The sequence below is a fragment of the Zea mays genome, chromosome 9, assembly GCF_902167145.1.
Source record: "Zea mays cultivar B73 chromosome 9, Zm-B73-REFERENCE-NAM-5.0, whole genome shotgun sequence".
Classification (NCBI taxonomy): Eukaryota; Viridiplantae; Streptophyta; class Magnoliopsida; order Poales; family Poaceae; genus Zea; species Zea mays.
The window spans coordinates 27,302,553-27,374,641 of NC_050104.1; the positions used below are offsets into that span (position 1 = coordinate 27,302,553).

The 72,089-nt window shown below is 50.0% G+C and overlaps 1 protein-coding gene and 1 pseudogene across 1 annotated transcript; both read right to left on the reverse strand.

The window, feature by feature from the left end:
- Positions 1 to 3,557: 3,557 nt before the first annotated feature.
- On the reverse strand, positions 3,558 to 4,371 carry LOC100382997 (uncharacterized). Its single transcript, NM_001175680.1, has 2 exons — positions 4,195 to 4,371; positions 3,558 to 4,096 (listed from the first exon to the last, which is right to left on the reverse strand). Exons 1-2 carry the CDS (start codon positions 4,300 to 4,302, stop codon positions 3,791 to 3,793), a joined length of 414 nt encoding a protein of 137 aa, NP_001169151.1. The 5' UTR covers positions 4,303 to 4,371; the 3' UTR covers positions 3,558 to 3,790.
- Positions 4,372 to 15,526: 11,155 nt separating this feature from the next.
- LOC109942492 (zinc finger MYM-type protein 1-like) lies at positions 15,527 to 27,163 on the reverse strand (annotated as a pseudogene).
- Between the last annotated feature and the right edge of the window lie 44,926 nt (positions 27,164 to 72,089).

Sequence of the window (72,089 nt, forward strand, 5' to 3'; positions counted from 1 at the left end):
ACTTATAATCTAGAGCAAACTAGTTAGTCCAATTTTTTATGTTGGGCAATTCAACCACCAAAATCATTTAGGAAAAGGTTTGAGCCTATTTCCCTTTCAGAAAGCACAATTGCAAACACCAAGCAACAAGAGCGACAAATATCACACGGATCACTCTCTCTCAAGTCGCTAATCACTAAAGATCACTTGTCTTAATTGTGGAACTTGGAGAGATTGGAGCCTTTGATTGTTTCTTGGAATTGATTGCTAGCTCTTGTATTGAATGTAGAGGATTGGAATGCTTGGATGATGTTGAATGGAGGTGGTTGGGGTTGTATTTATAGCCACCAACCACTTCCTAGCCGTTGCTCCAATTCTGCCAACCGTGGACGGTCCGCGTCCCTGGTCCAGACGGTCCGCCCCTGCACATCAACGGCTGAAAATGCAATGGTCAGCAGTAACATCTATATTGCATTTAATGTGTCGTCAGATGTCAGATAAAGGTAGTCACGAACGGTCCGGTCGTGCACCCCGGACGGTCCGCGAGGACGCTATAATTCATTTTACCGAACTCGTCACCTTCGGGTTTTTCGGTTCCTCACCTATCGGTCGGTCCGCGCCTGAGGCCGGACGGTCCGCGCTTGGTCTCGGACGGTGCTTGCTTTTCCTTCAGACGGTCTGTAGTGTAGAGTTGAGTTTTTGCAGTGGTTCTGTTCGAGGGTCATTTGGGTGTCGTGGACAGTCCGCCGCAAGGGCCCGGACGGTCCGCGCTTAGTCTGTTTTTCCAAAAAGCTTCTCCTGTCCGGAATAATCTACGGTATTCCGGACAGTCGACTTTAGAAAGTTGTAGATGAACTTATGCACCTGTGGAATGGTCAACTAGGAAAACTGGTTAGTCCACAAGGTTTGTGATGGTCGTCAAACACCAAAATTGATTATAGGAAATGTAGATACTATTTCCCTTTCAAGGAGCACGAGCTTGAGCCCAGTCATACGACCTCGGCAGGACAGCTCACATCATCGCATACAACAACTTGAGGTTAGTGCTTCTGTAACTCATCATTCCTTGAGTTATATATCTACTCTTGGAGTTATTATAACATTGGTTTGGAATATTAAGACCCAGCTAGAAGAAGAGAGGATGAAACGTCATGAGATGGAGGCGAAGATGATGGAGGAGCGGGAGGCTTGCTTGGCAAATCAGTAGAGGATGGTGGAGATGTTCCAATACATGCAGAGCATTGGCGCCGCACATGGTTTCGCTCCACCACCTCTGTTGTTCCCTCTAGTTGACCCTTCTTCGTTCCATACTCCTGTGAGTATCAAGATTCTAGTTCTTCATGATATATATTCATCTGGTATAACACATGCAATCTCTTCTCTGTGCATGGACAATCTGGGGTGGTATCCAACAACCCTCATGGATCGTCCAGCCCTTTGCCACACCAGTACAGCCGCCCACCTCGATGAGATATTATCTTTGTTTGTGTTGTTAATACTTTGTGAGATAACTTAGTCTAAACTTGTTTGATGTTGGTACTGCTTTGTGAGATACTTGAGACTTATGTTCTTGAGTGTTGGATACTTATGTTTGTGTTCGAACATATTGGTAATGCTTTGTAAGAACTTGTTTGATTTATGGTCTTTGTGAGATATGTGATGTATATGTGATATCTGTGATGATTATGTGATATATATGACGATTATGTGATATCTTTTGTTTGTTTGGATGGAATAGCAAAAACAAATAAAAAAGGGTATACTGGTCACTTTGCCAAGTGTAACACTCGGCAAATAGGTTCTTTGCTGAGTGTCAGGGCCATAGCACTCAGCCTTCTTTGCCGAGTGTTGTGGCCTCGGCACCCGGCAACGAAGCAACCTTTGCCGAGTGCCTCCTAGTGTACTTGGCAAAGGTACTGACAAAGGGTCCCGCTGACGATCTCTTTACTGAGTGGTAGTTCGGCGGACACTCGGCAATGAGGGAAACTCTTTGCCGAGTGTCACCTAATACGCTCGGTAAAGGGATACTCTTTCTCGAGTGTCACCTAGTACATTCGGGAAAGGCGCTGTCTCCGTTACCAGTCGCTGTGATAGCGACTTTTCTTTGTCGAGTATCTTATGACTCCGATAAAAAATACTCGGCAAAGAAGTCGTTGCCGATGTACAGTTCGCTGAGCTCTCTTTGCCGAGTGTCACACTCGGCAAAGCCTTCGCCGAGTGCTTTAGACACTCGACAAAGAGGCTATTTCTGGTAGTGTAGAGATGATAATGGGTACCTGAAATCTGAATCCGATGAATTTTATATGGTCTAACAGTGGGTACATAATGATTTCTTTATTCACGGTTATGTTGTGGGTAAAAATCTCTACCTATCGGGTAGACGGGTATGGGTATGGTTAACCATGTACCCATGAGTAAAATATACCAGTATCATATCACTACTTTACTATCTAATTAAATCTCATCTTAGCTAAAAGAAAATCTTTCTTCAGTTATCACTATTTTAGACTTCTCTAGCAGGTACGGATAAAATTACTCGCGTGGGTATGAGTATAGGTAAGATTTTGTACCCACGGGTGGAAATAAATAACCAGACGGAATAATTTTTTATGGATACGGGTATGAAATCATACTACCCGACTGATATATACCTGTTGCAATTCCTAGACCGGTGTGGGCATTGACATAGTTTCTATTTTTGCATGAGTAGGCAATGGATGGGTAGAATTCAATATTATTTGAGTTTCCTGCCTATGTTTTAGTCTGTGGCACACCGAACATTTGGATCATAGTCACAAGAAACGAGTACCCAGAAACACACCATATAAAAATCTCCCATAGGTAGCGTATTGTGTTCCTCAGCCCTATTGATTCGAGAACTTTATGACTATGGTTTGATGTTAGTTAGAAGTATTAAATCTAGTATCAAATAAAGATCTCTGATTCAAATTAGAATATGTAATTCTAACAAGAACCTTGACTAGAATCAAACTGCTCCATCCGTCCTAAAGTAATTTTTGAGGAGTCAACCATTTTAACTTTAAGTAAATATATACAAGAAAATATTAATAATAATAATAATATAAATTTAATATCGCTAGATAAATCTTTGAATCTATTATATAATAAATTTATTTAGACGTATAAATATTGCACATATTTTTGCAAATCTAGTTATACTTGATAAGACATGATACGATAACGACAACAGGAGTACCTATGAGTCGCTCCTTCCAACATGTGTTCAAATTAGGAATCGTACTAAAAAGCAGGGTAGTTCTAGAATGGACCGAACTAAACCGTTATAGCGATATAATCTTACTAAACCGCTCATAATAGACAAGTACAATAATTTAAAGTAGTCTAATATCGAATCGATGAACAATGAAAATCATAAAACATATTGAAAATATATAATCCACTTTTAGGGGGTAGGAGGCTCTATGAGATCGGATATCAGAAGTGGTAGAGGGGCTCCACCGCTCGAGCCCCACCCCCTACCGCTCCATCCGTCTATGTCAATAGCATACATAAAAATAGGAATGTTGGGTTGACGAATAATCCATGGCAATCATTTAGTAACCGAGATAACATTCATTCAATAAGCCCCAGGATGTTGTATTATCAGAACCCCATGGAGGGAAAACGGGAGACATCAAAGGTTTGTTTTGTTTACAAGGTGACCGAGTCTCTCTCCCGACTTAAACATGTATGCCAATTAGTGGTCGATCTCTTTCTTGCACATTGATCATCAGGCATCAGCCAATTGACATGCAGTCAATTAGCTTAGCGATGGCTTCTCCTTCTCCATCTATATCTCCTCCTCGGTGTCTTTCTTCAATTCTGTCGTGGGCTCGGCTGCCACCTTGTTGGTGGCAATATTTTCCTCTGCATGGACTGCTGATGGCTTCTCCTTCTCGATGACGGTCTTCTCCACAACTTCCTCCTCCTCTTTGTTCTCAGGCTCGACAACGACGACCGCCACTTCCGAAGTGGTCACCTCACTAGCAATCTGCTGAGGCTCAATGGTGGCTGCTGGCTCTTGTTTCGCCGCCACTGTTAGTGCCTCCTCCTTGTCCTCCTCCACCTTCTCAACTACTGCATGTTTTGCCGCAACCTGTGCATGCATGTGACACATTAGTAAGATATAATCCACGTCAAGGAATAAATACAGATGTGATCGAATGCCACGAGCATGCGTTGTCATGACATCACCTCAATGTGGATGGTAGTGGTCTCAGGTGCAACCTTGGGTGTGGAGATGGTGGCCTCAGCTGGGGCTTTCCCCTCAAGCGTCTTAGGCTTCGTTGCACAGGCACCCATGGCTGCACCTAATAGATGTGGCGGTCGGGGAGGCTTAATTGTTGGTCAATGGAGGAGGCGAGGAGGTTCTTGAATGTGTGGAGACAGCTTTGCAATGGGGGATGCTCTATATTTATAAGAAGGCATGCATGATAGTTAAATTTAGACGAAGATTATAGCAATGGTTTAGAGGAGTTGTAGGAACCTACTCGTCTAGTATGCACGCACATCTATAAAAGGTGCCTGCACAACCTGGTTCCATATATAGATTACTAGTCTAATACATGTGTTAATGCTACGTCCTAGGGAGGGAAGTAGAGGGGAAGGGGCCGGCGAAGGGGGTGGGGGTCATGAGGAGGCAAGAGGGAGGGCGAGAAGGCGCGAGTGAGGGGTGAGGGAGGAAGAATGATCTAAATAACACTAACCATTGGATTTGAGTGACGAAGATAGATGATGGATATACAACGATCTGAATCGTTGGTTTTGAGGGTGTGTTATATGTGGGTACAATTTGTTTGGTGGATATAGGGGAGGTTATTATGAGTGTGAGGGTGATTTAGGTGAGTGGGTTTTCCAAAGTTTGAATTGGTGCATTACATAGGGGTATAGATGAAAGATATACTTGCACTCCTTGCTTTGTCTTATTGAAGAAAACACAGAGAGCGACATACGCAAGGGGTAGAGCTTTGTGTAGAATGAATTGCTAATCTAGCCTTCTATATTTAGATGTCCAAAGATACTAGGCCCATTGGACCGACATGAGCCTGACTCAAAGGTGTATGGTCTAGACTCCGTGTGGTACGGCTAAAGATATCAAATACAACAAATTGTCTCACTGCGATTCTATACAAATATGTATAATCCTCACTCACTAAATCTAACCCTCATTTCCTTCACTCGATTGCCATTCTCCCACATGACAAGCCTAATTTATGTGTTTATATCATACTATTTATACTCAAATTGAGTCCCGAACGGATATGGAGACGGGAAAGAAATTCTCCTTGTTTAACATTTCTAGGCCGGGATGGGGAATATGTTTTGGGAATCGGGGCAGGGACAGGGAACACTCTTCTGGGCCCACCCGACCCCTTTGCCATAGGCACAACTTGTCTCGTGACCATTACTAGTCCCACTTTCTACCATGGTGCATGGACCTACATATCGGCATGTAGCGTTGACACGGGCATGGCCTGCCGTCCGTTGATCCCCTTCCCTCTATATAGGTTCTTTGCGGCGAGGGGCTGTCTTACCACGACCGCTTCTTTGGCGCTGAAAATTGCTCATTCATTTTGTTCACTCTCCCTCTCATCTCTCAATCTACCTCTACGTTTTTGCTCTCCTATTGTGGAAACCCTAGCCTCTCTCCTCTTTGCCCTCTGGTGGCGGGTTGAGCCATCTCTAGCTGGCATATGCACATTGATTTTGATTATTATTTTGTGTGGTAAAAAGTTCTTAGAAGAATGCTTGAGATTGATTTTGATTCTTCAAAGCATAATGCGTCTGTCAAATTTTCTAAAGATCTATCTGTAAAATTATTAGATAATTTTAAGCATAATAGAAACTTATACAAGATTAAACATAAATAAAAGGTGTTGTTAAAAGATATTGCAGAGGATAGAGAGTTATAACTGGATAGATGTTCTGGTTTTGAGATAGACTAAAATCTAATTTTAATATGCATTGCATTTATCTAAAACTGTTAGAATCAGCTTTTATATATCTAAATCTACACCGAGGATTATTTCTTATGTAATATATAAGGAAGCAAAATAGACAGAGCTGAGTTTAGGACGTCGATCATTCTTCCAATATACCTTTACAATATATATGGAATCTACTCTTAGACTTTGTTTGGGTACTATATTATTCACCACAATTAACGCACAACTTGAAAGTCGCCTATAGGGGGTGAATAGGGCGAATCTAAAATTTATAAACTTATGCACAACTACCAGCCGGGTTAGCGTTAGAAATAAGAACGAGTCCGAGAGAGAGGGCGAAAAACAAATCGTAAGCAAATGAAGTGTGAGACACAAGGATTTGTTTTACCGAGGTTCGGTTCTTGCAAACCTACTCCCCGTTGAGGTGGTCACAAAGACCGGGTCTCTTTCAACCTTTTCCCTCTCTCAAACGGTCACTTAGACCGAGTGAGCTTCTCTTCTCAATCAATCGGAACACGAAGTTCCCGCAAGGACCACCACACAATTGGTGTCTCTTGCCTCGGTTACAATTGAGTTGATCACAAGAAGAATGAGAAAGAAAAGAAGCGATCCAAGCGCAAGAGCTCAAATGAACACAAATGTCACTCTCTCTAGTCACTATTTGATTTGGAGTGATTCTGGACTTGGGAGAGGATTTGATCTCTTTTGAGTGTCTAGAATTGAATGCTATAGCTCTTGTAATGTGTTGAAGGTGGAAAACTTGGATGCTATTGAATGTGGGGTGGTTGGGGTATTTATAGCCCCAACCACCAAAAATGGCCGTTGGAAGGCTGCTGTCGCATGGCGCACCGGACAGTCCGGTGCGCCAGCCACGTCAGCAGACCGTTGGGGTTCGACCGTTGGAGCTCTGACAGGAGGGGCCTCTGGGCTGTCCGGTGGTGCACCGGACAGGTCCTGTAGACTGTCCGGTGCGCCAACTGCGGGGCTCTGACTCTGGCGCGCACTGTAGCGCATTGAATGCGGTTGCAGTCGACCGTTGCGCGCGAAGTAGCCGTTGCTCCGCTGGCACACCGAACAGTCCGGTGAATTATAGCGGAGTGCCCTCTGATTTTCCCGAAGGTAGCGAGTTCAGCGTCGAGTGCCCTGGTGCACCGGACACTGTCCGGTGGTGCACCAGACAGTCCGGTGGTGCACCGGACAGTCCGGTGCGCCAGACCAGGGTGCCTTTGGGTTATCTTGTGCTCTCTTTGTTTGAACCCTTTCTTGGTCTTTTTATTGGCTTATTGTGAACCTTTGACACCTGTAGAACTTATAGACTAGAGCAAACTAGTTAGTCCAATTATTTGTGTTGGGCAATTCAACCACCAAAATCAATTAGGAAAAAGGTGTAAGCCTAATTCCCTTTCAATCTCCCCCTTTTTGGTGATTGATGCCAACACAAACCAAAGCAAATATAGAAGTGCATAATTGAACTAGTTTGCATAATTGTAAGTGCAAATGTTACTTAGAATTGAGCCAATATAAATTCTCATAAGATATGCATGGATTATTTCTTTATTTTTAACATTTTGGACCACGCTTGCACCACATGTTTTGTTTTTGCAAATTCTTTTGTAATTTCTTTTCAAAGTCCTTTTGCAAATAGTCAAAGGTAAATGAATAAGATTTTGAGAAGCATTTTCAAGATTTGAAATTTTCTCCCCTGTTTCAAATGCTTTTCCTTTGACTAAACAAAACTCCCCCTTAATAAAATTCTCCTCTTAGTGTTCAAGAGGGTTTTAAGATACCAATTTGAAAGTACTATTTTCTCCCCCTTTTGAATACAATAAGATATCAATTGAAAAATTCATCATTTCAAGACTTTTTCAAATTTTGAAAATTGGTGGTGGTGCGGTCCTTTTGCTTTGGGCTAATACTTTCTCCCCCTTTGGCATGAATCGCCAAAAACGGATACTTGAGTGAAATATAAGCCCGCGAAACTAATTTCTCCCCCTTTGGTTAACAAAATATGAGTGAAGATTATACCAAAGTTGGAGAGTTGCTCGGAGCGACGGCGAAGGATGAGTAATTCGATGGAGTGGAGTGGAAGCCTTTTGTCTTCGCCGAAGACTCGAATTTCCTTTCAATCTATGACTTGGTTTGAAATATACTTGAAAACACATTAGTCATAGCATATAAAAGAGACATGATCAAAGGTACATTAATGAGCTATGTGTGCAAGACATCAAAAGAAATTCCTAGAGTCAAGGATATTTAGCTCATGTCTAAGTTTGTTAAAAGTTTGTTCATCTAGTGGCTTGGTAAAGATATCGGCTAATTGTTCTTTGGTGTTAATATATGCAATCTTGATATCTCCCTTTTGCTGGTGATCCCTTAAGAAATGATATCGAATGGCTATGTGTTTAGTGCGGCTATGCTCAACGGGATTATCCGCCATGCGAATTGCACTCTCATTATCACATAGAAGAGGAACTTTGGTTAATTTGTAACCGTAGTCCCTAAGGGTTTGCCTCATCCAAAGTAGTTGCGCGCAACAATGACCTGCGGCAATATACTCGGCTTCGGCGGTAGAAAGAGCTACGAAATTGTGCTTCTTTGAAGCCCAAGACACCAAGGATCTTCCCAAGAACTGGCAAGTCCCTGATGTGCTCTTTCTATTAATCTTACACCCCGCCCAATCGGCATCCGAATAACCAATTAAATCAAATGTGGATCCCTGAGGGTACCAAAGCCCAAACTTAGGAGTATGAACTAAATATCTCAAGATTCGTTTTACGGCCGTAAGGTGAGCTTCCTTAGGGTCGGCTTGGAATCTTGCACACATGCATACGGAAAGCATAATATCCGGTCGAGATGCACATAAATAGAGTAAAGAGCCTATCATCGACCGGTATACCTTTTGATCGACGGATTTACCTCCCGTGTCGAGGTCGAGATGCCCATTGGTTCCCATGGGTGTCTTGATGGGCTTGGCATCCTTCATTCCAAACTTGTTTAGAATGTCTTGAATATACTTCGTTTGGCTAATGAAGGTGCCCTCTTGGAGTTTCTTCACTTGAAATCCTAAGAAGTATTTCAACTCCCCCATCATAGACATCTCGAATTTTGGTGTCATGATCCTACTAAATTCCTCACAAGTAGATTCGTTAGTAGACCCAAATATAATTTCATCAACATAAATTTGGCATACAAACAAATCATTGTCAAGAGTTTTAGTAAATAAAGTAGGATCGACCTTTCCGACTTTGAAGCCATTAGTGATAAGAAAATCTCTTAGGCATTCAAACCATGCTCTTGGGGCTTGCTTGAGCCCATAAAGCGCCTTAGAGAGTTTATATACGTGATTAGGGTACTCACTATCTTCAAAGCCGGGAGGTTGCTCAACATAGACCTCTTCCTTGATTGGTCCGTTGAGGAAGGCACTTTTCACGTCCATTTGATAAAGCTTGAAGCCATGGTAAGTAGCATATGCAAGTAAAATGCGAATTGATTCTAGCCTAGCTATGGGTGCATAGGTTTCACCGAAATCCAAACCTTCGACTTGTGAATATCCCTTGGCCACAAGTCGGGCTTTGTTCCTTGTCACCACACCATGCTCATCTTGCTTGTTGCGGAAGACCCACTTGGTTCCTACAACATTTTGATTAGGACGTGGAACTAAATGCCATACCTCGTTCCTAGTGAAGTTGTTGAGCTCCTCTTGCATCGCCACCACCCAATCCGAATCTTATAGTGCTTCCTCTAACCTGTGTGGCTTAATAGAGGAAACAAAAGAGTAATGTTCACAAAAATGAGCAACACGAGATCGAGTAGTTACCCCCTTTTGAATATCGCCGAGGATGGTGTTCACGGGGTGATATCGTTGGATTGCTTGGTGGACTCTTGGGTGTGGCGGTCTTGGTTCTTCATCCTCCTTGTCTTGATCATTTGCATCTCCCCCTTGATCATTGCCGTCATCTTGAGGTGGCTCATCTTCTTGATCTTTTCCTTCATCATCTTGAGTCTCATCCTCATTTTGAGTTGGTGGAGATGCTTGCGTGGAGAGGGATGGTTGATCTTGTGCATTTGGAGGCTCTTTGGATTCTTTAGGACACACATCCCCAATGGACATGTTCCTTAGCGCGACGCACGAAGCCTCTTCATCACCTATCTCATCAAGATCAACTTGCTCTACTTGAGAGCCGTTAGTCTCATCAAACACAATGTCACAAGAAACTTCAACTAGTCTAGAAGACTTGTTAAAGACTCTATATGCCCTTGTGTTTGAATCATATCCTAGTAAAAAGCCTTCTACAGTCTTAGGAGCAAATTTGGATTTTCTACCTCTTTTAACAAGAATAAAGCATTTGCTAACAAAGACTCTAAAATATGAAACATTGGGCTTTTTACCGGTTAGGAGTTCGTATGATGTCTTCTTGAGGATTCGGTGTAGATACAACCGGTTGATGGCGTAGTAGGCGGTGTTGACCGCCTCGGCCCAAAACCGATCCGAAGTCTTGTACTCATCAAGCATGGTTCTTGCCATGTCCAATAAAGTTCTATTCTTCCTCTCCACTACACCATTTTGTTGTGGCATGTAGGGAGAAGAGAACTCATGCTTGATGCCCTCCTCCTCAAGAAAGCCTTCTATTTGAGAGTTCTTGAACTCCGTTCCGTTGTCCCTTCTTATTTTCTTGATCCTTAAGCCGAACTCATTTTGAGCCCGTCTCAAGAATCCCTTTAAGGTTTCTTGGGTATGAGATTTTTCCTGCAAAAAGAACACCCAAGTGAAGCGAGAATAGTCATCCACAATAACTAGACAGTACTTACTCCCGCTGATGCTTATGTAAGTAATCGGGTCGAATAGGTCCATGTGTAGGAGCTCGAGTGGCCTGTCAGTCGTCATGATGTTCTTGTGTGGATGATGAACACCAACTTGCTTCCCTGCCTGACATGCGCTACAAATCTTGTCTTTCTCAAAATGAACATTTGTTAGTCCCAAAATGTGTTCTCCCTTTAGAAGCTTATGAAGATTCTTCATTCCAACATGTGCTAGTCGGCGATGCCAGAGCCAGCCCATGTTAGTCTTAGCAATTAAGCAAGTGTTGAGTTCAGCTCTATCAAAATCTACTAAGTATAGCTGACCCTCTAACACTCCCTTAAATGCTACTGAATCATCACTTCTTCTAAAGATAGTAACACCTATATCCGTAAAAAGACAGTTGTAGCCCATTTTGCATAATTGAGAAACAGAAAGCAAATTGTAATCTAAAGAATCTACAAGAAAAACATTGGAAATGGAGTGGTCAGGAGATATAGCAATTTTACCCAATCCTTTGACCAAACCTTGGTTTCCATCCCCGAATGTGATAGCTCGTTGGGGATCTTGGTTTTTCTCATAGGAGGAGAACATCTTCTTCTCCCCTGTCATGTGGTTTGTGCACCCGCTATCGATGATCCAACTTGAGCCCCCGGATGCATAAACCTACAAAACAAGTTTAGTTCTTGATTTTAGGTACCCAAATGGTTTTGGGTCCTTTGGCATTAGATACAAGAACTTTGGGTACCCAAACACAAGTCTTTGATCCCTTGTGCTTGCCCCCAACATACTTGGCAACTACCTTGCCGGATTTGTTAGTTAAAACATAAGATGCATCAAAAGTTTTAAATGAAATGTCATGATCATTTGATGCAGTTGGAGTTTTCTTTTTAGGCAATTTTGCAAGGGTTGATTGCCTAGAACTAGATGTCTCACCCTTATACATAAAAGCATGATTAGGACCAGAGTGAGACTTCCTAGAGTGAATTCTCCTAATTTTACTCTCGGGATAGTCGACAGGGTACAAAATGTAACCCTCGTTATCCTGAGGCATGGGAGCCTTGCCCTTGACAAAGTTAGACAATCTTTTAGGAGGGGCATTAAGTTTGACATTGTCCCCCTTGTGGAAGCCAATGCCATCCTTGATGTCAGGGCGTCTCCCACTATAGAGCATGCTTCTAGCAAATTTAAATTTTTCATTTTCTAAGTCATGCTCGGCAATTTTAGCATCTAATTTTGCTATATGATCATTTTGTTGTTTAATTAAAGCCATATGATCATGAATAGCATCAATGTTAATATCTCTACATCTAGTGCAAATAGTGACATGCTCAATGGTAGATGTAGAGGGTTTGCAAGAATTGAGTTTAACAATCTTAGCACGTAAAATATCATTGTTATCTCTAAGATTGGAAATGGAAGTATTACAAACATCTAATTCTTTAGCCTTAGCAGTCAATTTTTTATTTTCAATTCTAAGGCTAGCAAGAGAATCATTTAATTCTTCAATCTTAGCAAGCAAGTTAACATTATCATCTCTAAGATTGAGAATTGAAACATCACATACATTTGAATCAACCTTAGCTATTAGACTATCATTCTCATTTCTAAGGTTGACTATAGTATCATGGCAAGTGCTTAGCTCACTAGATAGTTGTTCACATTTTTCTACTTCTAGAGCGTAAGCATTTTTAACCTTAACATGCTTCTTATTTTCCTTAATTAGGAAGTCCTCTTGGGTGTCCAAGAGTTCATCCTTCTCATGAATACCACTAATTAATTCATTTAATTTTTCTTTTTGTTGCATGTTTAGGTTGGCAAAAAGGATGCGCAAATTATCCTCCTCATCACTAGCATTATCTTCATCACTAGAGGATGCATATTTAGTGGAGGATTTTGATTTTACCTTCTTCGTTTTGCCGTCCTTTGCCATGAGGCACTTGTGGCCGACGTTGGGGAAGAGGAGTCCCTTGGTGACGGCGATGTTGGCGGCGTCCTCGTCGGAGGAGGAGTCGGAGGAGCTCTCATCGGAGTCCCACTCGCGACATACATGGGCATTGCCGCCCTTCTTCTTGTAGTATCTCTTCTTTTCTCTCCTCTTTCCCTTCTTGTCGTCGCCCCTGTCACTGTCACCAGATAGTGGACATTTTGCAATAAAATGACCGGGCTTACCACATTTGTAGCACACTTTCTTGGAGCGGGGCTTGTAATCCTTCCCCCTCCTTTGCCTGAGGATTTGGTGAAAGCTCTTGATGATGAGCTTAATTTCCTCGTTGTCGAGTTTTGAGGCATCGATGGGTGGTCTACTTGATGTAGATTCCTCTTTCTTCTCCTCCGTCGCCTTGAATGCGACTGGTTGTGCTTCGGGCGTGGAGGGGCCGTCGTGCTCGATAATTTTCTTTGAGCCTTTGATCATCAGCTCAAAGCTTACAAAGTTTCCTATTACTTCCTCGGGAGTCATTAGTGTATATCTAGGATTACCACGAATTAATTGAACTTGCGTAGGGTTAAGGAACACAAGTGATCTAAGAATAACCTTAACCATTTCATGGTCATTCCATTTTTTGCTCTCGAGGTTGCGCACTTGGTTCACCAATGTCTTGAGCCGGTTGTACATATCTTGTGGCTCCTCCCCTTGGCGAAGCCGGAAGCGACCGAGCTCCCCCTCGATCGTCTCCCGCTTGGTGATCTTGGTCACCTCGTCTCCTTCGTGCGTGGTTTTTAGCACGTCCCAAATCTCCTTTGCACTCTTCAACCCTTGCACCTTATTATACTCCTCTCGACTTAGAGAGGCGAGGAGTATAGTTGTGGCTTGGGAGTTGAAGTGTTGGATTTGTTCGACCTCCTCCGAGTCGTAATCCTTGTCTCCCTTCTTTGGTACCTGCACTCCATACTCAACAATATCCCATATGCTTTTGTGGAGTGAGGTTAGGTGATGCCTCATTTTATCACTCCACATAGAATAATCTTCACCTTCAAACATAGGTGGTTTGCCTAATGGAACGGAGAGTAATGGAGTGCGTCTAGAAATGCGAGGATAGCGAAGGGACATCTTACTATACTTCTTGCGCTCATGGCGCTTTGAAGTGGTGGAGGCCGATTCCGAGCCGGAGGTGGAGGGTGACGAAGAGTCGGTCTCGTAGTAGACCACCTTCCTCATTTTCTTCTTCTTGTCACCCATCCGATGAGACTTGATGAAGGAAGAGGATTCCTCGTGCTTGTGGGCGGACTCCCTTGAGTGTGTTCTTCCCGAGCTTGCGGACTTGTCGCTGGTCCCGAGATCCCTCTTGGCGGATGCTCCCGACATCACTTCGAGCGGTTAGGCTCTAATGAAGCACCGGGCTCTGATACCAATTGAAAGTCACCTAGAGGGGGTGAATAGGGCGAATCTGAAATTTATAAACTTACGCACAACTACAAGCCGGGTTAGCGTTAAAAATAAGAACGAGTCCGAGAGAGAGGGCGAAAAAAATCGTAAGCAAATGAAGTGTGAGACACAAGGATTTGTTTTACCGAGGTTCGGTTCTTGCAAACCTACTCCCCGTTGAGGTGGTCACAAAGACCGGGTCTCTTTCAACCCTTTCCCTCTCTCAAACGGTCACTTAGATCGAGTGAGCTTCTCTTCTCAATCAATTGGAACACGAAGTTCCCGCAAGGACCACCACACAATTGGTGTCTCTTGCCTCGGTTACAATTGAGTTGATCACAAGAAGAATGAGAAAGAAAAGAAGCGATCCAAGCACAAGAGCTCAAATGAACACAAATGTCACTCTCTCTAGTCATTATTTGATTTGGAGTGATTGTGGACTTGGGAGAGGATTTGATCTCTTTTGAGTGTCTAGAATTGAATGCTATAGCTCTTGTAATGTGTTGAAGGTGGAAAACTTGGATGCCATTGAATGTGGGGTGGTTGGGATATTTATAGCCCCAACCACCAAAAATGGCCGTTGGAAGGCTGCTGTCGCATGGCGCACCGGACAGTCCGGTGCGCCACCGGACACTGTCCGGTGCGCCAGCCACGTCAGTAGACCGTTGGGGTTCGACCGTTGGAGCTCTGACAGGAGGGGCCTCTGGGCTGTCCGGTGGTGCACCGGACAGGTCCTGTAGACTGTCCGGTGCGCCAACTGCGCGTGCTCTGACTCTGGCGCGCACTGAAGCGCATTGAATGCGGTTGCAGTCGACCGTTGCGCGCGAAGTAGCCGTTGCTCCGCTGGCACACCGGACAGTCCGGTGTGACACCGGACAGTTCGGTGAATTATAGCGGAGTGCCCTCTGATTTTCCCGAAGGTAGCGAGTTCAGCGTCGAGTGCCCTGGTGCACCGGACACTGTCCGGTGGTGCACCGGACACTGTCCGATGCGCCAGACCAGGGTGCCTTTGGGTTATCTTGTGCTCTCTTTGTTTGAACCCTTTCTTGGTCTTTTTATTGGCTTATTGTGAACCTTTGGCACCTGTAGAACTTATAGACTAGAGCAAACTAGTTAGTCCAATTATTTGTGTTGGGCAATTCAACCACCAAAATCAATTAGGAAAAAGGTGTAAGCCTAATTCCCTTTCACAACTCAATCCACCTCAATACACGTGGATTATGGTGAATATTAGAGTATCCAGTGGCGGAGCCAGCCCGTAACCGGAGCTTGGGCACTATTATAAATTTCTAAAATATTTCTAAAGTATATATTCAACATAGACTAGTAAATTTCAAGAGAATAGATATAAAATACAAACATTCAAGCAAACAATGACTTAGTGCTAAAAAATTTAAACGTAGCACGGTAAATACCTCAAGATGGTAGAGAACGAGGCAAATTCATCTGTCTAGTCTTCATGCCTTGAAACCGTCACAATATGGTAGAGTCATCAAGTTCTTTGAATATTTCTCGCTCGATGTAGCACACCATCAAATGATTGAACCACTCATCAGCCATCTTGTTTCGTAAATTAGTCTTTATAATTTTTATCGCTGAAAATGCCCTTTCAACAGATGTTGTGGACACCGGTAATATTAATGCTAATTCAATAAATCTATAAACCAATGGAAAAACCTTATGTTTCTCTGTCTCAACCATCTTAGAAGCCAAACTAGCAATATCAGTGCAAGTAGAGAATGCCACATGCCTTCTTACTTGAAGAATATAAGTCTGAAGTTGTTGTCTAATTTGTGCAAAGTCACTAGTAGAGAAATCAGCATCATAAATCTGAGCACCTCGAACAAGGCTATCTATATTAAACCTAGAGAAGTTATTCTTTGGATCAAGACATGAGAAACATGTCAATATCTCAATAGTGGATTCTCCAAATCGATTATTCATCTCAACACATATTTTATCAAGAACAACAAAGAAAATCCCGACACGATAATGATGAAGGAAAGTAGTAGTTTCATTTTGGCGCTTTGCACGACCTCTGACTGGTATTTCATCCATCATATTTGGCACCAAAATATTATTTTGCTCACAATATATCTTAGTCTCATCAAACACTTCATCCCAACCACTCTCCCTCAATATGGCTAATTGAGCTTTCACATCTTGGATTAGCTCCATAGCATGAACTATATTTATACCTTTTCTTTGTAAGGTATGAGAAAGCTCATTTGTGATAGCAAACAATTTTAGCATAAGCTTCATAATGAAAACAAACTCAAAAGACTCCATTTTCTCAAGCAACCCCGCAGCTGGAGAAGGACCACGAATATCTTAGTCAACCATCTCAAGCACCTCAGTAACTGAGTCCCACATTAGCTCCAATCGGATAAGGGTTATGTGATGTGAACCCCATCTAGTGTCCCCAGGTCTAGCAAGACTGGTCTGTTGATGTTTTCCTGTACCCGATTCAATCTCCAAGGAATCAAGTTGCCGCAAAATGTTGTTATGATGGCTTTCAACCAATGCATCTCTTCTTTTGCATGAAGCGCTTGTTGTGGTCACAATTAAAGGGTGAAAGGGAAATAGGCTTACACCTTTTCCTAATTGATTTTGGTGGTTGAATTGCCCAACACAAATAATTGGACTAACTAGTTTGCTCTAGATTATAAGTTTTACAGGTGCCAAAGGTTCACAACAAACCAATAAAAAGACCAAGAAAGGGTTCAAACAAAGAGAGCAAAAGACATCCCAAAGGCAGCCCTGGTCTGGCGCATCGGACTGTCCGGTGTGCCACCGGACAGTGTCCGATGCACCAGGGAACCTAGCTCCAAACTTGCCACCTTCGGGAATTCTGGGAGCCACTCCGCTATAATTCACCGGACTGTCCGGTGTAGCACCGGACTGTCCGGTGTGCCAGCGGAGTAACGGCTACACAGCGCCAACTGTCGTCTGCAACGAACAGTAAATGCGCTACAGTGCGCGCCTGCGCGCGCAGAAGTCAGAGCAGGTGCAAGAAGGCGCACCAGACAGTGAACAGTGACTGTCCGGTGCACCACCGGACTGTCTGGTGGCTCAGCTGTCAGAAGCTCCAACGGTCAGAACCCAATGGCCGGGTGACGTGGCTGGCGCACCGGACAGTGTCCGGTGGCGCACCGGACTGTCCGGTGTGCCATGCGACAGCAGCCTCCACCAACGACTCTTTTGGTGGTTGGGGCTATAAATACCCCCAACCACCACACTTCAATGCATCCAAGTTTTCAGCCTTCAAACCTCATACAAGAGCTATAGCATTCAATACAAGACACAATTAAAGAGATCAAATCCTCTCCCAAGTCCAAAGATCATTCCAATCAAATAGAGACTAGTGAGAGAGACACTTGTGTTCATTTGAGCTCTTGCCCTTGGATTGCTTTTCTTCTTCATTCTTTCTTGTGTTCAACTCAATTGTAATCAAGGCAAGAGACACCAATTGTGTGGTGGTCCTTGTGGGGACTTAGTGTCCCGATTGATTGAGAAGAGAAGCTCACTCGGTCTAGGTGACCGTTTGAGAGAGGGAAAGGGTTGAAAGAGACCCGGTCTTTGTGACCACCTCAACGGGGAGTAGGTTTGCAAGAATCGAACCTCGGTAAAACAAATCACCGTGTCATCCGCCTTATTTGCTTGTGATTTGTTTTTCGCCCTCTCTTTCGGACTCGACTATAATTCTAACGCTAACCCCGGCTTGTAGTTGTGCTTAAACTTTATAAATTTTAGATTTGCCTATTCACCCCCCCTTCTAGGCAACTTTCAATTGGTATCCGAGCCCGGTACTTCATTAGAGCTTAACCGCTCGAAGTGATGTCGGGAGATTACGCCAAGAAGGAGATGGTGACCGGCGAGAAGCCCGCCACAAACTACGGGAAGGCTCCATCAAGGGAGTCTGGCAACAAAAAGAAGGAGGGATCCCCTTCACGCATTAGGACGCACAAGAGTGGCGAGAAGAAGAAGTAAATGAAGAAAGTGGTCTACTACGAGACCGACTCTTCATCGCCCTCTACATCGGGATCCGATGCCGCGTCCGTCACTTCTAAGCGCCAAGAGCGCAAGAAGTATAGTAAGATCTCCCTATGCTATCCTCGCATTCCTAAACATACTCCATTACTTTCCGTCCCATTAGGCAAACCACCGACATTTGACGGTGAAGATTATTCTAGGTGGAGTGATATGATGAAATATCACCTAACCTCACTCCACAAAAGCATATGGGATGTTGTTGAATTTGGAGCACAGGTACCATCCATAGGGGATGAAGATTATGATGAGGATGAGGTGCCCAAATCTTGCACTTCAACTCTCAAGCAACTACTATATTTCTCACCTCTCTAAGTCGAGAGGAGTATAATAAGGTGCAAGGGTTGAAGAGCGCAAAGGAGATTTGGGACGTACTCAAGACTGCGCACGAAGGAGATGAGGTGACCAAGATCACCAAGCGGGAGACGATCGAGGGGGAGCTCGGTCAATTTATGCTCAACCAAGGAGATGACCCACAAGCCATGTACAACCGGCTAAAGACCTTGGTGAACCAAGTGCGCAACCTCGGGAGTACAAAATGGGATGACCATGAGATGGTTAAGGTTATTCTTAGATCACTCGTATTTCTTAACCCCACTCAAGTTCAATTAATTCGTGGTGATCTAAGATATAAACTAATGTCTCCCGAGGAAGTGATAGGAAAATTTGTGAGCTTTCAATTGATGATCAAAGGCTCCAAGAAAATCATCGAGCAAGGCGCCCCCTCCACACCGAGGTGCAACCGGTTGCATTCAAGGCGACAGAGGAGAAGAAGGAAGAATCTACATCAAGTAGACTCCCCATCGACGCCTCCAAGCTCGACAACAAGGAAATGGCGCTCATCATCAAGAGCTTTCGCCAAATCCTCAAGCAAAGAAAGGGGAAAGATTACAAGTCCCGTTCCAAGAAGGTTTGCTACAAGTGTGGTAAGCCCGGTCATTTTATCGCTAAATGCCCTTTGTCTAGTGATAGTGACAGGGATAACGACAAGAAGGGAAAGAGGAGAGAAAAGAAGAGGTACTACAAGAAGAAGGGCGGTGATGCCCATGTTTGCCGGGAGTGGGACTCCGACGAGAGCTCCACCGACTCCTCCTCCGACGAGGACGCCGCCAACATCGCCGTCACCAAAGGCCTCCTCTTCCCCAACGTCGGCCACAACTGCCTCATGGCAAAGGACAGCAAAAAGAAGAAGGTAAAATCTAGAGCTTCCACTAAATATGCTACTTCTAGTGATGAGGCTAGCTCTAGTGATAATGAGGATGATTTGCTCACCCTTTTTGCCAACTTAAACATGCAACAAAAAGAAAAATTGAATGAATTAATTAGTGCTATTCATGAGAAGGATGAACTCTTGGACACCCAAGAGGACTTCCTAATTAAAGAAAACAAAAAGCATGTTAAGGTTAAAAATGCTTATGCTCTAGAGGTAGAAAAATATGAAAAATTATCTAGTGAGCTAAGCACTTGTCATGATGTTATTTCCAACCTTAGAAATGAAAATGCCAAACTAAATGCTAAGGTTGAGAAGTTAGATATTTGTGATGATTCAATTGTTAGTCTTAGAAATGATAATGCTAGTTTGATTACTAAGATTGACAATTTGAATGCATCGCTCTCTAGCCTTAAAATTGAGAATGAAAAGTTAATTGCTAAGGCTAAAGACTTAAATGTTTGCAATGTTTCTATTTCCAATATTAGAGATGAGAATGGCATTTTACATGCTAAGATTGTTGAACTAAATTCTTGCAAACCATCTACATCTACCGTTGAGCATGTTACTATTTGCACTAGATGTAGAGATGTTAACATTGATGCTATTCATGATCACATTGCTATAATTAAACAACAAAATGATCATATATCAAAATTAGATGCTAAAATTGTCGAGCATGAGTTAGAAAATGAAAAATTTAAATTTGCTCGTAGTATGCTTTATATTGGGAGACGCCCTGGCATTAAGGATGGCATTAGCTTCCAACAGGGAGACAATGTCAAGCTTAATGCCCCTCCTAAAAGATTGTCTAACTTTGTTAAGGGCAAAGCTCCCATAGTTCAGAATAACGAGGGTTACATTTTATACCCTGTCGGTTATCCCGAACACAAAATTAGGAGAATTCACTCTAGGAAGTCTCACTCTAGCCCTAATCATGCTTTTATGTATAAGAGTGAGACATCTAGTTCTAGGCAATCCACTCATGTTAAATTGCCTAAGAAGAAAACTCCTATTGCATCAAATGAGCCTAATATTTCATTTAAGACTTTTGATGCATCCTATGTTTTAACTAACAAATCAGGCAAAGTAGTTGCCAAATATGTTGGGGGCAAACACAAGGGCTCCAAGACTTGTGTTTTGGTACCCAAGGTGCTTGTTTCTAATGTCAAAGGACCCAAGACCGTTTGGGTACCTAAGAACAAGGCCTAAATTTGTTTTGTAGGTTTATGCATCCGAGGGCTCAAGTTGGATCATCGATAGCGGGTGCACAAACCACATGACAGGGGAGAAGAAAATGTTCTCCTCCAACGAGAAAAACCAAGATCCCCAACGAGCTATCACATTCGGGGATGGAAATCAAGGTTTGGTCAAAGGATTGAGTAAATTTGCTATATCTCCTGACCATTCTATTTCCAATGTTTTTCTTGTAGATTCTTTAGATTACAATTTGCTTTCTGTTTCTCAATTATGTAAAATGGGCTACAACTGTCTTTTTACGGATATAGGTGTTACTGTCTTTAGAAGAAGTGATGATTCAGTAGCATTTAAGGGAGTGTTAGAGGGTCAGCTATACTTAGTAGATTTTGATAGAGCTGAACTCGACACTTGCTTAATTGCTAAGACTAACATGGGTTGGCTCTGGCACCGCCGATTAGCCCATGTTGGAATGAAGAATCTTCATAAGCTTCTAAAGGGAGAACACATTTTGGGACTAACCAATGTTCATTTTGAGAAATACAGGGTTTGTAGCGCATTTCAGGCAGGGAAGCAAGTTGGTGTTCATCATCCACACAAGAACATCATGACGACCGACAGGCCGCTTGAGCTACTCCACATGGACCTATCCGGCCCGATAGCTTACATAAGCATCGGCGGGAGTAAGTATTGTCTTGTAATTGTGGATGATTATTCTCGCTTCACTTGGGTGTTCTTTTTGCAGGAATAATTACAAACCCAAGAGACTTTAAAGGGATTCTTGAGACGGGCTCAAAACGAGTTCAGCTTAAAGATCAAAAAGATTAGAAGCGACAACGGGACGGAGTTCAAGAACTCACAAATAGAAGGCTTCCTTGAGGAGGAGGGCATCAAGCATGAGTTCTCTTCTCCCTACACACCACAACAAAATGGCAAGGACATGGCAAGGACCATGCTTGATGAGTACAAGACTTGATGAGTACAAGGACCATGCTTGATGAGTACAAGACTTCGGATCGGTTTTGGGCCGAGGCGGTCAACACCGCGTGCTATGCCATCAACCGGTTATATCTACACCGAATCCTCAAGAAGACATCATATGAACTCCTAACCGGTAAAAACCCAATGTTTCATATTTTAGAGTCTTTGGTAGCAAATGTTTTATTCTTGTTAAAAGAGGTAGAAAATCTAAACTTGCTCCCAAGGATGTAGAATGCTTTTTACTAGGATATGATTCAAACACAAGGGCATATAGAGTCTTTAACAAGTCCACTGGACTAGTTGAAGTTTCTTGTGACATTGTGTTTGATGAGACTAACGGCTCTCAAGTAGAGCAAGTTGACCTTGATGAGCTAGATGATGAAGAGGCTTCGTGCGTCACGCTAAGGAACATGTCCATTGGGGATGTGTGTCCTAAGGAATCCGAAGAGCCTCCACATGCACAAGATCAACCATCTTCCTCCTTGCAAGCATCTCCACCAACTCAAGATGAGGATCAAGCTCAAGATGATGATGAAGATCAAGAGGAGCCACCTCAAGAGGAGGACAATGATCAAGGGGGAGATGCTAATGATCAAGACAAGGAAGATGATGACGGTCCAAGACTGCCACACCCAAGAGTCCACCAAGCAATACAACGAGATCACCCCGTGAACTCCATCCTCGGCGACATTCACAAGGGGGTAACCACTCGATCTTGTGTTGCTCATTTTTGTGAACATTACTCTTTTGTGTCTTCTATTGAGCCATACAGGGTGGAAGATGCATTAAGAGATTCAGATTGGGTGTTGGCAATGCAAGAGGAGCTCAACAACTTCACGAGGAATGAGGTATGGCATTTAGTTCCACGTCCTAACCAAAATGTTGTAGGAACCAAGTGGGTCTTCCGCAACAAACAAGATGAGCATGGTGTGGTGACAAGGAACAAAGCCTGACTTGTGGCCAAGGGATATTCACAAGTCGAAGGTTTGGATATCGGTGAAAAACCTATGCACCCGTAGCTAGGCTTGAATCAATTCGTATATTACTTGCCTATGCTACTTACCATGGCTTCAAGCTTTATCAAATGGACGTGAAGAGTGCCTTCCTCAATGGACCAATCAAGGAGGAGGTCTATGTTGAGCAACCTCCCGGCTTTGAAGATAGTGAGTACCCTAACCATGTCTATAAACTCTCTAAGGCGCTTTATGGGCTCAAGCAAGCCCCAAGAGCATGGTATGAATGCCTAAGAGATTTTCTTATCGCTAATGGCTTCAAAGTCGGAAAATCCGATCCTACTCTCTTTACTAAACCACTTGCAAATGATTTGTTTGTATGCCAAATTTATGTTGATGATATCATATTTGGGTCTACTAACAAATCTACATGTGAAGAGTTTAGTAGGATCATGACTAAAAAATTCGAGATGTCTATGATGGGGGAGTTGAAGTATTTCTTAGGATTTCAAGTGAAGCAACTCCAAGAGGGCACCTTCATTAGCCAAACGAAATACATTCAAGACATACTCACCAAGTTTGGGATGAAGGATGCCAAGCCCATCAAGACACCCATGGGAACTAATGGGCATCTCGACCTCGACACGGGAGGTAAATCCGTAGATCAAAAGGTATACCGGTCGATGATAGGATCTTTACTCTATTTATGTGCATCTCGACTGAATATTATGCTTTCCGTATGCATGTGTGCAAGATTCCAAGCCGATCCTAAGGAAGTTCACCTTAGGGCCGTAAAACGAATCTTGAGATATTTAGTTTATACTCCTAAGTTTGGCCTTTGGTACCCCAGGGGATCCACTTTTGATTTAATTGGTTATTCCGATGCTGATTGGGCAGGGTGTAAAATTAATAGAAAGAGCACATCAGGGACTTGCCAGTTCTTGGGAAGATCTCTGGTGTCTTGGGCTTCAAAGAAGCAAAATTCTGTAGCTCTTTCTACCGCCGAAGCCAAGTATATTGCCATAGGCCATTGTTGCGCGCAATTGCTTTGGATGAGGCAAACCCTTAGGGACTATGGTTACAAATTAACCAAAGTTCCTCTTCTATGTGATAACGAGAGTGCAATCCGCATGGCGGATAATCCCGTTGAGCATAGCCGCACTAAACACATAGCCATTCGTATCATTTTTGAAGGGATCACCAAAAAAGGGGGATATCGAGATTGCATATATTAACACCAAAGAACAATTAGTCGATATCTTTACCAAGCCATTACATGAGCAAACATTTACCAAACTTAGGCATGAGCTAAATATTCTTGATTCTAGGAATTTTGATTGATATTTTGCACACATAGCTCATTAATATACCTTTGATCATATCTCTTTCATGAGCTATGACTAATGTGTTTCTCGAGTATATTTCATGCCAAGTCATAGATTGAAAGGGAAAAGGAGTCTCCGGCGAAGACAAGGCTTCCACTCCACTCCATCGAATTATTCATCCTTCGTCGTCGCTCCGCACCGCTCTCCAACTTTGGTATAATCTTCACTCATGTTATTTACCATAGGGAGAGAAAGTTGTAATATGGGCTTATATTTCACTCACAAGTATCCGTTTTTGGTGATTCATGCCAAAGGGGGAGAAAGTATTAGCCCAAAGCAAAAGGACCGCACCACCACCAATTTCAAACATTTAGTCTTTCAATTTGTATTTAAAGAAGTGTTTTAAAATTGGTATCTTATTTTTGATACAATTTCAAATTGGTATAACCTCTCTTAAAATTAATATCTAAAACCCTCTTGAACACTAAGAGGAGGATTTTATTGAGGGGGAGTTTTGTCTAGTCAAAGGAAAAGCTTTTGAAACAGGGGGAGAAAATTTCAAATCTTGAAAATGCTTCTCAAAATCTTATTCATTTACCTTTGACTATTTGCAAAAAGACTTTGAAAAGAATTTACAAAAGAATTTGCAAAAACAAAACAAGTGGTGCAAGCATGGTCCAAAATTTTAATATGAAGAAAGCATCCATGCATATCTTATGAAAATATATATTGGTTTAATTCTAAGTAACCTTTGCACTTACATTATGCAAACTAGTTCAATTATGCACTTATATATTTGTTTTGGTTTGTGTTGGTATCATTCACCAAAAAGGGGGAGATTGAAAGGGAAATAGGCTTACACCTTTTCCTAATTGATTTTGGTGGTTGAATTGTCCAACACAAATAATTGGACTAACTAGTTTGCTCTAGATTATAAGTTTTACAGGTGCCAAAGGTTCACAACAAACCAATAAAAAGACCAAGAAAGGGTTCAAACAAAGAGAGCAAAAGACATCCAAAAGGCAGCCCTGGTCTGGCGCACCGGACTGTCCGGTGTGCCACCGGACAGTGTCCGGTGCACTAGGGAACCCAGCTCTAAACTTGCCACCTTCGGGAATTCTGGGAGCCACTCCGCTATAATTCACCGGACTGTCCGGTGTGCCAGCGGAGTAACGGCTACATAGCGCCAACGGTCGTCTCCAACGAACAGTAAATGCGCTACAGTGCGCGCCTACGCGCGCAGAAGTCAGAGCAGGCGCAAGAAGGCGCACCGGACAGTGAACAGTGACTGTCCGGTGCACCACCGGACTGTCCGGTGGCTCAGCTGTCAGAAGCTCCAACGGTCAGAACCCAACGGCCGGGTGACGTGGCTAGCGCACCGGACAGTGTCCGGTGGCGCACCGGATTGTCCGGTGCGCCATGCGACAGCAGCCTCCACCAACGACTCTTTTGGTGGTTCGGGCTATAAATACCCCCAACCACCACACTTCAATGCATCCAAGTTTTCAGCCTTCAAACCTCATACAAGAGCTATAGCATTCAATACAAGACACAATCAAAGAGATCAAATCATCTCCCAAGTCCAAAGATCATTCCAATCAAATAGAGACTAGTGAGAGAGACACTTGTGTTCATTTGAGCTCTTGCGCTTGGATTGCTTTTCTTCTTCATTCTTTCTTATGTTCAACTCAATTGTAATCAAGGCAAGAGACACCAATTGTGTGGTGGTCCTTGTGGGGACTTAGTGTCCCGATTGATTGAGAAGAGAAGCTCACTCGGTCTAGGTGACCGTTTGAGAGAGGGAAAGGGTTGAAAGAGACCCGGTCTTTGTGACCACCTCAACGGGGAGTAGGTTTGCAAGAATCGAACCTCGGTAAAACAAATCACCGTGTCATCCGCCTTATTTGCTTGTGATTTGTTTTTCGCCCTCTCTTTCGGACTCGACTTTAATTCTAACGCTAACCCCGGCTTGTAGTTGTGCTTAAACTTTATAAATTTCAGATTTGCCTATTCACCCCCCTCTAGGCGACTTTCAAAGGGACATACTCAAAGAAATCATGAATAGCCGAGCAACAACTAGAAACAGAAACAATGACTAACTGCAACCGATGGGCAAAGCAATGGACATAAAAAGCGTGTGGATTTTCATCTAAAATCTTTTTCTGTAGCCCATTAAATTCACCCCTCATATTTGAAGCTCCATCATATCCTTGTCCACGTATCGTAGAGATGGATAAATTATACTTATCAAGGATGCCAAATAACGGTACCTTTAATGCTTCAGATGTAGTATCAATGACATGATGTAAAGTAAGGAATTGTTCCACGACCTTCCCTTTAACATCAACATACCTAAATCAAGGATAGGATTATGTCATACAACATTGTAATTATAAAATAGTGACAATCGACAAGTTTAGTGCATATACCTTAGCATCACTGCCATTTGCTCTTTCACAGATATGTCTCGTGACTCGTCAATAAGAATAGACAATTTTCTATCTTTAATCTCTCCCATGATCACATCTACAATTTCTTCTGCACAACATCTTGCAATATCTTTTTGAATATTAGGAGAAGTCATCTTGTAATTCATTGCACCACGACTAAAAGCTTTCCTCACAATTTCATTCTTATCTTTGTACCAATCTATCATCTCTAGAAAATTACCTCTATTCAAAGATGTTGAAGACTCATCATGTCCACGAAAAGCCATGCCTTGTGCAATTAGAAACTTTGAACATTCTAGAGATGAAGTCAAGCGGATTCGATACAATTCCTCTGCTTCTTCAGTAGCACGACTAAGCTGACTTGAGATGCTTGTCTTTGATTTTGAAAATCATCAAAATGCTTAACACACTTATTATGAGCACTACTCACTTCACCAACATGCTCAGGTAATGCTTTGTATGCATGCTTCCAATCATTAAATCTTGTTTTATTAAACACATCATATCCAAATATTTCTGCCCTTCCTGGCTCTTTAAAAAGGAAGCAATAGAAACAAAATGCTACATCTTTGGACTCGTTGTATTCTAGCCAATTATAATTTATATACCAAGATTTAGAAAATGCTCTTTTCTTTGCATTATTTCCAAATTGCTTCAAAGGAAACTTCAGAATAGGTTGAGTTGGTCCTTTTTTTAATGTAAACTCTTCTAACTTGATCTCGAATTTCAGGACGAAACTCATAAATTTGTTTTCTAAGTGCCGGGTCACTTACAATATCATCCAGATTAAATCCATATCCATAATTACTATCTTGAGGTGGAGCAGAAGGTTGAAGTGGAGGAGGTGGTGGTGGGTGACTGCCTTGTGCTATCAAATACCTCCTCATCCTAGCAAATTAGCAATCCAAAATTCACAGCATGTCAATACTTAAATTAAATAAAATTTTCAATCAAGTAATCAACCTTCAATAATATGAATATGGCACTGTGCCTGGTAGTGGCGACGCGGCGTCAGGTGTGGGCGCGCCGCGCGTGGAGCTGTGCCTGGGCGCTGGGCCGCTGGCCGTTGGCCGCTCGCCTTGAGGCTAGAGCCCTGGACGTTGGCTGCGGCGGCGCTGTGCGGAAGCAGGAATACGAATGGAAATCAGGAAGGAAATGGAATAATAGATGACCTAGCCTGATAGCCTATTAGCCTGCTTATTGGGCCTAATTAAACAGGCTGCCGAAGCCCGGGCACGTGCCCTGGCTTGCCGGGCTATGCGTCCGTCCTGAGAGTATCCAAACAAAGTCTTACTGGATATACTCTGAAGCTGTACATTGCAGTGAGTTTGTACTACTAACAGCTAAAAACCAGCTATTTAAACTGTTACAGCTGCAATCGAGACAAAATATCGTAGAAATAGTAAAAACCGATAGAGACGCAGTAAACAATGACGTTGAATAAATGCACGGTACGACGTACGAACTCCATAATTCATCGCGACAGCCGACAGAGCTAAACGATGCGACAGAGCTCACAACACAAGGGTCACACACACTGTTATGATCTGTGTCACCAATCCGGATTCAGCCGACGTATTGGCCTGCCCTCCGCTGGGCCCACATGTCAGTAACAAGCTACTGTGTCACTCCATAGGGCACCGACACCTACTCCATTATTCATCGCGGCGGAGCTCTGGAGGGACATGGGACACCGCCCGCTAGCTCCTGCTAGCCATGTATCACCGTCGTCGACGGGAACGAACGAGCTCAAAGTGCATGCCACCGGCCGGAAGTGGTGTTCACCGCCGGCACAGACTCTCGACCCTCACCTTGTTGTCTACTACCTAAAAGTAAACTAGTCAGTTGTCAAGTATTGAGATATTTATTTAAATATAATTATTGTTTATTTTTAAACACTAAGATAGATATGATTTGATGGTTAATTTTTGAAGCAGGAACGAGTGAAGTGGGTCTAGATTATTGTCAGTATGGAGAGTGAAGTCGTGATACCACTAGATCGTGACGCACATTAATTTTTAATAGAATAGAATAGATTCGCATATATCGGAAGAAAATAAAGGTAAAATGTGTGCCTTTGCCAATGATGGACTACCGAGACGGCGATACCTACAATATATTAGTCACTGGCACGTGCCCTGCGCGCGTTAGAATTTTTTCTAATTTGATTACTGTAGATGTTATATGTTTATATGAAATAGAGTTACGTGAGTTGTGATCAGAGTCAACATTTTTGTTCATTACGTAGAATTAGGCTGTTATATTTACATAAATTGTTTTCAAAGAGCTGAGCAGGTCATCATATATAATTATACATATGTTGCAAAATAGACATTATGCAACTCAAAAGGTCGTCTGAGTGAAAATTTAGTTCTCGAAGGATTTGATGTCTATTTCTTTTCCGATGCATATCGTCTCTTGTTTGAATCTGTAAACGAATTTTAGAATTTAATAGTCAGTCTAGTATGTAATATATTCTATAGGAAAATATAAGATTTTTATTATTCTGAAATGCAGCTGAGACCTTTTTCTCTTTTTTCTGCTACGGGAAGGTTCCAGTCGTTGCTACACGATGTGTGATATATTCCCAGCCATTGACAGAATATCGAATGGCTGTAAGAATTTAAGCCGACGTGGACGCACCTATTTCCTCATTTGCTCCCGGCTCTTTATCTATAGAATAGAATAGAATATGCTAGCTCCAGCGCCAAAACCGAACAAGCTTTTCATTTGTAGCTGGAGGATTCCTAGCTGCCACTACCACTGCGACCAAGCTTGGAGCAATGGACGGCAGTAGTAACCAGACCATAATCTTCCCGCCGTTCATCGACAGGTACATGAAGAACCTCACGTCGTCCTACACCGAGAAGAGCAACGAGACGAGCATGGTGTCCGCGTCCGTTATCATGTTCGTTATAGATGGCTAAACGGGCCGCCCAGCACGACACTAGCACTATTAGACACGTCACTATTAGGCACGGCACTATTATACACTATTAGTAATCGTGCCGTGCCGTGCCGGCACTAGTGCCTAACTAGCGGCCCAGACACTATACTATAGTGCCTAATCGTGCTGTGCCGGCACTATACGGCACTAATACCTAATAGTACCCGTGCCAGCCCAAACACTATTTCATTTTAAAAGCTCAAAAAATATAGAAGATCTTTAAGATTATATATATAATTTTAAAACTTGAATATTTATATCATTATAGAGTGAATTCATTATGTGTAAATCATAACAAATAACAATGTACAACCACATGCACATATCACAATCACATCTATAAACCACATCTTGGTCTAAGTCGTGCCTAACTGTCGGGTACCGTAATTAGGGGTACCCCCAACACTCCTAAAGACGGCTGGTAAACACCCTCAGAACAAACCATAAAAACTGATGGGCGCGGTTTAAGTCAAGGCTTCGTCTACCCAAGGGACGCGATCTCGCCCGAGCCCAGCCTCGGGCAAGAACTGTAGTCCCAGACGAATTCACGCCTCGCCCGAGGGCCTCCTCAGGCAGTGGGCACACCCTCGGCTCACCCAAAGCCCAGCTCGGGCAGGTTTCGTCGTGAAGCAACCTTGGTCAAATCGCCTTACCAACCGACCGTATCGCATGCACATTTAATGCGGGGATCGCCTGACACCTTATCCTGACACGCGCGCCTCAGTCAGCAAGGTCGAAGTGACCGCAGTCACTTCGCCCTTTCACTGACCGATCTGACAGGAAAACAGCGCCGCTCACCCCGCTCTGACTGCTGTGCCAACTATCGGGGTAAGACTGACAACAGCCGAGTTCAGCCTCAGGCGCAACAGCGAGCTCTGCCTCGCCCGACCCCCGGCCTCGATCTCAGCCTCGGCCTTGGGAGGAGTCACGTCATCGCCCGACCCCAGCCTCGGCCTCGGGAAGAGTCTCCGCCTCGCCCGACCTTGGGCTCGGACCGGCCGTGCCGCAGGGAATACATCATTACCCTACTCCTAGCTAGCTCAGGCTACGAAGGAACAAGACCGGCGTCCTATCTAGCTTACCCCGGTAACAGGTAATGATGGTTCCCCGCGTGCGTCCATGACGTCGGTGGTTCTCAGCCCCCTACGGAAGCAAGGAAACGTCAGCAGGATCCGTGTCACGCCGACAGCTGTGCTTCTACAAGGCTCAAGCGCCTCTCCGACGGCCATGTTACCATGTACACAGGGTTTAGGCACTTCTCCGCTAGCCACGTAGCACATAGCTACACCCCCATTGTACATCTGGACGCTCTCCTTACATCTATAAAAGGGGAGATCCAGGGCCTCCCGCGGGGGCGAAAGGGGCACGAGGCGGGAGAAGACGACTGCCGCGAGACTCTTTCTCTCTCTCGTTCTTGCTCTCTCTCTCTCTCGCGATGCTTGTAACACCTACTACGAGCACCCCCGGTGCGAGATAATACAAGCCGCATTCCCCCTTGTGTTCCATCTTGCGCCAACACATCTGGGCAGGGGCACGCAGTGATAAATTCACTGGTCGGCTCGGTTGAGGGTCCCCCGGGTCCGAAACGCCGACAGTTGGCACGCCAGGTAGGGGCATGCTGCGTGTTAACTAACACCTTCCCGTTGAGTTCCAGATGGGTAGTCTTCAGCAACCTCTTCAGCCCGGGACGGTGCTCCGCTTCGGGAGTCTCGAGTTCATGTCCTGCGATGGCAGCTACGACATGGTACTCCTCCCCTTGCAGCACGACAACAACGACGGTCGTCAGCTTGCCAGGCGGCGGCGAACTCGACGACATCTTCCCCCCGTGGCGGAAGAGCGGCATCCGGGTTTGCCCCGCCACCCTCCTCGCCGCAGGAGGAGGAGACGGGGCAACCGTGGCCAGGCAGGAGGCGGCACCTCGTCGGCTGTCGGTCCACAGCGAGTCGACGACGCCGGCACCCCAGCGGGGGACATGTCGGGCGTTGTGCTCGCACCTGAGACAACGACGGGTGTCGTTTCCCCGCAACGTGCGAACCCCAAGCGGACCGATGACGCCAGCACCCTCGTGAAGGACTTGCTGGGCGTTAGCCTCATACCTCAGATGATGGTGCATTCTGTCCCCGACGCGACTTCATCACCGTCCATCGATCAAAAGGTACCATCCATTTTCTGCCCTGTGCCCTTTAGATTCAGCTTCGATCCACCAAGCGACTCCGCTTCGGTGAGCGCTTTCGCAAGGGCATATCCTGACCTTCCAGGGTATCATATATGGTCAACCTGGGACCGACTGACGACCGTCTCAACCTACGGGCCCACGGGTTCTAAGGAAGAAGACGACCCCGACTCCGGTTGGGATTTCTCCGGGCTCTGTGATCCCAGTGCCATGCGAGACTTCATGACCGCATGTGACTACTGCCTCTTCGGTTGCTCTGACGATGGCCACAGCCTTGACGACGAGGGTTGTGGCCCAAGTCGCGAATGTTTCCACGTCGATCTGGGGGATCGTGACGAAGGCAACAACCTCGGTATGCCGGAGGATGACGATCCCCTTGGGCTGCGTCTCGCGTTGACATCCCGTGGGAGCTAGCTGTGGTCCCAGTCCCTGCGGGGGTCAGGACACACAGCTCGAGCATATCCGCGAGATGCAGGCCAAGCTCGACGAGGAAGCAGGGCGACTTGTGCAGCTCCGGCAAAACATCGAGCAGGAGTGGACAGGCCGAGCACTCGCCGGAGAAGCGCATCATCGGGCCCGGGACGTCCAACGCCGTATTGTTGACGATGCCAGGGCAGCGCTGCCCCCGGCCTTCAGCGGGGCCGGCCAGAATCAAGCCGCGGCAGTGATGCTACTTCGGACAATGCCGGAGCCTTCCACCACCGAGGGGCGGCGTATTCAGGGCGAACTCAAGGGTCTCCTGGAGGATGCCACGGTCTGACAAGCCAAAAGCTCTACCTCCCGAAGGCGAGGGTGCCCCTCGAAGCATCGCGCAACGTCCTCCCGACGCATGCGGGAGGCCCCGGTCCCCACCGAGCGCACATGGGACGTGACGTCTGCAGCCCCGGACCGCCTCGGCGACGAGCAACACCATTGCGATCGTCGAGCCCGCCTCGAAGAAAAGGTGCACTGAGGCTACCACCCCAGGCGCGGAGGACGCTACGACAGTGAGGAGGATCGGAGTCCCTCGCCCGAACCACTAGGTCCACGAGCCTTCAGCCAGGCCATACGACAGGCGCCATTCTCGGCCCGGTTCTGGGCCTCGACTACCATCACCAAGTACTTGGGGGAGACAAGGCCGGAGTTGTGGCTTGCAGACTACCGGCTGGCATGCCAGTTGGGAGGGACGGATGATGACAACCTCATCATCCGCAACCTCCCCCTGTTCCTCTTCGACGCTGCCCGGGCCTGGCTGGAGCATGTGCCTCCCGCGCAGATCTCCAACTGGGATGACCTGGTCAAGGCCTTCGCTGGAAACTTCCAAGGTACGTACGTACGCCCTGGGAACTCCTGGGATCTCCGAAGCTGCCGCCAGCAGCCAGGGGAATCCCTGCGAGAGTACATCCGGCGGTTTTCGAAGCAGCGCACCGAGTTGCCCAACATCACCGACTCGGACGTCATCGGGGCGTTCCTCGCCGGCACCACCTGTCGAGACCTGGTGAGCAAACTAGGGCGCAAGACTCCCACCAAGGCGAGTGAATTGATGGACATAGCCACCAAGTTCGCCTCTGGCCAGGAGGCGGTCGAGGCCATCTTCCGGAAGGACAAGCAGCCTCAGGAAAGGCAGAAGGAAGACGTCCCCGAGGCGTCCGCCCAGCGTGTCACGAAGAAGAAGGCCAAGAAGAAGGCGCAAGCAAAGCACGACGCCGCTGACGCGGATCTCGTCGCTGTTGCCGAGCACAGGAACCCACAGAAGCCTCCCGGAGGGGCCAACTTGTTCGACAAGATGCTCAAGGAGTCGTGCCTCTACCACCAGGGTCCCGTCAAGCACACCCTTGAAGAATGCGTCATGCTCCGACGCTACTTCCATAAGGTCGGGCCCCCGGCGGAAGGTGGCAAGGACCAAGGCAACAACAAGAAGGAGGGCGATAAGGAAGAGGAGTTCCCGGAGGTCCACGACTGCTTCATGATCTACGGTGGGCAAGTGGCAAACACCTCGGCTCGGCACCGCAAGCAGGAGCGCCGGGAAGTCTGCTTGGTGAAGGTTGCGGCGCCAGTCTACCTAGACTGGTCTGACAAGCCCATCACCTTCGACCAAGGCGACCACCCCGACTGTATACCGAGCCCAGGAAGGTACCCGCTCGTTGTCGACCCTGTCATCGGCAACGCTAGGCTCACCAAGGTCCTCATGGACGGAGGCAGCAGCCTCAACATCATCTACGCTGAGACCCTAGGGCTCTTGGGGATAGATCTGTCCACGATCCGGGCCGGTGCAGCACCCTTCCATGGGATCGTCCCCGGTAAGCGCGTCCTGCCCCTTGGGCAACTTGATTTGTCTGTCTGCTTCGGAACTCCCTCCAACTTACGCAGGGAAACCCTCACGTTCGAGGTGGTCGGGTTCCGAGGGACCTACCACGCGGTGCTGGGGAGACCGTGCTATGCCAAGTTCATGGCCGTCCCCAACTACACGTACCTCAAGCTCAAGATGCTAGGCCCCAACGGGGTCGTCACCGTCGGATCCACGTACCGACACGCGTACGAATGCGACGTGGAATGCGTGGAGTACGCTGAGGCCCTCGCCGAGTCCGAGGCCCTCATCGCCGACCTAGAGTGCCTCTCCAAGGAGGTGCCTGATGTGAAGCGCCACACCGGCAACTTCGAACCGGCCGAGGCGGTTAAGTCCGAGCTCGACCCCAAATAGGAAGCAGTGCTCGTCGACTTTCTCCGCGCAAATGCCGAAATTTTTACGTGGAGACCCTCGGACATGTCAGGCATACCGAGGGATGTCGCCGAGCACTCGCTGGATATCCGAGCTAGAGCCCGACCCGTGAAGCAGCACCTGCGTCGTTTATGAAGAAAAGCGCAGGGCCATAGGCGAGGAGATCCACAAGCTGATGGTTGCAGGGTTCATCAAAGAGGTATTCCATCCCGAATGGTTAGCTAACCTTGTGCTTGTAAAGAAAAAAGGTGGGAAATGGAGGATGTGCATAGACTACACTGGTCTAAACAAAGCATGTCCAAAGGTTCCCTACCCTCTGCCTCGCATCGATCAAATTGTGGACTCTACTGCTGGGTGTGAAACCCTGTCATTCCTCGATGCCTATTTAGGTTATCACCAAATCAAGATGAAAGAGTCCGACCAGCTCGCGACTTTTCATCACACCTTTTGGCATGTATTGTTATACTACTATGCCATTTGGCTTGAGGAATGCAGGTGCAACATACCAAAGGTGCATGAACCACGTGTTCGTGGAGCACATCGGCAGAAAGGTCGAGGCTTACGTCGACGACATCGTTGTCAAGACCAGGAAAGCCTCCGACCTCCTCTCTGACCTTGAGACAACATTTAAGTGTCTGAGAGCGAAAGGCGTGAAACTCAACCCCGAGAAGTGTGTCTTCGGAGTCCCCCGAGGCATGCTCCTGGGGTTCATCATCTCCGAGCGGGGCATAGAGGCCAACCCGGAGAAAATCGCGGCCATCACCAACATGGGGCCTATCAAAGATTTGAAAGGAGTACAAAGGGTCATGGGATGCCTTGTAGCTCTGAGCCGCTTCATCTCGCGCCTCGGCGAGAAAGGATTACCCTTATACCGCCTCTTAAGGAAGGCCGAGCGCTTCACTTGGACCCCCGAGGCTGAGGAAGCCCTCAGAAACCTAAAGGCACTCCTTACTAATGCACCCATCTTGGTGCCCCCAGCTGCGGGAGAAGCCCTCTTGATCTACGTAGCCACAACCACTCAGGTGGTCAGCGCCGCGATCGTAGTCGAGAGACGAGAAGAAGGGCATGCACTGCTCGTCTAGAGGTCAGTCTACTTCATCAGCGAAGTGCTATCCGAGACCAAGATCCGCTACCCACAAATCCAGAAGCTACTATACGCAGTAATTTTGACGCGGCGAAAGTTGCGACACTACTTCGAGTCTCATCCGGTGACTGTGGTGTCATCCTTCCCCCTAGGAGAGATCATCCAGTGCCGAGAGGCCTCGGGTAGGATAGCAAAGTGGGCAGTGGAACTCATGGGCGAAACAATTTCATTCGCTCCTCGAAAGGCCATAAAATCTCAAGCCTTGGCGGACTTCCTGGCTGAATGGGTCGACACCCAATTACCGACAGCTCCAATCCAAGCCGAACTTTGGACCATGTACTTCGATGGGTCGCTGATGAAAACTGAAGCAGGTGTTGGCTTGCTCTTCATCTCACCCCTCGGGAAACATGTGCGCTACGTGATTCGCCTCCATTTTCCGGCGTCAAACAACGTGGCCGAGTACGAGGCTTTGGTTAATGGGTTGCGCATCGCCGTCGAGCTAGGGGTTCGGCGCCTCGACGCTCGGGGCGACTCGCAGCTCGTCATCGACCAAGTCATGAAGAACTCCCACTACCGCGATCGAAAAATGGAGGCCTATTGCGACGAAGTTCGGCACTTGGAGGATAAGTTCCACGGGCTGAAACTCAACCATGTTGCTCGACGGTACAACGAGACTGCGGATGAGCTGGCTAAAATAGCCTCGGGGCGGACGACGGTTCCCCCGGACGTCTTCTCCAGAGACATATATCAACCATCTGTCAAACTCGACGACGCGCCCGAGCCCGACGAGACCTCGGCCCAGCCCGAGGTACCCTCGATAGCTGAGGGTGAGGCCTTGCGCGTCGAGGGAGAGCGAAATGGGGTTGCGCCAGACCCAGACTGGCGGACCTCGTACCTGCAATATCTCCTCCGAGGAGAGATACCCCTCGACAAGGTCAAAGCTCGGCGACTGGCTCGGCGCGCCAAGTCGTTCGTTTTACTGGGTGATGAAAAGGAGCTCTACCACCGCAGCCCCTCAGGCATTCTCCAACGATGCATATCTATCGCCCAAGGACAAGAGCTGTTGCAAGAGATACACTCGGGGGCTTGCGGTCACCATGCAGCACCTCGAGCCCTCGTGGGGAACGCCTTCCGACAAGGTTTCTACTGGTCGACCGCGGTGGCCGACGCCACTAGGATTGTACGCTCCTGCCAAGGGTGTCAATTCTACGCGAGACAGACGCACCTGCCCGCTCAGGCCCTGCAGACAATACCCATCACCTGGTTGTTTGCCGTGTGGGGTCTGGACCTCGTCGGTCCCTTGCAGAAGGCACCCGGGGGCTTCTCGCACCTGCTGGTCGCCATCGACAAATTCTCCAAGTGGATCGAGGTCCGACCCTTAACCAGCATCAGGTCCGAGCAGGCAGTGGCGTTCTTCACAAACATCATCCATCGCTTTGGGTGTCCCGAACTCCATCATCACCGATAATGGCACGCAGTTCACTTTGAAGAAGTTCCTGGACTTTTGCGAGGACCACCACATCCGTGTGGACTGGGCCGCCGTAGCTCACCCCATGACGAATGGGCAGGTGGAGCGTGCCAACGGAATGATTTTGCAGGGACTAAAGCCGAGGATCTACAACGACCTCAACAAGTTCGGCAAGCGGTGGATAAAAGAACTACCCTCTGTGGTTTGGAGTCTGAGGACGACGCCGAGCCGGGCCACGGGTTTCTCGCCGTTCTTTCTAGTCTATGGGGCCGAGGCTATCTTACCCACAAACTTAGAATACGGTTCCCCGAGGACAAAGGCTTACGTCGACCAAAGCAACCAGACCAGCCGAGAAGACTCATTGGACCAGCTGGAAGAGGCTCGGGACGTGGCCTTACTACACTCGGCGCGGTATCAACAGTCTCTGCGACGCTACCACGCCCGAAGGGTTCGGCCCCGATGCTTCCAAGTGGGATACCTGGTACTTCGGCTGCGACAAGACGCCCGAGGACGCCACAAGCTTACTCCTCCCTGGTAAGGGTCGTTCATCATCGCCAAGATTTTGAAGCCCGAAACATACAAGCTGGCCAACGATCAAGGCGAGGTCTACAGCAACGCTTGGAACATCCAACAGCTACGTCGCTTCTACCCTTAAAATGTTTCAAGTCGTTCATGTACCTCGTTTTCTTTACATACATAAATAGAGTCTAACCGTCAAGGAAGGATCAGCCTTGCCTCGGCAAAGCCCGACCCTCCCTCGGGGGCTAGAAGGGGGGAATCCCCTCTGCGTCAAACTTTTCCTCGAAAAAGTTTTCTACCAAAACGACTTTCATGCTTTCGACTATATCGATAGCAGGGTCCTAAAAACGACAAGAGTACACGTAAGCGGCAAGGCCGATCGAGCCGAGGGACTCCTACGCCTCTGGGATACGGATACCTCACTCATCACCTTCCGCAAAAGTAACTCATGCTCGGATAAGCGATTCTGCTACCGAACAAGTCCTAATGCTCGGGTAGAAAATGACTTTCGTGCCTTCTCGACTATATCGATAACAGAATCCTACAACCAAATGAGAGAGCACGTAAGCGGCAAGGCCGACCGAGCCGAGGGACTCCTACGCCTCCGGGATACGGATACCTCACTCATCACCTTCCGCGAAAAGTAACTCTCGCTCGGATAAGCGATTCTGTTACCGACGAACAAGTCCTAATGCTCGAAACGAGAGGAAATAAACGCAGCTTTATAATACGACAATAAAAATGTTTAGGCCTCATCGGCCACGAAAAATATTCGCATGCTTCAGACAAACTGTTCCTATAGGTTCAGACATCGACAGGGGGAGAAGCAGCACCCTCGGCGTCATTTCCACCCTCGGTGGAATCTGGCCTGGCCTCAGACGGCGACACGGGCGGAAGGATCTCCACCTCGAAGGAGGACGCCAGCACCACGCTTGGACCCTCACGGCCAGGCTCTCCGCAAGGGTCCCGGCCCGAGCGGACGCCTCGGCTGGCCGCTCCGTAGCCTCAGCCAGTTGTCCCCCGAGGACCTCAGCCCGGCTCACGGCCTTGGCAGCGTGACTCCGGGGTTGGTCTCGCTAGCGGATGACCTGGCCAAGCTCCAGCCACCGCTGCTGCACCTCCTCGGCCTGGGAAGCCACCTGTTCCTGGGCTGACGAAGCCTCTATTCGAGCCGACACCGCCTCCGTCCGCGCCCACACTGCTGCCTCCAGCTTCAGCTCATCGCAGAGCGGCCGAAGGTCCTAAAACTGAGCGAGAGAGGCCTTGAGCGGCAAGGCCGACCGAGCTGAGGGACTCCTACGCCTCCGGGATATGGATACCTCACTCGTCACCTTCCGCGCAAGGCAACTCACGCTCGGTTAAGTGGTTCCGCTAGCCGACAGGCAAGTCCTAGTGCTCGAAATGAGGAAGAAACACGGCTTCACGCTCAAATACCCAAATGTTCAGGCCTCAGCAGCCATAAAGAACAAACACCCATACTTGGGGTAACTATGCTACATAGACTTAGACGCCAGCAGCGCCCTCGGCGGTTCTCCCGACCTGCGGCAGATGTCTAAGTACTTGAAGCAGTTACATCTTGCTCTCAAGCAAGTACCCTCACAAATGGGACTCCGGATCCATTCCCGCGGGAATGAACAACCTCCACACCAGAAGGCCTACGGGATAACAAACTCTAGGTGGCTCGCCGGCGACCACTGCACCAGCAGCGCGACAACGACCTCCGTCTCGGGCGGCTAGACAGCAACAGCGATAGCCTCAGGGCAAACGCTACTGCTGCAAGGCCCTCGTTCACGTCCCCTCACGGGGGACGAGAACCAGCCATTAAAGCCAAAGAGCCGGAGGCCTAGAGCGCAGATGGCACTGACGGTCTCGTCGGCGGAAGCAACCACCGTTGTGGTGGGAAGCCTCATCAGCGGCGGCCGCCGCTTCAGCACCGGCGACAGCAGCCGCCTGCGCACGACACGACCGCCGTCCGGATGGAGGACGGACAGCTGCACCCTGGCCAGGCAGCAGCAGTTCACCTTCCCCCGCATGGCTGGAGGACGTCTCCTCTGCAGAGCTGGAGGATGCCCTTCTCCCCCGAATGCCGGAGGAAGAAGCAGGTCGCCGGCCCATGCGGAGGCAGGCCCCAACTCGGCGCGCCCTCCTCCCCAGCCCGGATGATGAACATCCTTGAAGCTGAGGGCGGGGCAGAGGCCGCAGCCCGACTTGCTTCTCCCCACCACAAGGCTGGTGATCATCCCTACGGATGACCATTGGTGAGGGACTGCAGCCAGGCTGCCTGATGAAAATCCTTGAAGCCGAGCGATGTCTGAAGAGCACCAACCCCCACGGGGTCGCGCTCCTCCAACAGCAGCAAAAAGAAGGCAACACGGGTGCACCCCATCTGGGGGCTCGGAAGGTGGAAGAGCGCAATGCATGAGGGGAGTGCGGAGGCATGTCTACTGCCCGGGGGATCGATCCCTTTTTAAAGGCGGCTCTCCCCACTCGCATCTCCAAGCGTCACGAGCAAAGTCTCCACCGACGTGCTCCAGGTTTCCCACCCTGCGACATGAGGGCTGGGTCCCACACGTCATGCGGGCTGACCCGAAACGTGAAGAAGGCAAACCGCCGCACGCGGAGCATGTAACCGCCCCACGGTTATAAGCACTCCTTCATCCTCGCTGAAACCAGCGGACCGCCATGCAAGAGGCGTGCAACCGCGCCGCGATTGTGCACCCTTTCGGCTTCGTCGCATCTAGCGGTCCAGCATGGAGGCCCGGGCCCACGTGTCATGTAACCGGCGCGCCGGTTACTACGTGCAAAAAACCGCACCGCCACTTGCGCCATGTCTTCTCGACTGCGGAACCAGTGCCGCGACTCGAGGCAGCCCTACGCATGACCCAACAGTACCAATTAAGTGCAACGATCACGGGTCAGTCAGCCGCAGGGATAGGCACGGCGGTTGATATGGCCAAAAGTGGGCCGACAGTAATTGCGGCAACAGACAAGCGGAAGCATCGGTCAAATCGCCTGCAGGCTTGCGTCCCCTCCTAAAGCGACAGGAGAGCCCTCTCCCACGGCATAAAGACGACGCACCCGTGTTCCGTTCCTCAAACGACTCGCGCACGCGCAAACAGACGCCCCGCGAATCGCCCGTCCTGTCACATTAACTCCTTGGCAGGTCAAGCGACCTCTCTGGTAGGCGAGGCGGGCGTCGTTTCACCTCCGCCATGATGACCACGTCAAAAAGGTGCGCCACATTATTTAAATCCATATCCTTTTCCTCTCTCTCTCTCTCTCTTGCCACAGGGACTGGGAAAGGGGATATTTTGAAAAGGATCCTTCTCGGCGAAGGAAACGGGCTCCGAGCCCATTACTGATCAGGGGTTCGAAGGCTGGCCCCTCGGAAGGGTTCGACAGCCGTCCCAGAGCACTCAGGCTCCGAGCCCATTACTGATCAGGGGTTCGAAGGCTGGCCCCTCGGAAGGGTTCGACAGCCGCCCTAGAGCACTCGGGCTCCGAGCCCATTACTGATCAGGGGTTCGAAGGCTGGCCCCTCAGAAGGGTTCGACAGCCGCCCCAGAGCACGCAGAGTGAAGGAAGACTCTGGGTACGTCTGTTACATGGCCGAGGCTCGGGCTACGCTCCCGAGGTACCCTAGGACATTTCCGAGACCAGCGGGAACGATTTGTAATGGAATCCCACTAGAGGGAGGCACCGAGCCCTCGGACCCTATCGAACGGGTCCAGGTCCAGCAAATCACCTGCAGGTACTTTTGGAGCGCGCCTCCGGGCCACTAGCCGACCCTTAACGAACGGGGTTTGGGCATCCACTCGAATCACCCGTTAGCAACTCACTGGAAACACCATGTTCGGTGCCCTCCGAGGGCAACATGGCGCTTTCCCCCCTTCCTCCTTGCGGAAAGGCGACGAAGGGGCGTATAACAAAAGTCGAGACGGTCCTTGATCATCCTCTCGCTCCGTGCAGAGGGTCAGGGGCTGCTCTCGCACCAGGCTACGGCCAAACTGTTGACAGCGTCAACAAACCGGCTTAAAAACTCGGCGCCTGACCATGCACCCGGGCTGCGGCCAGGCTGCATGAGGGAACAACAAGGCCGGCCGAGGCATCACGAAAAGCATTAAGACCTCAGAGGAGTCAAACCACTCCTCCGAGGCCTCGGGGGCTACACCCGACGGGTGCGCTCGCGCGCACCCATCGGAACAAAGTATAACCGAGAAAGGTCGGCCCCCTCACAAAAAATGCGGCAAAGCCTCCAAGCGAGTACCAACACTCCCTTCGAGGCTCGGGGGCTACTGTCGGGTACCGTAATTAGGGGCACCCCCAACACTCCTAAACACGGCTGGTAAACACCCTCAGAACAAACCATAAAAACTGATGGGCGCGGTTTAAGTCAAGGCTTCGTCTACCCAAGGGACGCGATCTCGCCCGAGCCCAGCCTCGGGCAAGAACTATAGTCCCAGACGAATTCACGCCTCACCCGAGGGCCTCCTCAGGCAGTGGGCACACCCTCGGCTCGCCCAAAGCCTAGCTCGGGCAGGCTTCGTCGTGAAGCAACCTTGGCCAAATCGCCTTACCAACCGACCATATCGCATGCACATTTAATGCGGGGATTGCCTGACACCTTATCCTGACGCGCGCGCCTCAGTCGGCAAGGTCGAAGTGACCGCAGTCACTTCGCCCTTTCACTGACCGATCTGACAGGAAAACAGCGCCGCTCACCCCACTCCGACTGCTGTGCCAACCACCGGGGTAAGACTGTCAACATCCGAGTTCAGCCTCGGGCGCAACAGGGAGCTCTGCCTCGCCCGACCCTCGGCCTCGATCTCAGCCTCGGCCTCGGGAGGAGTCACGTCCTCGGCCTCGGGAAGAGTCTCCGCCTTGCCCGACCTTGGGCTCGGACCGACCATGCCGCACGGGATACATCATTACCCTACTCCTAGCTAGCTCAGGCTACGAAGGAACAAGACCGGCGTCCTATCTAGCTTACCCCGGTAACAGGTAATGATGGTTCCCCGCGTGCGTCCATGACGTCGGTGGTTCTCAGCCCCCTACGGAAGCAAGGAAACGTCAGCAGGATCCATGTCACGCCGACAGCTGTGCTTCTACAAGGCTCAAGCGCCTCTCCGGCGGCCACGTTACCATGTACACAGGGCTCAGGCACTTCTCCGCTAGCCACGTAGCACATAGCTACACCCCCATTATACATCTGGACGCTCTCCTTACATCTATAAAAGGGGAGATCCAGGACCTTCCGCGGGGGCGAAAGGGGCGCGAGGCGGGAGAAGACGACTGTCGCGAGACTCTTTCTCTCTCTCGTTCTTGCTCTCTCTCTCGCGACGCTTGTAACCCCTACTACGAGCACCCCCGGTGCGAGATAATACAAGCCGCATTCCCCCTTGTGTTCCAACTTGCGCCAACCCATCTGGGCAGGGGCACGCAATAATAAATTCACTGGTCGGCTCGGTTGAGGGTCCCCCGGGTCCGAAACGCCGACACTAACTGTGTCGCTCAGTTAATCGTGTCGTGCTCGTGCCAGCTCATCGTGCCGGGATGGCGGCCCAAACACGACACTAGACTCGTGTCGTGCCGGCACTGACACTGTATGAATCGTGCCAGTGCCGTGCCGAAGCACTATGGGTCGTGCCGTGCTTAGTGCCGACCCATTTAGCACAGCTTGTTTGGGCATCTATAATGTTCATGCTGGCCGACCTCTTCTTCTTGGGCTTTTTACATTTGGACCACTAGTCTGGTCACTTTGCTCATTTTTGCCACTAAATTTACATCGTGCTCAGTTTGACCCCTCGCTCGTGAAGTTTTGCTCAGTTTTGCCATCGTCATCCTTTTCCGTCCATGTGAGCCGTCACTGAATCATGGGACCCGCGGACCCATGTGGAACCCACATGCAGGAACCAATTTATCCCCAAATTGAATCGATTTTGATCAATTCCCTACTGCCCTCGCTGTTGTTGCTACATCCGGCATCGCCCCGCTGGCCGCTGCTCCGGCCTGGTGCCGCTCTGCCTGCTCTCGCCTGGCGCTGCTCTGCTCTGCTCTGCCAGGTCGTCGCGCTTCACTGCCCAGCTTCGTTGCTACCCCACACCGACGACCATCGCGGCCCAGCTCTGTCCCCGACTCCCCGCGCTCCGTTGATCGTCGTCCCGTGAACCATGGGATCTTCATTTTGTGCGACGTGGTGCAGCAGGGCGGAGTGTGTTAGAGAATGTGAGCCTAACGGCCCATGCCGGCCCATGTGCTAAGTGAAACACTACAAAAGGAGCACTGCGGTCGCCAAGATGGAGGGGATTATTCAGAATACGGTTGTTCAATCTCTCTTCTCCAGTTGTCTTTCTTCCATGTATCCTTACCTTCCTCTCTAGTTTCTTCTAGACCCTTCTAGAGTGGCTTCGGCATTCTTCTCCTATCCTCAATCCTCTTACTGTTCTTCCTTCTAAACTCTAATTCTCTGTAATCGCTACCGTTGAGTTCAATCAATACACACGGGTAGTGAGTCGTTAACAATTGGTATCAGAGGCCGGCATAACAGCAAGCAATGAATCGTGCTCTGTTAAATGCAGCAAGACAGCAAGCAATGAAAATTGCACTAAACATGCCACAACACCAGACCTGCATAGATGTGATGGACGAAGGCATATTATGTGGAGACCGACTTGGTGTTTTGAAGGGAGCCATTGTTTGCTCGATTCCAGGTGTCATGGTGTTTACTTGGACTGTTAGGAATTTTTTTAGAGTTACTGGTTTATACAATCAGCATGATAGAGGTGTGGTGTGGCTAATCGTTGCTCCTGATTGCTACTTCATTCAACACAATGAGCGGGTGCACATGATATTCTATGGCTTCGATCTACTGAGTTTGCAACACTTACAGGGACATTTCATTGAAGCTGATATGTTTGCTCCTTGGGATGGTCAGGAATTAACCCAGTTTCGATTTTCTGAACTACCAATATATTGGCAGCAGTCACATGGTGAATTTTTCTCAGCTAGCATAATTAGAAAATTTCAGTTCATATCACAGCTGATTTTATTGGCAATTACAGGCCTGAACAGTCTATTATTTTTCAGAAAGCTCAAGTATTCATCATCAGTTGAGATATTTTGTGGTGCACAGTTTTCATTTCCTAATATTCTATTGCCCAAGTCTTGGTCACAGGAGTTAGCCACCAACATAGAAAGACATTTACTACCAGAAATGCTAGAAGTGGCCAATGGCTATATTTTTCATGAGCTTCATCTGATGCTTGCCTCTATTGGAGTGACACATATGATCAGTTGTGGTAAATATTTGATATAGATCATTGGCTTGCTAACTCCATGGGATCCGGGCAGAGTGGTCTTCGACCTCAAGTTCGTGATGCTTTGGCTTGAGGCATTGACATTGTTCCAAGACATGCAGTTACAACGTGTGGAGCCTGACAAGTTCTTTGTTATCACTCTCCTCACATGCTATGCCAACATCGGTGCTTTTGATCAATTTGAATGGGTCCATTGGTATGCTGAAGACATGAATATGAAGATTGATGCAGTCTGTGGAACAACATTGATGGAGATGTGCTCGAAGTGTGGGCATGTTGACAAGTCACTTCAAATCTTGGTGCAGATGCAAGGCAAAGATGCTGCAGCCTGGACTGACATCATCTGTGATCTGACCACAAATGGTCAGGCAAGCAAGGCTCTTGAACTGTTTGAAGAGCAGCCGAGAAGCAAAACAAAGCCTGATGGTACCACGTTCCCTGGAGTACTGAGTGCATGTTGCCATGGTGGCTTGGTCGATGAAGGATAGAGGCATTTCCAAGCCATGAAGGAGGTCTATCAAATAGAGATGAGAATCAAACATTATAGCTGCCTTGTCAATCTTCTAGGACATGCTGGTCACCAGGATGAGGAGGCTGCAACGTCAAACAGCACAGCGCAAGTTCCTTATACTTTTGAGCGGTGCTTGCAATTTTTCTGGGATCCTGGTGGAAGTAATGCTATACATCGACTTGAGGGCAAGTCGATTTTTAAGAAGGGGAGAATGTTAGAGAATGTGAGCCTAACGGCCCATGCCGGCCCATGTGCTAAGGGAAACACTACAAAAGGAGCACTGCGGTCGCCAAGATGGAGGGGATTATTCAGAATACGGTTGTTCAATCTCTCTTCTCCAGTTGTCTTTCTTCCATGTATCCTTACCTTCCTCTCTAGTTTCTTCTAGACCCTTCTAGAGTGGCTTCGGCATTCTTCTCCTATCCTCAATCCTCTTACTGTTCTTCCTTCTAAACTCTAATTCTCTGTAATCGCTACCGTTGAGTTCAATCAATACACACGGGTAGTGAGTCGTTAACAGAGTGGCACAATTGCGATGGACGGAGACGGCGCGGCAGCCAGGCACATGTGGGGAGGCGAGCGAGGTGGACGACAAGCGGCCGGACGAGGTGCAGCAAGCGGCCGGAGGCGGCGCACGGTCCAGCGTATGCTGGGAGGTGGCCGAGAGCATGTAGGCGACGACAGCATCGTAGGGCCGATCTGGGGATGCAACGACCAAATGCTGATTTGGGAAACGTGCCAGTGAGCTTCACGTGAGCGCCACGCTGGACCCCGTCATGTCCTACCTCTTCTCCGAGGCCAAGAACACCGCCGGCGGCGCCGCCGCTAGCCATGCGACGGCGCCGGCCGAGCTCTCGATGGGGGGCCGGGCTGATGATACTCGAGTGGATGTTCCTGGTCGAGCTCCTACGCAAGAAGGTGGACGAGATCCGCATGCGCGGTTTCTCCGGCTCCATCCAGCGCGCCGGCCGCGTCGTCTGGCTGGGGAGCCACGTCTTCTTCAACATCAAGAGCACAGGCCGGAAGGCGCTGTTCGCCGTCCTCTGGATCCTCTGTGTCACCAGGGTCGTGCAGAGGATCGCCTACACCGAGATCGGCAAGAAGTCGTACGCCCATGGCAAGAACGCGCGCCTCATCAACTCCTACATGGCCAAGAGGCTACAACTACAAGAAGCTGACCAGGCCAAACGATGCCGCCGGGCAGGGTGCTCGCCATGACGACGTCGAGCAAGCTCCCGGTCCCGGCCAGGCCAAACATGGACGCAAGCTGCTGGAGAACTGCGGCTACATCGTCATGGGAGAAGAGAAGCTGGTGCGGCAGCCAACCGCGGACGGCTACGAGCTCGATCTGACCATCCTTGCTGGCAGTGGCAGTGGCAGTGGCAGTGGGCAGTGGCGGCGTCATCGCTGTCGGCAAAGTCTGGGAGCTCAACGAGGACGACGACGTCTTCGCCTCCATCCCCCGGCGAGGTGCAGAGGCTCAAGAGGCTCTGTCTCTCGTTCGCTCTCTTCAAGCTGCTGCGGCGGAAGTTCGAGCGGCTCCCGGCGGTGACCAGCAAAGAGGCAGAGGACTGCCGGAGCCTCATCCTGCGAGGCCTGCTGCACAGCAGCAGCCACGCCGGTGGAAGCAGCGCGGCGGCAGAGGAGGTGTTCCAGGTGATGAACGACGAGGTCGTGTTCCTCAGCGAGTACTACCACTCCGTCGTGCCCGTGGTGCTCGCGAGCCCCTTCTTCCTCTTCGTGAACTACTTCCTCGTGCTCGCCGTCGTGGCTGCGCTGTGCGTCATGACGGTCGTCCTCTGCGGCAACGGGGACGCCGTGTACGCGTTCACGAGCATCGGCGCCGACAACTACACACCTTCCGCTCCGGCGTCGGCAGGATCACCATCTGCCTTATCCTCAAGGCCAGGAACTCGCCGGAGGCCTTCTTCTCCATCGTGGACCTCTCCATCACGCTACTCGTGTTCGTCATCTACTTCTACGAGGAGGTGTGGGAGTTCTTCGTCTTCCTGCTCTCCAACTGGTTCATGGTCTCGCTGGTCTGCGGCTACATGGCAAAGCCCCGCTCGCGCGACAGGCCCTCGGATCTAGAGATGCCCAAACGGCTCGGCCAGCCCGGGCCCGGCCCGCCAGGCACGGTTAGGAAACCGGGCCGAGCCTTCTAAGCTCGTGAGCTTGATTCTCTGTTCGAGCCCGGCCCGCAGCGGGCCTAAACGGGAGCATAAAAAAGCCGGCCGAAAGCGGCCTAAGCGGGCCAAAAAGCACGTTTTAGTGCAAAAAAGCGGGCTTGACGTGCTTAGAGGTAAACGGACCGTGCCGGGCTAGCCTACCGTGCCTAGTTTCATGTCCGAGCCCGGCCCGCTTATTCGTGCCGGGCAGGCCCGGACCCGCATAGAACCGGGCCGTGCCGGGCTAGCCTACCGTGCCTAGTTTCCTGTCCGAGCCCGGCCCGCTTATTCATGCCGGGCCGGCCCGGGCCCGCATAGAACCGGGCCGTGCCGGGCTCGGAACGGGCTCAAACAGCGGGCTTCATGCCGAGCTCGCGGGTCTCGTGCTTATTGGCCATCTATACTCGGATCTGGTACGCCTTCCGCCGGATCATCTGGTTGAGGAGCAAACTCAACCATGGCACCCTCACCTTCCGCCAGTTCTCTGGGAAAAAAATTTGGTGGAGCCGGCTGCAAACCACCCTCACAAAATATAAGGATTGACCACTAGTACAATTTGGCTCTATACAAGCGGTAGACTTTTTACATCACAGGTGGTTTGGTTAGAAAACCGCCTGTGATGTCCCAGGCGGTTCGGTACGCCTGTGATGTAATAGTATCACAAGCGGTTTTTGTTTAGGACCGCATGTGGTGCTCTATCCTTTTCACAAACGGACCCTAAAGAAAAACCGTATGTGATTGTGAAAATATGAAAATACAATTTAAATAAATTAATATTTTAATTTTTAACAGAAATATGCAAATACAATTTAAATGAATTAATATTTAATTTTTAACAAAAATATGCAAATACAATTTAAATGAATTATAATAGCACACATAGATAACTAGAGAGATTTTAAATTAATTGGCAACCACAATTCATAGTCGATCATACATGATAACAAATACAATTTGATTCATACAATTTTTCATGAACTACCATTTTTCCGCATGTATGGCTTTAAGTTCATATCAATTTTCTTTTCCACACGCTTGATTCTCTCTGGACCGTTAAAGACGAACATCTCTTCATACTTATTGTATTCCTCATCTTGGTCTCCCACATTCTCAACTCCAACAATTTTTTGCTTTCCAGAAATAACTACATGCATCTTCTCATCTGCTGGATCGAGTACATAGAACACTTGTGCAACACATTCGGCGAGAACCCACGGGTCATCTTTATATCCTACTTTCTTTAAGTCTACCAGTGTGAGTCCGTAGTTATCCACTATCACCCCCACGGGATGTTGTACCCATTGGCACTTAAATAAGGGTATTTTCATGCTTGGGCCATAATCAAGTTCCCATATTTCCTCTATGAATCCAAAATATGTGGTCTTCTGTCCATGTAGGTCAAAAGCATCGATACGAACACCGCTATTTTGTGCAACACTTTTCATGTCTTTTGATTTAGTATAGAATGTGTACTCATTGATGTCATATGCTTGCCATGATGTCACAAAATACGATGGCCCAGAAGCCAAATTCTTCATTGTTTTCTCTTCCAAAGAGTCTCCGAATGGGAAGTTTTTGTCCATTAACCATTCGCTGAAACGATGTTTGTGCTCCCTCATGATCCAGTCCTTTGTGCGGTTCTGATTTTCTTTACGAAGCTCATCCAAGTGTTCCTCTATGTAAGGCTCGGCTATCGTGAGATGTTGTAGTACACTACCATGAGCACAATGTACTAGCTTGTAATCCTCAACGCAAAAAGTTTTCTTGCCCATTCTCCCTCTCCCACATAGTTTACCCTCATGTTTAGGTACATGCACACCTATCATTGTTCCGTCACTGATGTAATCTATACAGCTCTCTATCACTTCTTCTGTAGTGTATCCCTCCATGATTGAACCCTCTGGGTGAGCGCGATTTCGCACATAACCTTTTAATACTCCCAGGTATCGCTCCAACTAAAACATATGATGTAAATATAGTGGCCCTAATATTTTTATCTGATCCACGAGATGTATGATTAGGTGTACTTGCATATCAAAAAATGATGGAGGAAAACACATTTCAAGCTTGCACATAGTCTCGATGATGTATGCCTTTAGATAGTCCAAGTCTTCTAAAGCTATTACTTTTTGTGAAACCGCATTGAAAAAGTAACACAAGTGTGTGATGACAACTTTGACATGCTCTGTTTCGAGGGCTCTTACCGCAATTGGGAGGAACACCGTCATCATCACATGGCAGTCATGAGAGTTGTAGCCAAATAGAGACAAGTCCTTCATCCTGACTAGTTTGCTGATATTGGATGAGAAAAACCTGTGGGTACTTTGACCCCACGCAAACATTTGCAAATCTTTGTTCTCTCCTCAACTGACAAGTTGTAGCTAGCTGGGGGGAGGTAAGGCTTCCCTTTGCCACTATCCACTGGATGAAGTTCCGGTCTGATTTGAAGATCTACTAGATCATTGCGTGATTTAAGTCCGTCTTTTGTCTTACTCGGCATGCCCAGCAAGGTTCCAATGATGCTGTCAAAAACATTTTTTATTACATGCATCAAATCAATGCTGTGGCAAATTTCCATATCCTTCCAGTATGGGAGGTACTTGAAAAAATTGATTGCTTCTTGAAAGTTGTGTAAGTTGAAGAGTCAGTTCTCTTTCTCTTTTCTCCTTTGTTTTTCCCTTTCCGAATACAACATGAATGTTCTTTACAATTTCAAAAACAAGTTTCCCACTATAAGGCTTTGGTGCACCTTCACTTTCCAGTTCATTATTAAATTCCTCTTTCATCTTTCGGTACTTATGCTGCTTCATCAAGAACCGTCTGTGTCCCATGAACATCAACTTCTTGGATGATTTAAGGTACATGGAAGCAGTTCCATCGACGCACATTACACAACCATTCTTTCCTTTAGTCTTTTGCCCTGATAGTGTGGCGCCACCGGGAGAATCATGGATGGTAACAAATATAATTGCTCTTAAGTTGAAATACTCATGGCAATACTCATCCCATATCCTAACTCCTTCATTCCAGAGCTTTGTCATATCTTCCATAAGAGGTTCTAGGAAAACATCAATATCAACACCAGCTGATTTCGAACCTTGAATAAGAATAGTCAACATAATGTACTTTCTTTTGTGACACAACTATGATGGAAGGTTGTACATCGTTAAAGTCACGGGCCAGGTGCTATGTACACTTCTTTTTTCACCAAATGGATTCATTCCGTCTGTACCCAAAGCAAATCTTACATTTCTGGTTTCTTTGGCAAACTCAGGATACATAAGATCGAAATTTTTCCATTGTGATGCATCAACAGGGTGTCGAATCTGTTTGTTATTCTGCTTGCGATTTTCAGCATGCCAACGCATAAGCTCAGCCTCCCTAGGATTTGAGAACAAACGTTTTAAGCGATCAATTACTGGAAGATACCACATCACCAAAGCTGGGATCTTTGACTTCTTTTCCCATCCATGTCATCAAAAGTGTCATCGTCACTTTCAGGTCCAATAGTGGATTTCTTGTTTTTATTTTTCTTCGGGAATTTTTTTACACAGTCTTGATTGTAGCTCTTCTTGTATCGACTGACATTGCAAACTGGGCATCTTGATGCGTTCTCAAAATCGCCACGATACAGAATACAATGGTTCGGACATGCATGAATTTTTTGCACACCTAGAGCTATGGGAGATATAAGCTTCTTTGCTTTATAAGTGCTTGTTGGTAGTTTGTTGGGTTTTGGTAGTAATTGGGACAGAAAATTCAAAAGATCTGTGAAGCTAGTATCAGACCATCCGGCGCTAGCCTTCAACTTCAGAAGTTCTAGAACTGTACGCAGTGTAGTAAACTCTTTGTAACAACCCTTTGATTCATCATATAAAGGTTCTTTTGAGGCACTTTCCAGTCCCTCCATTTTAGATAGCCCTTTCTGCGATCCCACAGAACTCAACATTTCTGGTTCCATATGGCACAACATCTCTTCGCAATCAAATTCTTCAAAATCTTGATTAGCATCCACATTATCCACTTTACCATCAACTTTAAGATCTAAAATTCTGACAACTCTCTCGTCATTACCAGGCACTTCACACGGATCCAACTCACCATGTTCTGACCATATCGTATAATTATTTTTAAACCCTCTTTTTAGCAGATGTGATTGGATTACTCTTGTATCTCTCCAAGCTATCTTATTATCACAATCGATGCACGGACATAATATCTCCTTGCTCTTTCGCAAATTCGCGTGCTTGTTGGCCGCTTCAATAAAGCTTCTCAAATTTCGAATATACGACGGATGTGGTCTTGGCACATTGTACATCCAACCTCGGTCCATTACCTATCCCTATATTGATTAACATCAATAAAATCATTAATTAATTGAATTCATCCATAAAACATCAAACGAATTGATGTGCATGAAAATGAAACAAACATTGCAGCAATAGGTACCTTGAGGTGAGACAACTGTGTTTCTAAAGAATCTTTAAACTAGATCAACTATTATAAGTCCAAATTTTGGAATTCCTAAGCTTTTCTTCAAATCCGGTCTATATTACAAAATTGAGGCAAAAAATCGCATCAAAATGAGAAAGAAAACAAATGGAGATCATATATATGCATAAACTATTGAAATCAATCAATAAACTCAAAAACAAAACCTTCTCCCTATAGATCTAAAAAAAACCCGCCGCCGCTATAGTGCTGTGAATGTTCTGGGAGTTAGGGTTCTGGAACCCGTGGGGGGCTAGTCCTTTTATAGTGTACACACATCACAGGCGGATATTTAGAAAAACCGCCTGTGATAGATAACATCACAGGCGGTTTTTTACTCCGACCGCCTGTGAAGTTAATCTATCACATGCGGTCGGAATAAACAACCGCCTGTGATGTTATCTATCACATGCGGTTTTTCTAAATATCCGCCTGTGATTGTTTACAATATAAAAGGCTTGTTGGTCGGCAGGAACCCTAACTCTTCCCGCCCGAGCTGACACAGTTGCGCCGCCAGGCTGCCGCCGTGTCCCCGTCCCCGAGCACGAGCCCGAGCGCCGCCGTCCCCGTCCCCGAGCCCGAGCGCCGAGTGTGCCGCCGTCCCTGAGCCCAAGCGTCGTCGTCCCCTTCCCCGAGCCCGAGCGCCGCCGTCCCCGAGCCCGAGCGTCGAGTCCCCGAGCCCAAGCGCCGCCGTCCCCGAGCCCTAGCGCCGAGTCCCTGAGCCCAAGCGCCGCCGTCACGGTCCCCGAGCCCGAAGCGCTGCCGTCCCCGAGCTCTTTCTTCTTCCTCTCGTAGTAAGGTCGAAGTTCAGGTTCCATTTCTTCTAAGTTCATGGCTCGAATTTTCTATATGTGTTTGAATCATACATGTTAATTGATGGCAGATTACTTGTGTTTGAATCATATATGTGTTTGAATCATAGCTTAGGTTAATCAAATGGTTAGGTTAATCAAATGCTTAGGTTAATCAATGGTTCAAACACATTAAGGTGTTAATCAATTGCTATCCCTGATTATCAGTGCTTAGATTAATTATTGTTGGTGTTTTCACTTACATATTTTGTTTGGTTGTCAATATGCTTATTGCTTATTGCTTGGTTGTCAATTACTTGCTTAGATTAATTACTGTTGGTGTTTTCACTTACATATTTTGCTTGGTTGTCAATATGCTTATTGCTTATTGTTTGGTTGTCAATTACTTCTCATGTATCAGTTTTTTTATTTCTTTTATCCCTGCTGATTAAATGTTGTATACCATTAAGGTGTTAGTATCCTTCGAATGAAGTCTATTTTTAGTGTTTTTTGACTACCTATCTTTGTTTGATGGCCAAATGTGCTTATGGCCATGTCGGCGTTTCGAACCCGGGGGGTCCCTGGACCGACGAGTAAATTGTCGCCGCGTGCCCCAGCCCAGATGGGTCGGCGCGAGACGGAGCGCGAAGGGGGGAAGAGGAGCCGGAGGGAGACAGGCGTGAGAGGTGAAACCCGCGGCCTTCGTGTTTGTCCCGCGCCCAGGTCGGGTGCGCTTGTAGTAGGGGGTTACAAGCGTCCACGCGGGAGGGAGCGAGCGGCCCTGCGCGAGCACCGTCCCGTCCTTCTCCGCGCGGCCAACCCTCTGTAAGAGGGCCCTGGACCTTCCTTTTATAGGCGTAAGGAAAGGATCCAGGTGTACAATGGGGGGTGTAGCAGTGTGCTAACGTGTCTAGCGGAGGAGAGCTAGTGCCCTAAGTACATGCCATCGTGGCAGCCGGAGAGGTTTTGGCACCCGGTTCGTGTGGTGTCGTGGCCATCGGAGGAGCGCTGGAGCCTGGCAGAAGGACAACTGTCGGGGCTGTCGGGTCCTTGATGACGTCCTCTTGCTTCTGTAAGGGGGCTGAGAGTCGTCGTCGTCATAGAGCGTGCGGGGCGCCATCATTACTTGTTTGGCGGAGCGAGCCAGATGGGACGCCGGTCTTATTCCACGTAGCCTGAGTCAGCTTGGGGTAGGGTAATGATGGCGCCTCCTGTGACGTGGTCGGTCTGAGCCCTAGGTTGGGCGAGGTGGAGGCTCCTCCGAGGTCGAGGTCGAGTCTGTCTTCTGAGGCCGAGGTCGAGTCCAAGCCCCTAAGTCGGGCGAGGCGGAGACCGTCGGCTGAGGCCAGGGCTGAGTCCGAGCCCTAGGGTCGGGCAAAGCAGAGTTCGTCGTCTTCCGGGGCTGAGCCCGAGTCCGAGCCCTAGGGTCGGGCGATGCAGAGTTCATCGTCTTCCGGGGCTGAGCCCGAGTCTGAGCCCTGGGGTCGGGCGAAGTGGAGTTCGTCATCTTCCGGGGCTGAGCCCGAGTCCGAGCCCTGGGGTCGGGCGAAGCGGAGTTTGTCGTCTTCCGGGGCTGAGCCCGAGTCCGAGCCCTGGGGTCGGGCGATGCGGAGTTCGTCGTCTTCCGGGGCTGAGCCCGAGTCCGAGCCCTGGGGTCGGGCGAAGCGGAGTTCGTCGTCTTTTGGGGCTGAGCCCGAGTCCGAGCCCTGGGGTCGGGCGAAGCGGAGTTCGTCATCTTCCGGGGCTGAGCCCGAGTTCGAGCCCTGGGGTCGGGCGAAGCGGAGTTCGTCGTCTTCCGGGGCTGAGCCCGAGTCCGAGCCCTGGGGTCGGGCGAAGTGGAGTTTCCTATGACGCCTGAAGCCAGACTTGGCTGCTGTCAGCCTCACTCTGTCGAGTGGCACAGCAGTCGGAGCGGCACAGGCGGCGTTGTCCTCTTGTCAGACCGGTTAGTGGAGCGGCGAAGTGACTACGGTCACTTCGGCTCTGTCGACTGGAGGGCGCGCGTCAGGATAAAGGTGTTAGGCCACCTTTGCATTAAATGCCCATGCGATTCGGTCGGTTGGCGTGGCGACTTGGCCAAGGTTGCTTCTTGGTGAAGACTGGGCCTCGGGTGAGCCGAAGGTGTGTCCGTTGTTGGAGGGGGTCCTCGGGCGAGACGTAGATCCTCCGGGGTTGGCTGCCCTTGCCCGAGGCTGGGCTCGGGCGAGGCGTGATCGCGTCCCTCGAATGGACCGATCCTTGACTTAATCGCACCCATCAGGCCTTTGCAGCTTTGTGCTGATGGGGGTTACCAGCTGAGATTTAGGAGTCTTGAGGGTACCCCTAATTATGGTCCCCGACAGTAGCCCCCGAGCCTCGAAGGGAGTGTTAATACTCGCTTGGAGGCTTTTGTCGCACTTTTTTTGCAAGGGGACCAACCTTTCTTGGTTGCGTTTTGTTCCGGCGGGTGCGCGCGAGCGCACCCGCCGGGTGTAGCCCCCGAGGCCTCGGAGGAGTGGTTTGACTCCTTCGAGGTCTTAGTGCGTTTCACAACACTTCGGCTGGTCTGGTTGTTCCCTCATGCGAGCTGGCCGTAGCCCGGGTGCACGGTCGGGTCCCAAGTTCTCGGGCCGGTATGTTGACGCTGTCAACGGTTTGGCCGGAGCCGGGTTTGCGAGAGCAGCCCCCGAGCTTCTGCACAGGGCGAGAGGACGGTCAAGGACAGACTCAACTTTTTTACATACGCCCCTGCGTCGCCTTTCCGCAAGGAGGAGGGGGGAAAGCGCCATGTTGCCCTTGGAGGGTGCCGAACATGGTGTCTCCAGCGAGCTGCTGACGGGTAATCCAAGTGGACGCCCGTGTCCCATTTGTTAGGGATTGGCTAGAGGCCCGAAGGCGCGCTCCAAAAGTACCTGCGGGTGATTTACCGGACCCGGTCCCCTTTTGATGGGGTCCGAAGGCTCGATGCCTCCCTCTGATGGGATTCCGTTACAAGATCGTTCCCACTGGTCTCGGAAATGTCCTAGGGTACCTCGGGAGCGTAGCCCGAGCCTTGGTTATGTATTGAACGTACCCAGGGTCATCCCTCGCTCTATGTCTGAGGCGGCTGTGAACCCTTCGAGGGCCAGCCTATGAACCCCTGATCAGTAATGGGCGCGGAGCCCGAGTGGCCTGAGGCGGCCGTTGAACCCTTCCGAGAGGCCAGCCTTCGAACCTCTGACCAGTAGTGGGCGCGGATCCCAAGCGCTCTAAGGCGGAGGTTGTCGCCCGTGCCCCATTTGTTAGGGATCGGCTAGAGGCCCGAAGGCGCGCTCCAAAAGTACCTGCGGGTGATTTGCCGGACCCGGTCCCCTTTTGACGGGGTCCGAAGGCTCGATGCCTCCCTCTGATGGGATTCCGTTACAAGATCATTCCCGCTGGTCTCGGAAATGTCCTAGGGTACCTCGGGAGCGTAGCCCGAGCCTTGGTTATGTATTGAATGTACCCAGGGTCATCCCTCGCTCTGTGTCTGAGGCGGCTGTGAACCCTTCGAGGGCCAGCCTATGAACCCCTGATCAGTAGTGGGCGCGGAGCCCGAGTGGCCTGAGGCGGCCGTTGAACCCTTCCGAGAGGCCAGCCTTCGAACCTCTGACCAGTAGTGGGCGCGGAGCCCAAGCGCTCTGAGGCGGCTGTTGAACCCCTCCGAGGGGCCAGCCTTTGAACCTCTGATCAGTAGGGAGGCTCGAGGCCTGTTTCCTTCGCGGAGAAGGATCCCTTTCAGGGTATCCCCCTTTCCCGGTCCCTGTTGTAAGAGAGAGAAAGAGGAAAAAGGAAAGAATACGAAATCGAGATGACGTGGCGCACCTTTTTGACGCGGTCATTATGGCGAAGGTGAAGCGTCGCTCGCTTCTCCCGCCAAAGGTGCCGCCTGTCCCGCCGCGGAGTTAATGCGACGGGGCGAGTGGTTCGCGGGGCAGCCGTTGCGCGTGCGCGAGCCGTTCGAGGAACGGAACACGGGCGCGCCGTCTTCACGCCATGGGAGAGGGTTTCCTTGCTGCCCCTGGATGGGACGTAAGCTTGGCTAACGACGTGACCGCTGCTTCCGCCCGCCTGCCACCGCCATTACTGCCGGCCCATTTTTGGCTGTATTGACCGTCGCGCCTGGCTAGCACTGTTGGGTCATACGCAGGGTTGCCTCGAGTCGCGGTAGTGGTTCCGCAGTCGAGGAGGCGCGGTAGTGGCGCGAGTGGCGGTGCAGTTGCTCGCACGTGGCAACCGGCGCGCCGATTGTATGACGTGTGGGCCTGCGCCTCCATGCTGGGCGCGTTGGAGTCGGAGGGGTGCGCCCACTTGGCGCGGTTGCATGCCGACTGCATGGTTGTCCGCCCTTTCACCCGCTGGTCTGGCGAAAGTGGAGGAATGCTTATAACCGCTGGGCGGTTGCATGCACCACGCGCGGCGGTTTGGCTTCTTCTGCCCTGGGCTAGCTTGCATGACGCGTGGGACCCAGCCCTGTGCCGTAGAGGGAGGACCTTGGAGCGTGTTGGAGAAGACTCAGCCCGCGATGGCTGAGGACACAAGTGGGGAGAGTTGCCAGGTGAGGCGCCTCGTCCGGTGGTGACGAGTGAGATATCTGTATTCTGAAGGCGTAGGAGTCCCTCGGCTCGGTCGGCCTTGCTGTCCGAGGCTTCTCTTGCTTAGTTAAAGGAAACCCTCGGCCGCTCTTCGATGAGCCGAAGCCGGAGGTAGCGGTGTCAGCACGAACAGAGGCAGAGTTGGCTCGAAAAGAAGACTTGGTCGGCTAGAGCCTGGCCGGGTCGTCCACTGGCGGGACCGACGCCGGAGTTGAGTTGCCGAGGCCACAAGCCGGGCCGATGTCCTCGGGGGGACAGCTGGCCGAGGCTTCAGGGTGGCCGGCCCGAGCCGTCTGCTCGAGCCAGATTCCTGGAGAAGGCCCTGGCAGCGATGGCCCGGGCGTGGTGCTGATGTCATCCTTCGGAGTGGAGATCCTCCGACCACGTCGCCGTCCGAGGCTAGGTCGGACCTCGCCGAAGGTGTAGTTGACGCCGAGGGTGCTGCTGCTCCCTTCAACTGTCAGGATCCGAGCCTGCAGGATCAGATCATCTTGTAGTGTGTGTATGTTTTCTGCGGCCGCCGAGGCCCAAACACACTGTCGTCGTGTTGTAAAGCTGCGTTTCTTTTCTTCTTGTTTTGATTATCCGGACTTATTTGTCGGTAACAGAATTGTTCGTCCGAGCAAGAGTTACTTTTCACGGAAGGTGATGAGTGATGTATCCGTATCCCGGAGGCGTAGGAATCCCTCGGCTCGGTCGGCCTTGCCGCTTACGTGCACTCTTGCTCGTCCATAGGGTTCTGTCACCAACGCAGTCGAGAAGGCCCGAAAAATCGTTTCGGTAGAGGAGTTTTCGAGCGTGAAGACTTGTTCGGTCCGCGGAATCACTTATCCGAGCGTGAGTTACTTATCGCAGAAGGTGATGAGTGAGGTATCCGTATCTCGGAGGCGTAGGAGTCCCTCGGCTCGGTCAGCCTTGGCTGCTTACGTGTACTCCGTCGTTTTCAGGATCCACTTTCGAAGTAGTCAAAAAGCACGAAAGACATTCTGGCAGAAAAGATCTTTTTCCAAGGAAAATTTTGACACAGAGGGGGTTCCCCCCTTTTAGCCCCCGAGGGAGGGTCGGGCTTTGTCGAGGCAAGGCTGACCCTTCCTTGATGACTAAACTTTGCGTGTGAACGAGGTATACGAACAACTTGAAAGCATCTTAAGGGTAGAAGCGACGTAGCTGTCGGATGTTCCAAGCGTTGCTGTAGACCTCGCCTTGACTGTTGGCTAGCTTGTACGTCCCGGGCTTCAGAACTTTGGCGATGACGAACGGCCCTTCCCAGGGAGGCGTGAGCTTGTGCCGCCCTCGGGCGTCTTGTCGCAGCCGAAGCACCAGGTCGCCCACCTGGAGGTCTCGGGACCGAACCCCTCGGGCGTGGTAGCGTCGCAGGGACTGCTGGTACCGCGCCGAGTGTAGTAAGGCCATGTCCCGAGCCTCTTCCAGCTGGTCCAGTGAGTCTTCTCGATTAGCTCGATTGCTTTGGTCGGCGTAGGCCCTCGTCCTCGGGGAACCATATTCTAAGTCTGTGGGCAAGATGGCCTCGGCCCCATAGACTAGAAAGAACGGTGTGAAGCCCGTGGCTCGGCTCGGCGTTGTCCTCAGACTCCAGACCACCGAGGGGAGTTCCTTCATCCATCGCTTGCCGAACTTGTTGAGGTCGTTGTAGATCCGAGGCTTGAGTCCTTGCAGAATCATGCCGTTGGCACGCTCTACTTGCCCATTCGTCATGGGGTGAGCCACGGCGGCCCAGTCCACCCGGATGTGGTGATCCTCGCAGAAGTCCAGGAACTTCCTGCCGGTGAACTGGGTGCCGTTGTCGGTGATGATGGAGTTCGGGACCCCAAAGCGATGGATGATGTTGGTGAAGAACACCACCGCCTGTTCGGATCTGATGCTGTTTAGGGGTTGGACCTCGATCCACTTTGAGAATTTGTCGATGGCGACCAACAGGTGCGTGTAGCCCCCGGGTGCCTTCTGCAAGGGGCCGACTAGGTCCAGACCCCACATAGCAAACGGCCAGGTGATGGGTATGGTCTGCAGGGCTTGAGCGGGCAGGTGGGTCTGCCTTGCGTAGAACTGACACCCTTCGCAGGTGCGGACAATTCTAGTGGCGTCGGCCACCGCCGTCGGCCAGTAGAAACCTTGTCGGAAGGCGTTTCCAACAAGGGCTCGAGGTGCTGCGTGATGGCCGCAAGCCCCCGAGTGTATCTCTTGTAGGAGCTCCTGGCCTTCGGCGATGGAAATGCATCGCTGGAGGATGCCCGAGGGGCTGCGGTGGTAGAGCTCCTTCCCGTCTCCCAGCAAGACGAATGACTTGGCGCACCGCGCCAACCGCCGAGCTTCGGCTCGGTCGAGGGGCAGCTCTCCTCGGTGGAGATATTGCAGGTACGGGGTCTGCCAGTTTCGATTAGGCATGACCCCGCTTCGCTCCTCCTCGATGCACAATGCCTCACCCTCGGGGGCCGAGGGTGTCTCGGGCCGAGCCGAGGGTGCCTCGGGTTGAGCCGTGGGTGCCTCGGGCCGAGCCAAGGGTACCTCGGACTGAGCCGAGGGTGCCTCGGGCTAGGCCGAGGCCTTCTCGGGCTCGGGCGTGTCGTCGGTCTTGACGGAGGGTTGATGCAGGTCTCGGGAGAAGACGTCCGGGGGAACCGTTGTTCGCCCCGAGGCTATTTTAGCCATCTCGTCCGCAGTCTCGTTGTGGCGTCGGGTGATGTGGTTGAGCTCGAGCCCGTAGAACTTCTCTTCCAGGCGCCGAACCTCATCGCAGTAGGCCTCCATCTTTGGGTCGCGGCAGTGGGAGTTCTTCATGACTTGGTCGATGACAAGCTGCGAGTCACCGCGAGCGTCGAGGCGTCGGACCCCCAGCTCGATGGCGATGCGCAACCCGTTGACCAAGGCCTCGTACTCAGCCACATTGTTGGACGCCGGGAAGTGGAGGCGTAGCACGTAGCGTAGGTGCTTCCCGAGGGGCGAGATGAAGAGCAGGCCTGCGCCTGCTCCTGTCTTCATCAGCGACCCGTCGAAAAACATGGTCCAGAGTTCCGGTTGGATCGGAGCTGTTGGGAGCTGGGTGTCGACCCATTCAGCCACAAAGTCCGCCAAGACCTGGGACTTGATGGCCTTCCGAGGGGCGAACGAGATCGTCTCGCCCATGATTTCCACCGCCCACTTTGCAATTCTACCCGAGGCCTCTCGGCACTGGATGATCTCCCCCAGGGGGAAGGATGACACCACAGTCACCGGATGAGACTCGAAGTAGTGTCGCAACTTCCGCTGTGTCAGGATCACCGCGTACAGCAGCTTCTGAATTTGTGGGTAGCGGATCTTGGTCTCGGACAGTACCTCACTGATGAAGTAGACTGGCCTCTATACGGGCAATGCATGCCCCTCTTCTCGTCTCTCAACCACAATCGCGGCGCTAACCACCTGAGTGGTCGCGGCGACGTAGATCAAGAGGGCTTCTCCGACAGCGGGGGGCACCAAGATGGGCACGTTCGCGAGGAGCGCCTTCAGGTTCCCGAGGGCTTCCTTGGCCTCAGGGGTCCAAGTAAAGCACTCGGCCTTCCTTAAGAGGCGGTACAGAGGCAGGCCTCTTTCGCCGAGGCGCGAGATGAAACGGCTCAGAGCCGCAAGGCATCCCGTGACTCTCTGTACGCCTTTCAAGTCCTTGATAATCCCCATGCTGGTGATGGTTGCGATCTTCTGCGGGTTGGCCTCGATGCCCCACTCGGAGACGATGAACCCCAAGAGCATGCCTCGGGGAGCCCCGAAGACACACTTCTCGGGATTGAGCTTCACGTCTTTCGGCTTGAGACATCGGAATGTCGCTTCAAGGTCGGAAAGGAGGTCAGAGGCTTTCCTCGTCTTGACTACGATGTCATCGACGTAGGCCTCGACCGTTCGGCCAATGTGTTCGCCGAACACGTGGTTCATGCACCGTTGGTACGTTGCACCCGCATTCCTCAAACCAAACGGCATGGTAACATAGCAGTACATGCCGAAGGGTGTGATGAAAGAAGTCGCGAGCTGGTCAAACTCTTTCATCCTGATCTGGTGATACCCCGAGTAGGCATCGAGGAAAGACAGGGTTTCGCACCCAGCGGTGGAATCCATGATTTGATCGATGCGAGGCAGAGGGCAGGGAACTTTCGGACATGCTTTGTTCAGACCAGTGTAGTCTACACACATCTGCCATTTCCCTCCTTTCTTTCTCACAAGCACAGGGTTGGCGAGCCATTCGGGATGGAATACCTCTTTGATGAACCCTACCGCCGTTAGCTTGTGCATCTCCTCGCCAATGGCTCTACGCTTTTCTTCGTCGAATCGGCGCAGAGGCTGCTTTACAGGTCGGGCTCCAGCTCGGATATCCAGCGAGTGCTCGGCGACATCCCTCGGTATGCCGGGCATGTCCGAGGGACTCCACGCGAAAACGTCGGCGTTTGCGCGGAGAAAGTCGACGAGCACTGCTTCCTATTTGGGATCGAGTTCGGAGCCGATCCGGATCTGCTTGGAGGCGTCGTTGCTGGGGTCGAGAGGGATGGATTTAACCGTCTCCGCTGGCTCGAAGTTGCCGGCGTGGCGCTTCGCGTCTGGTGCCTCCTTAGAGAGGCTCTCCAGGTCGGCGATGAGGGCCTCGGATTCGGCGAGGTCCTCGGCGTACTCCACGCACACCACGTCGCATTCGTACGCGTGTCGGTACGTGGGGCCGACGGTGATGACCCCGTTGGGGCCCGACATCTTGAGCTTGAGGTAGGTGTAGTTGGGGACGGTGTAACACCCGGTTTTAAAGGACAAAGCCGGGTGCATCTCATACATGCACCAAGAAGACAACATATATAATAACAGAGTGTATAGAGATAAATGTCATAATACATCAGAGTATTTATTACATAGCGGAAGTCTTATTACAAAATAAAGATAAATATAAAACGAACTAAGGATCGTCGGCGCCAATGTCGACTGAGAAACGCCACCTAGATCAAGTCGAATGCCTCAGTGTTAGGCGACTCCTCTTCGACCACCTGTTCTTCTCCTGTGGGGGGGTGTGAGACAGCAAGAGTGAGCTCACATACGTTCATCGCTCAACAAGTCGTGGGGAATAATGTGCATGAACTCACCAAAGGTGGGAGTTCATGTGAAGTGTAAGGCTGATCAACAAAATAGAGGCTGAGGCTGAGCATTGCTTTTATAAGTTGGTCAAAATTTTATTAGCAATTACTAAGTGTAAGTAAATACCAAACCTTAATAATAATAAAGAACAGTAATAGTAAAATAATCCCAAATGCGATGCCAATGTCAAATTAAATTTAGGTTCCATAATTAATCATGTGAGGGTCCGAGCCGCTCATGACCGTGAGCACGGCTAGTATACCAGTTTTACACTCTGCAGAGGTTGCGCATCTTTACCCACAAGTCATGTTACCCATCTACCAAGAGATGGCCAATCCCATACACCTCTACCGAGGAGGCGAGGCAGGGTAACACTACGAGGCCTTTACAAAGTTCCACTAGCTTCAGAAAACCCGCTACAGTTTATAGGAAGCTCCAATGCAGGGTTCTTGCCTGACCGCCATCGCAGCAAAATCAACCAAGGACCTCCCTACACTGACCACTCCCCTACTGCCCTTGCCCCTTTCGGGTAAGGAAGACCTCCACTAGCTTTCCCAGTTAATCAGCCAAGAGCGTCCCATTATACCCTTGTGGTAGCACTGTTTTCCCGGGTGGTCGCTCCATGTTCCCATTAATTTAATGATCTTAACATGAACAACAATAATAACAAGATAATAAAAGGATAATCATGAGTAGTGTATCTCCATACCCAATCCACATAAAGCAATAGCAGGTACTACCCAAAAATATTTCAGGGGTGAACAAGGTATGTAGATAAACAAAACTGGGGTAACCTAAAGGATCCCATCAAAATTAACCTATGCAGATCATTGAAATTAGTAAGAACATGGCTGGGAAAAGTAAGTGATCAAGGGCACAACTTGCCTTCAATGAGCTCCTGCTCAGCTATCTCTACTTGCTGAACCTCAGATTCCACAGTGGCTTGCTCGTCTACTCGCATCAACACAATACATACATAGCATAGCATAAATTAACATCACATCAAACATGCAAATAGAATATACAGTAAAAATCTACACCTTAAAATGAGATCATAGGAACTGGAATCACTAAATTTGGAGTTATAGATTTCAAGTTATGAATTTCCTAAGGTTTAATGTGATTAAAATAGGATTAACTGATAAATTAATTTTCTAACAGAGTTCATGTCAAAACAGTGACTCTAAGTGTTAAAGAATAATATTACAAAATTTTAGAAACTGGAATGGCTCAATTTGGACTAAAAATGGATTTTCTATGATTTATACAAGTTCTAGGGTTTATTTTCATATTAAAAATCCAATTTCTAATTCATTTAATTGATTTTCATGAGCACTGGACTGGGCGTCATTTACTGAGAAGTGCAGAGGCTCGCGGGTAATTATTCCTAGACTCAGTGTACAATACCCCCTGGACGGCGGGCACCATTTACAGAATTCCCAGGGGCTCTTTAGCAAGATGGCCACGGCGAAGGGTTACTTACAGATCTCAGCCGTTGGATCGCAAGCGGACGGCCAAGATTAGAAGGCTATTAAAGTGAACCGGTAGTCATTAACAGCCACCCGATGCTAGATCTACGGCTCTGATTTTTAAATAACTGGGATCCACCCTGAGCCCTCCGATCGATATCCAACGGTTCACGGTTCATCCCCAAATCGATATGGCTTGACCAAATCCTAGCCGTTGCTAAACAGATCAACGGTCCACGCGTCCCTACTGCCATAGTTTCTCCCGGTGGCCAGACACGGCGGCGCCATGGCCGGTGAGGTCGAGCCGAGCCCCAGGCTTCCCAATCACGCCGACTAATGCTATCCCATGCGAAGGACGAAAGGAGTACATCTAGGGTCTTATTACCTGCAATCGAGAAGTAGCCGAGGCCGACCACGAGCAGCGGCGGACGCCGAGCTCCGGCGTGAAATTCCGGTGCCGCCCCAAGTCCTCCCTCCAATCCGATCCTTCGGCCACCGCCGCTATGACCCACTAAAGCTTTTCCGGTCGATACCGAGGCAAACCACGGCGACGGCAGTGGAATTCGTCGGCAGCGGGTCACGGCGGTGCTTCCTCCCAACGCGCACAGGCGGCCGATGACAGTAATTTGATGGAGTTGGCTCGGTCCAAACGGCGAGGGTGAGTACGCGAGATGGCCCCCAGAACCCAGTACTTAACCACGCGCGGTCAATCGCAACGGAACGCGAGATTTGTGCCGGCGACGTGCCCGCCATGCTCGGTCTTCCGTTGGGGACGACACTGCGCACCCGGGCCCATCCGCCAGCGACAGAAAGGTGGTGAACGCGGCGCGGCTGGGACTGACTCACAGGGCCCCGCACTCCAGTGAGCACGGCACGCGCGCGACCGACGAGTGGAGGAGTGCGGTGTTCAGGCTGACGGTGTGGGCCCCGATCGTCAGCGTGAGGCCGAGGAGCAGCGCGCGCAAGGCAACAGTAGCCGGGTCGTGCAGCGTGGTTTCTGGCTGCTGGGCCGAAAGTGGGGCAGTCGGCCCAAGTACTCTTTTATTCTTTTTCTTTTTATCATTTCTTCCTATTTGCTTCATTTCTAAGTTTGGTTTGAATATGAACTTTGAATTCAAACTTTTGTGCAAATTTTTATCCTCCAATCATATTGTAAAATGAAAATACAAATTTTGTAAATATTAGCATATTATTTATATCTTTGTATTACTCCTCTTCTTCTCATTTTTGAGAACCCTATTTTTGGTTTAGGGTTAGACTTAACTTCTAGTATTTATTCTCTTATCACCTTTATTATTTTATTAATGCACAAACATAACACCAATATGATGCACTTTTTTTATTTGTTTATTTTAGAATCATTTGTTTTGATAAATCCCTTAAATTTTGAGTATGCTCTTTTTTATGATGCAAATGAGGCACATAGAATTGAGGAGTTCTCTCTATTATTCTTGGTACAAAATTTTGAGTATTACAGACGGCCATGAACTTGGCATAGCAGGGCCTCCCCAGTACTGCGTGGTAGGTTCCTCGGAACTCGACCACCTCGAACGTGAGGGTCTCCCTTCGGAAGTTGGAGGGTGTCCCAAAGCAGACGGGTAGATCGAGTCGTCCGAGGGGCTGGACGCGCTTCCCGAGGATGATCCCATGGAAAGGCGCAGCGCCTGCTCGGACCAAGGTCAGATCGATCCGCAGGAGCCCGAGGGTCTCGGCGTAGATGATGTTGAGGCTGCTGCCTCCGTCCATGAGGACCTTGGTGAGCCTGACGTTGCCGATGACGGGGTCGACAACGAGCGGTTATTTCACCGGGGTGGTCGTCTTGGTCGAAGGTGATGGGCTTGTGGGACTAGTCTAGGTAGACTGGCGCCACCACCTTTACCGAACAGACCTCCCGACGCTCCTGCTTGCGGTGCCGAGCCGAGGCGTTCGCCATTTGCCCACCGTAGATCATGAAGCAGTCGTGGACCTCGGGGAACTCTCCTGCTTGGTGATCTTCCTTCTTGTTGTTGTCGCGAGCCCTGCCACCCTCCGCGGGTGGCCCGGCATTGTGAAAGTGGCGCCGGAGCATGGCGCACTCCTCAAGGGTGTGCTTGACGGGCCCCTGATGATAGGGGCATGGCTCCTTGAGCATCTTGTCAAAGAGGTTGGCACCTCCGGGAGGTTTCCGAGGGTTCTTGTACTCGGCGGCGGCGACAAGGTCCGCGTCGGCGGCGTCACGTTTCGCTTCCGACTTCTTCTTGCCTTTCTTCTTGGCGCCGCGCTGAGTTGACGCCTCGGGGACATCTTCCGGTGGGCGGCCCTGGGGCTACTTGTCCTTTCGGAAGATGGCCTCGACCGCCTCCTGGCCAGAGGTGAACTTGGTGGCGATGTCCATCAGCTCGCTCGCCCTGGTGGGGGTCTTGCGACCCAGCTTGGTCACCAGGTCGCGGCAGGTGGTGCCGGCGAGGAACGCGCCGATGACATCCGAATCGGTGATGTTGGGCAGCTCGGTGCGCTGCTTCGAGAATCGCCGGATGTAGTCCCGGAGAGACTCTCCCGGCTGCTGGCGGCAGCTTCGGAGATCCCAGGAGTTTCCAGGGCGCACGTACGTGCCCTGGAAATTACCGGCGAAGGCTTGGACCAGGTCGTCCCAGTTGGAGATCTGCCCCGGAGGCAGGTGCTCCAGCCAGGCACGAGCGGTGTCGGAAAGGAACAGGAGGAGGTTGCGGATGATGAGGTTGTCATCGTTCGTTCCACCCAGTTGGCAGGCCAGCCGGTAGTCCGCGAGCCACAGTTCCGGTCTCGTCTCCCCCGAGTACTTTGTGATAGTAGTCGGGGTTCGGAACCGGGTCGGGAACGGCATTCGTCGTATGGCGCGGTTGAAAGCTTGCGGACCGGGTGGTTCGGGCGAGGGACTCCGATCCTCCCCGCTGTCGTAGCGTCCCCCACGCCTGGGGTGGTAGCCTCGGCGCACCCTCTCGTCGAGGTGGGCCCGATGGTTGCGGTGATGGTGCTCGTTGCCGAGGCGACCCGGGGCCGCATGCGCTATGTTGCGCGTGCGCCCGGTGTGAACCGAGGCTTCCCGCATGAATCGGGAAGTCGCGGCGCGGTGTTCCGAGGGGTACCCCTGCCTTCGGGAGGCGGAGCTTTCGGCCCATCGAACCGTGGCGTCCTCCAGGAGCTTCTTGAGCTCTCCCTGGATACGCCGCCCCTCGGTGGTTGATGGCTCCGGCATCGCGCGGAGAAGTATTGCCGCTGCAGCCAGGTTCTGGCCGACCCCACTGGAAACCGGTGGCGGCCTTACCCTGACATCGTCGGCGACGCGGTGCTGGATGCCCTGGGGTAGATGACGCACTTCTCCGGCCAGAGGTTGGCCCGCCCATTCCTGCCCATTGTCCCGGCAGAACGGCTCAAGTGTTCCTGCTCCCTCGTCGAGCCTGGCCTGCATCTCGCGGATTTGCTCGAGTTGTGGGTCATGACCCCCCGCCGGGACGGGGACCACAGCTAGCTCCCGAAGGATGTCAACGCGAGGCACAGGCCTAGGGAGGTCACCGTTCTCCGGCATACCAAGATGGTTGCCTTCGTCGGGACCCCCTAGATCGACGTGGAAACATTCACGACTTGGGCCGCAGTCCTCGTCGCCGAGGCTGCGGCTACCGTCGGAACAGTCGGAAAGGCAGTAGTCGCACGCGGTCATAAAGTCCCACATGGCACTGGGGTTACCAAGTCCAGAGAAATCCCAACTAAAGTCAGGCTCGTCATCTTCCTCGGACCCCGAGGGCCCGTAGGTCGAGACGGCCGTCAGCCGGTCCCAGGGTGACCGCATACGATACCCCAGAGGGTTTGGACTCGCCTCTATGAGAGCGTCCACCAAAGAGAAGTCGCTTGGTGGGTTGAGGCTGAATCCAAAAGGCGCGAGATGGGAATCGGTCGGTACCTCTTGGTCGACGGGCGGTGACGAAGTCACGTCAGGGGTAGACTGCACCGCCGTCTTAGGTACGAGGGTGACGCCCAGCAAGTCATTTGCGAGCGTGCTGGCGTCGTCCGTTTGCTTGGGGTTGATGTGTTGCGGGGAGACGGCGCTCGTCTTCGCCTCAAACGCGAGGTCGATGCCCGACGTGCCCCCTGTTGGGGCACCGGCGCCGTCGACTCGCTCGACAGCCGACGAGGTGCCGCCTCCTGCTTGGCCTTGGTTGCCCCGCCTCATCCTCCGTCGGCAGGGGAGGGGACGGGACAAGCCCGAATGTTGTGCTTCCACCACGTGGGGAAGACGTCGTCGATTCCGCTGCCGGCGGGCGGGTTGTCGGCCGCCATTGTCGCTGTCGCGCGGCGGGGGAAGGAGTATCATGTCGTAGCTGCCGTCGAGGGACATGAACTCAAGACTCCCGAAATGGAGCATCGTCCCGGGCTGGAAAGGTTGCTGGAGACTGCCCATCTGGAGCTTGACGGGAAGCTGTTCGTCAACACGCAGCAGGCCCCTACTTGGCGCGCCAACTGTCGGCGTTTCGAACCCGGGGGGTCCCTGGACCAACGAGTAAATTGTCGCTGCGTGCCCCAGCCCAGATGGGTCGGCGCGAGACGGAGCGCGAAGGGGGGGAAGAGGAGCCGGAGGGAGACAGGCATGAGAGGTGAAACCTGCGGCCTTCGTGTTTGTCCCGCGCCCAGGTCGGGTGCGCTTGCAGTAGGGGGTTACAAGCGTCCACGCGAGAGGGAGCGAGCGGCCCTGCGCGAGCGCCGTCCCGTCCTTCTCCGCGCGGCCAACCCTCTGTAAGAGGGCCCTGGACCTTCCTTTTATAGGCGTAAGGAAAGGATCCAGGTGTACAATGGGGGGTGTAGCAGTGTGCTAATGTGTCTAGCGGAGGAGAGCTAGTTCCCTAAGTACATGCCATCGTGGCAGCCGGAGAGGTTTTGGCACCCGGTTCGTGTGGTGTCGTGGCCGTCGGAGGAGCGCTGGAGCCTTGCGGAAGGACAACTGTCGGGGCTGTCGGGTCCTTGCTGACGTCCTCTTGCTTCCGTAAGGGGGCTGAGAGCCGCCGTCGTCATAGAGCGTGCGAGGCGCCATCATTACTTGTTTGGCGGAGCGAGCCAGATGGGACGCCGGTCTTATTCCCCGTAGCCTGAGTCAGCTTGGGGTAGGGTAATGATGGCGCCTCCTGTGACGTGGTCGGTCCGAGCCCTAGGTTGGGCGAGGTGGAGGCTCCTCCGAGGTCGAGGTCGAGTCTGTCTTCCGAGGCCGAGGTCGAGTCCGAGCCCCTGGGTCGGGCGAGGCGGAGACCGTCGGCTGAGGCCAGGGCTGAGTCCGAGCCCTGGGGTCGGGCGAAGCAGAGTTCGTCGTCTTCCAGGGCTGAGCCCGAGCCCTGGGGTCGGGCGATGCGGAGTTCGTCGTCTTCCAGGGCTGAGCTCGAGTCCGAGCCCTGGGGTCGGGCGAAGCGGAGATTGTCGTCTTCCGGGGCTGAGCCCGAGTCCGAGCCCTAGGGTCGGGCGAAGCGGAGTTCGTCATCTTCCGGGGCTGAGCCCGAGTCCGAGCCCTGGGGTCGGGCGATGCGGAGTTCGTCGTCTTCCGGGGCTGAGCCCGAGTCTGAGCCCTGGGGTCGGGCAAAGCAGAGTTCGTCGTCTTCCGGGGCTGAGCCCGAGTCCGAGCCCTGGGGTCGGGTGAAGCGGAGTTTGTCGTCTTCTGGGGCTGAGCCCGAGTCCGAGCCCTGGGGTCGAGCGAAGCGGAGTTCGTCGTCTTCCGGGGCTGAGCCCGAGTCTGAGCCCTGGGGTCGAGCGAAGCGGAGTTTCCTATGACGCTTGAAGCCGGACTTGGCTGCTGTCAGCCTCACTCTGTCGAGTGGCACAGCAGTCGGAGCGGCGCAGGCGGCGCTGTCCTCTTGTCAGACCGGTCAGTGGAGCGGCGAAGTGACTATGGTCACTTCGGCTCTATCGACTGGAGGGCGCGCGTCAGGATAAAGGTGTCAGGCCACCTTTGCATTAAATGCCCCTGCGATTCGGTCGGTTGGCGTGGCGACTTGGCCAAGGTTGCTTCTTGGTGAAGACTGGGCCTCGCGCGAGCCGAAGGTGTGTCCGTTGCTGGAGGGGGTCCTCGGGCGAGACGTAGATCCTCCGGGGTCGGCTGCCCTTGCCCGAGGCTGGGCTCGGGCGAGGCGTGATCGCGTCCCTCGAATGGACCGATCCTTGACTTAATCGCACCCATCAGGCCTTTGCAGCTTTGTGCTGATGGGGGTTACCAGCTGAGATTTAGGAGTCTTGAGGGTACCCCTAATTATGGTCCCCGACAGGCCACATACATCATGGAAGTACATAGCCATGACAATGGTATTATCTCCCTATGTTATAAGACTTGTTCTTATCTCCCTTCTAAGTTTTTTGAATACCTATCTTTGCTTCCCAACCCTATGTTATAAGACTTGTTCTTATCTCCCATCTTTGACTTGTTCATAGCCATGACAATGTTATTTGGACCCCTCTTTTTGCCCTATAAGCCACATCCTTGTTTTCTCTCTGATCCCTGCCTTTGTTGCGATCTCAATTTTGATTGTGAGACTTGGTCATTTTCAGTTTCAGAGATGGAAAAAGAGCCACTTGACATGGTTGAGAGCTCAGTTCGAGTCATCGAGACACATGTTGACATCATTCGTAGTCTAGTGACTGATGGGGTTGTGGATACTAGTGAACCGGAATCAGTGTACACACTTAAGACCACTTTGTTTCAAATTGGAGATGTATGCGACATGCTTGAGAAGTGTGCTCTGTCCATCAAAAAGTATGTTGACTCCAAGAGGGCTAAAATTATTAAAGATGAAGCCCTGCAATATGCTGAAGATGATGAAGCTGCAGATGATTTGGAGGAACTCCCAAGCCCAGATCTCCTTACTCAAGCCGACATATTGGAAAAATATTTTGGAATTGAGTATGATAGCGACCAGTCAAGGGGTTGTTGATGTTTAGTCCTAAACAACACGATATGAGTATCGTAGGTTTCACTCTTAGAGATAATGTATTTTGTATGAACCTCTTAGAGAGTGTCAAGTCAATGAACTATCTTCGAGTACTATTGGGAAGTGGATCTCTTTGATGTATTTGTTTTCCCTAGTGATATCGATGGTGCCGAGTAGCACCAAATTTGGACTTGTGTCCATATCTATAGATGCTAGTAGTTGAGCACTAGCGCCTACAATCTTGACTACCTCATCCCTATTCTCTGTTTGGGACTTATATGGAGAATGGCATCGGCTGAATGCCTGAATCGGGTCGGGAAGCACGGAGCAGATAGAAGTGCACTTTCCAATGCAGTTAGACAGAGAAGGCATGACTGTGATGTTATAATGCTGAAGGACACCAAGAAGAGATTATGGCCTGTCATCCACCACCACTGCCCGTTATTTGTGGGCTTCACCGAGGGCTGGAAACATTTGGTGACAGCAAACGACCTTCGGGCTGGGGACGTCTGCGAGCTTGTTAAGGGGCTAGACGATGGTGAGCCGGTGTACTATGTCTGGATGTGTGGTCACAAAATTTAAAGCCGCCCCGACTTCATGTGTGCGCTTCTCTTCTCTTAGGTAAGGTTCTAAGTGATCTTAGTAGCCGACATAAGAGAAGAGAAGCGCACAGATGAAGCCGGGGCGACTTTAAATTTTGTGACCACACATCCGGACAGAGTACACCGGCTCACCATCGTCTGGCCCCTTAACAATCTCGCAGATGTCCCCAGTCTAAAGGTCGTTTGCTGTCACCAAATGTTTCCAGCCCTCGGTGAAGCCCACAAATAACGGGCAGTGGTGGTGGACGATAGGCCATAATCTCTTCTTGGGGTCCTTCAGCATTATAACATCACAGCCATGCTTTCTCTGTCTAACTGCATTGGAAAGTGCACTTCTATCTGCTCCGTGCTTCCCGGCCCGATCCTGCCCCGGAGGCGGGTTTGGGCTTTCTGTTTGGGGAGTAAAGGAGGGACACAAAGGCAGGTTTGGGCTCGATTTCTTTTGAATCACCTTTTCTCCAAGTTCCCTTATTGATGGAACTAGTATATCAGACTAACAGTATATCCCTTTATCGATGGAACCAGCTGTGCACTAGGTACCTACTAGGATGGATGTGGTCTGCACCGGTGCGTCTAACAAAGTTGATGAAGACGCGACCAAACTTGAATGGCAGACAACGAGCAGCTCCGGTGAAGGGAGCGGGGAGGATAGTTCTAGTGACGACAATCCTTGTACTCCTATACCTCCAAGGAAGAAAAAAACATCAGATGAGCTTGATGCCGACTATATTCCCAACGATGAAGAGGTAAATAGAAATATACCGACTATATTCTAAAATAATGTTCATATATGAAAGGCCATTAATTGTTTCAATATATAGATTTCAAATGAAGAGAAGAAAGAGGATGCATGTTCTACACGAAACACGGAGGATGCTCCGATGCCTGAATCATCCGTTTCACATAAGCGGAAACGAGGGCGACGAGGTCCCAATCAGATGAAAGAAGGTGCAGTTATGTACGTAACAAA

Coding starts and splice junctions, on each gene's coding strand:
- LOC100382997 (NM_001175680.1), bottom strand. CDS start 4,302: ATGGGTGCCTGTGCAACGAAGCCTAAGACGCTTGAGGGGAAAGCCCCA. Junction 4,097..4,194: donor CCACTACCATCCACATTGAG/GTGATGTCATGA, acceptor ATGCATGCACAG/GTTGCGGCAAAACATGCAGT.